This window comes from Brachycentrus maculatus, unplaced genomic scaffold (genome assembly GCF_059751285.1).
Source record: "Brachycentrus maculatus isolate JH-2025_06_01 unplaced genomic scaffold, ASM5975128v1 h1tg000035l, whole genome shotgun sequence".
NCBI lineage: Eukaryota > Metazoa > Arthropoda > Insecta > Trichoptera > Brachycentridae > Brachycentrus > Brachycentrus maculatus.
Genome location: NW_028280789.1, coordinates 30,015 through 93,150, shown reverse-complemented (window position 1 = coordinate 93,150; position 63,136 = coordinate 30,015). Strand labels below are relative to the sequence as shown.

Below are 63,136 nucleotides of genomic sequence, written 5' to 3'. Positions count from 1 at the left end.
TATTTGACCAGCGACCGGGTTTTGTCGTTACCGACATCATCATCATGTCGGTAACGACGAAACCCGGTCGCTGGTCAAATAAAAAAGTGGAAAAGCTAAAAATATTGGTTTTAATCTAATAATAAATTAAAAATGCAATTCCATCACGAAGTGTCAGTGGATAATATAAATCTAATAAAATATTGATAATGATTTTAAAACAATGTTAGATTTTAATTATATAATATGATTAATTGAATAAATAATACAGTGAAAAAAATTATATTTATGAAACCCACCCTGGGAATCGAACCCGGGACCTCCAGAATGGTAGCCGAGCGTGATGACCATTACACTACGGACGATATATATATATATATATATATATATATATATATATATATATATATATATATATACATTAAAAAATGTTCATACTACTTAAACTGGAATAAATGTGTGATATACGAGTACAAATACAATATAAAATATTACATACTCGAAAACATAAACATAGAATAATATTATCGAAGACAGAATGTTATGGTGTTCTATTCTCTCTGCCTACCCCTTCGAAAAACCAGCGTGGTAGTAATTGAGTGAGTTAGGATGAAAGATACTATCAATGAGGAAAAATTATCATACACCCACTTGAAAGACACGTGCAGTCAATATTGACAGTCGTCGAAATCTATTTTTAATTACTTTAATCAGTACTTTTCACTTATCCTAAATCAGTTTGTTTAACTAAACGCTATCAATGAATCGTTCAAATCAAAATAATATTATCAATTAACCGCTTTGTTAGTTTCTCCTTCAAAATATTGAAATTAATCGATCGAATTATTCGATAAGGCTATTGAAATGATAGCGACAATATGTCGTCATAGATTCTGCCGATTGACTCGTCAAAACCTGCTCCGTCGGTAATTTAACATCAACATTTAACATCGTACTTGCAGAATTAAAAATTAATTCGAGCATTAAAAATTGATTCAAGCATTTTCAAACTTTTATGCAAAATTGTTCGAAATCTTATAAACCTAAAAAGGTAATTCTATTCCCTGTCCTTTCCTTTTCTTCTTTTCCTATCACTGTCATCTCCTTTTCTCTTTATCCCATCCTTGTCTCATGTCTCTTCTTATATATAGACTTTTCTTATGCATAGTTGTGAAGAACTGTAATTGGCACTCATGATTTTTTTGTATTCAGATTTATCATATATTGTAACTGTTGTTTTTCCTTCCAATGAAAAAAAAATAAAAAATAAAAAATAAAGTAATTTTTATATTTTTGACATCTCAACACACAAATATGAAGAAGAATATGAAAGTTTGGGTATTCTCGATATTATTAATATTTAAAGCATTTACTTTGTGGTTAGTTATTTTACTTATTTATTTTTTTACAAAAATATTAGTAATATAAGTAACTAACACCGAGATTTTTATGTCTACCGGATTCGAGACGTACCCGTCTCTTTTTCAGGACAATCACTACCACAGCATGCAAACAATACTAAGGGTAGTAAAAAGAACTATTAAAAGAAGTATTTGGACATACTTAAAATGTTGTTAATAAATTAAAAAATTATAAAAATGAAAATGATATTTTCTGGCGTTTCTCATGTATGTGATTAAAATCCTAGATTCGGAATTCATATACGATTAAAAGAGTTTCTGCCTTATAAAAAGCTTCTTTCGTCTCACAATAGATGTCTCTAGTGAAGTTCTAGTGATTCAAGCACAATGTTTCAAAATTCGATCATAAATACATATATAGAACTTCCAAGATATTTGAGTAGTGTGGTAGTCCAACATGGGTAGAATTGGTGAATGTTACACGTGTGTAAAGTGATTACATTAACCAGACTTCCATAATCTTTTTAGAGATGTTGAGATGCCAAAAAAAATGAAGAAGAAAAAGTAGAAGATAAATTTTATTTCGTTTAAACAATGGCAAAGTAATAAAACATTAATATGCGAGTCTGCACATAATCTCTGATAACATACGTCATCGGAAATATTGTCACGAAATATACATGTGATCAATTTATCGCGATGCATCCGTATTTACAGCTCATGAAAGATTTATCTAATCAAGTAATTGCAATATTATATACTCAGGTTCCCAATTTAGAAGAGATAAAGATATCTTACGTCAAATGACGTCTTTATTTTTTTTATCTTTATGCCAATACTTATGTATAAAAAAAATCTTGTACATTAATTAAACCATATCCGCTCCCTAGTTGAACCATATGGAGTCCACAAACTGTCTCCAGGTTTTTCTGTCGGCTGCCAGCTCCCTTGCATCCTCCCAAGTCAGATCCGCGTCCCGAAGTTCTGACGAGAACTGCCGACGAATTGTCAGCTGTGGTCGTCCTGGGCGGCGCGAACCTGATGCCTTGTAAAAGAGTCAAGCTCTCAGGAGGTATGTGGAGTGCATGGCCAAGCCAACTGAATCGCCTTTTCTTGACGACAGTTGTGACCAAGATTTGCTGCGTCCTACGCCTTATCTCTTATTCGAATTTAAAATAAAAACTCCACATTCACTTCCTTAAACTATGTTGATCACTAACTCAATTCAATTCAATTCAATTTATTTATTTTTAATTAACATACACATTACAAACTAAAAAAATTAAAGCGTATACATTAAAATCGAAAATATGCAAGAACTATTGCGAAAGGTGTAGAAGAATCCCGCTTCGGAAAACTCCTTCAGACACATGGAACAGATCAATATCCAATGAGATATTGTTCAACATAGCTGTAGCTCTTCCTACAGGCATAACCATCGGCAGGTTGGTCCTGTGTATAGGAATGTGAAACAATCCATGCCGACGCTGTCTTAGGTAACTATCGGGAACATACAGACCAATGTTCCGGATAATTTCAGGATTATCGATCATACCGCGCAACAATCGATAAAAATGCGTAATCAAATACACATTCCTTCTAGTCTCTAAATGATTGTAGCCAAGCATACCCTGGAGGAACTCGGTCGGGTAGAGCCAAGGATAACAGCCGTACTCTCTCATGTAGAGATACCTCAGAAACTTCTTATTCAATTCAATATTTTATCTTTTGTTACAGAATGGTGAAACCCATAGAAAGGCCTCTCTGCATTGTTCTTCCATGGATAGGATCAAAACAGAAAAATGTCAACAAATACGCCCAGATATACATGGAACAAGGATTCGACGTAGTCAATTGCCACTTCAATCCTTTTCATATCTTGCGACCGCTCACAGGATCAAAGGTAAATAAATTATATTGCATATTTGTTATATATTCTATCAAAAACAGTGTAATATATTTTTAAGTATACTTATTATTATTAGTTTTGCATTTCATTTTTTGACATCTAATCAAAGATGAAGAAGAATATGAAAGTGTGGGCATTTACGGGGCTGACGACCGTAATAGGCTAGTTTAAGTGATCACTTTATACTCGTGTAACATTCACCTATTCTATCCATTATTAACAACCACACTACTAAAATTCTTGGAAGTTCTATATATTTTAACCAATTTCGAAACATTGTTCTTGAATCACTAGAGACATCTATTGGTGAGATGAAAAGAAGCTTTTTAATGATCAGACTTCCATATTCTTCTTCACCATTGATAAGATGTCAAAAAATAATATGAAAAATAACTAACTAACTAACCATCACGCCGCTTCACCGCAGGGATGGGCAGAGAGAATAGAACGCCACGCCACTCTGTCTTTGTAAACATTCTTTGCTTCTTCCACGTTCATGCATCTCCTTATACATACCCACCGATGGTTACGACTCTTAATATAAAAAAATAACTCCTTTAAATGGAGATACTCCAGATTTGTTAACAAGTATTATATTTGGACACACTCAATGTGTTTGACTTGGAAAAAAATACCACAGTTTTAAAATCTATTGTGACCGTAAACATTGTTTGAAAATAATGCGGTATGCTTCGAAACACGTGACAATATGACTGCCGAATCAATTTATGAAAACTGTGTTATTGTATATATATATATATATATATATATATATATATATATATATATATATATATATATATATATATATATATATATATATATATATATATATATATATATATATATATATATATATATGTATGTTTATATAAATTTATATATTTATGTATATATATATCCTGGTTGGAAACAAGAATGCTGATCTACGATGACAATTCAAAATTTCTTTAGATGCTTACAACCTTTGAACCAACTCAAAACATTAAATTAGTAATTTCATTAAAAAGATCTTAGAGATAATACATAATTCATTATAAGCCAATTACTTATGTGATTGATCTCTTTTAATAGCTTAGTTTAAATAAATAAAAACATGTATTAATATACACTATTGAATTATACTTCTTAAAATTTTATTACTCAGTATCTCGTGGAATGTGTCTAAAGAAATAATTTTTTTTGACATCTCAACATTGATGAAGAAGAATATGATTGAATATGGAAGAAGTCTGGGTATTTACAGGGCTTACGACCGTCATAGGCACTGATGATAAAGTAATCATTTTAAACACGTGTAACATTCACCAATTCTACCCATGATTGACAACTACACTACTCAAATTCTTGGAACTTCTATATATATATATATATATATATATATATATATATATATATATATATATATATATATATATATATATATATATATATATATATATATATATATATATATATATATATATACATATATATATATACTGTTCAAATTCAAAACAAAGTGCTTAAATTTACTAGAATTTCTCTAGAGACAACTATGGTTAGATGAAGGAAGCTTTTTATAAAGCAGAAACATTTTGAATGTTTTTCGAAGATACTTTGTGGCACATTTTATAATCCTTATAAAATAAAACAACTTTGTTTTAACCACTTTTTATTGGTACACTTTTTCCAACCGGTTTCGACAAGAACCATTTCGTCATCAGGATTTATGTACTAATATTCAAAAATATTGAAATACTCATAGTTAGGTAATAAGTTATAGTTAGGTGTACCAATAAAAAGTGGTTAAAACTAAGTTGTTTTATTATATAAAGAAACACTTTCATTTGTATGTGAGGTCCAAATCTAAAAATAAAACATTTTTTAATATTTCTGTTAAGAAACATATCGCTCACTCCTTTCAAGAACGTCATAAATAAAAAAAACTTGATTTTTCAGGAGAACGTTTTTAAAGTTTAAAAATATAATACAATGTATTTAAAATAAATATCAAGCCACTTATTAAACTTTTTTCTGTGCAAACAGGTCTTTTTAAGTAAAACCTGAAGGTTTTTTCTCCATTTGAAAAACATTTAGTTTATTTAAAATAATAATTAAAAAATATATTTTCTTCAAAATGCAAAAACAACACTTTCAGCCAATAAATGCAAATATAACGTTAAAATATGCCTCTTTTGCTGGAATATAGTATATTTTTTGGGCATTCCAAAAACATGCACAAGTGAAAATTGACGATTTTTGATTTATGACGTTCTTGAAAGGAGTGAGCGATTTGTATAAAAATGCCCTTTGATAATTTCTAATACTTATGAGTCAATTCATATGAGAATATATAATTTAAAAAAAAAATAAATTAGCTCGATAAGATCGTATGGTAAAAATAAACATTATTTTCGAGGTTGCCAAGGGAAACACATACAAATTTAAAACAAATTATGTTACATTTATCATGAATTTATCTTTTTTCTTAATTGATTCGGCAGTCATTTTGTGGTAAAATTTACCCATTTTTAATTAATGTTTTACGTATTATTTTTTGATATCTCATCAAAGATGAAGAAGAATATGGAAGTCTGGGCATTTACGGGGCTTACGACCGTCATAGGCTGGTTTAAGTGATCACTTTACACACGTGTAACATTCACCAATTCTACCCATTATTGACAACCACACTACTCAAATTCTTGGAAGTTCTATATATATATGAACCAATTTAGAAACCTTGTTCATGAATCACTAGAACTTCACTAGAGACATCTATTGGTGAGATGTACATCTCACCAATAGATGTCTCTAGTGAAGTTCTAGTGATTCATGAACAAGGTTTCTAAATTGGTTCATATATATATAGAACTTCCAAGAATTTGAGTAGTGTGGTTGTCAATAATGGGTAGAATTGGTGAATGTTACACGTGTGTAAAGTGATCACTTAAACCAGCCTATGACGGTCGTAAGCCCCGTAAATGCCCAGACTTCCATATTCTTCTTCATCTTTGATGAGATATCAAAAAATAATATGAAAATAACTCCTGTAATTGGAGATAATCCAGATTTTGTGAACAAGTATTTGGACACACTCAAAATGTTGTAAATAAATTATCTGGTCAAATTATAAGCTTAATAATAAAAATGAAAATGGTATTTTCTGGCGTTTCTCATGTGTGTGATTATAATCCAGGATTCGGATCTCACATACTAATATAAGAGTTTCTGCTTAATAAAAAGCTTCTTTACATCTCACCAATAGATGTCTCTAGTGAAGTTCTAGTGATTCATGAACAAGGTTTCTAAATTGGTTCATATATATATAGAACTTCCAAGAATTTGAGTAGTGTGGTTGTCAATAATGGGTAGAATTGGTGAATGTTACACGTGTGTAAAGTGATCACTTAAACCAGCCTATGACGGTCGTAAGCCCCGTAAATGCCCAGACTTCCATATTCTTCTTCATCTTTGATGAGATATCAAAAAATAATATGAAAATAACTCCTGTAATTAGAGATAATTCAGATTTTGTGAACAAGTATTTGGACACACTCAAAATGTTGTAAATGTTTTACGTAGTAAATACCACTATTGGTAATAGTGGTATTTACTAAGTAAAACAATAATTAAAAATGAATAAACCTCCTGATTTCTTGTTTTATTTTTAGGTGGTAGCTCATGACCTACTAAGGTTTTTAGAAGTCAACACACAATTCAATCCAATGGTCGTTCACGGATTCTCGGGAGGTGGATATATGTGGGGAGAGGTCAGCATACACGCACGAAAAGACAAGCAAAGGTAAATATAAATTTGATGTACTCAACATTTTTTAAATTTGTTTTTGTTCATTTAATATATTTACATTTTTATTTATAACAATAAAATTGAATCATTTATACATATGGAGAACTTTTATATTTCGATTCGCTGTGCCTCTCCATAAAAGAGACTGTGCTCTTGTGCTTGGAGAGGGACTTACACTCGTGGTTTAATGTTAAATAATAAAATATATAATAGTCTTTTTTTGTATGTTTTTTCAAGTTTAATATATTATTAGATTAAAACCAATATGTTTAGCTTTTCCACTTTATTTTTATTTGACCAGCGACCGGGTTTCGTCGTTACCGACATCGTCAGACTGGTGATGTCGGTAATGTCGATGTCCAGTTTGATGATGCCAGTAACGACGAAACCCGGTCGCTGGTCATATAAAAATAAAGTGGAAAAGCTAAAAATATTGGTTTTAATCTAATAATATATTAAAAATGCAATTCCATCACGAAGTGTCAGTGGATAATATAAATCTATTTTTTCAAGATTTAAATGTAACACACACATAAATGAAGAAGACTTTTTAAAGAATGCAATTTCAAAAGATAAGGATTTTATTAAGGCCCATGACCGAGTAACAATCACTAATACCAAGACCCAGGATTTACATCCATATACTATATTATTTATTGATTCGGCATTAAAATTGTTAAATTACATTTGAATTATTTAAAAAAAATAAACACTTTTATAATACCATTTACTGGATTTATTTCGTTACAAACGATTTGTTTCAAAAACAATCAGACGTTTTCATCTACAGGTGAAAAGTAAATTTTTTACTCATTAAGTGGTATAATACAAATATTTAATAAAAAAAAAGGAATTCAATTATAGCAAATATTGTAATAACCTTTGAGCGAAAGCTAAACTGGCAGTGCACAATGGAGTCCTGGTTTCAACCCTATCATCATCTAGCACCCTACTATCATTCCTGCATCAATTGGCAGATTCTTGTGAATGATCATATTAATTATAATTTTAATATGCATCATTTTTATATGCTTTATTTTTAACATATAATTTAAAATATGCTCTATTTTTGTGAAAATTTCAAATATGCTCATTTTTTAGATACAAGCCAGTCATGCAAAGAATAAAATCACAAATATGGGATAGCATTACAAATGTAGACCAAATTCCCATTGGCCTATCGACGGGGACTTTTCCAACCAACAAATTCTGTCAAGTCACCTTCCAGCGAATAATAGAGTGAGTAAAATAATTATGTTAATAATCAAAATATATCAGGTATCTCATTAAATATAATGACATCATCAAAATATAGCAAATTTCTCCATCTTATATTATTTGCTGATATGGCATTAACTTTGCGAAATAACATGATGATTTGAATATAAAAATGGAACGCTGCCATAAGACCAGGTTTTGAGTTTATTCATTTAAACACGACTAGTTTCGAGAACTACAGATGTTCGCATAAGAACATCTTCCATGGTATAGTTCTCAAAACTAGTAGCTTTTACATTTATTATCTCAAAAACTGGTCTTATACATGTGTTTCATTTATATATTTTAATTCTCCACCTTATGCATGTGAGCCGATTAAAGATATGTATACATCAAATTTTTTAATTGATTTTTTCAATATAAATTAAGAAAAATATGGAAATGTGGACATTAACAGCGCTAACAACCTGTCGGTCACAAGCTTAGGCTAATGTAAAAATATTTTGAATGTAAAATATTATGAAAAACGAAGTTATTCGTTAATTTTTCTTGTGTAGCATTCAGTTTACCATGTCATTCGGGTTGCCATGTCAATAGATTCTACCAGGTTGCCATGTCATTCAGGTTGCCATGTCAATATATTCTACCAGTTTGCCATGTCATTCAGGTTGCCATGTCAATAGATTCTACCAGGTTGCTATGTCATTCAGGTTGCCATGTCAATAGATTCTACCAGGTTGCCATGTCATTCAGGTTGCCATGTCAATAGATTCTACCAGGTTGCCATGTCATTCAGGTTGCCATATGTAATATATTTCTTAAAATATGTTTTTTTATTCCACTCTTTTCCCCCATATTCTATTAGCTGCCTTTAAACGGCTAAAATTTTAAAGTAAAACTACAGATTATTTGCACGTGTGTAAATCGTTCATTTGTCGTTTATTTTTTTGATGATCGTTTTCAAATTTTGAAAGATACTCTTTCTAACACTTTTCTTATCATTCACAATTTCACAAAGTAAACGATGAATGATAAGTAGAGTGCTACATATATTGCAATACCACCAATGCTTTTAATAAACAAAAAATATCTCTCTTGTTTGCAGATACTACATGAAGCGTTACTATGATACGATCACTATTTACTACCACAAGGGCAGCAAGGGATTCCACTACAATTTGTGCAAGGCGCCAGCTCTGTTCATGTATAGTAAAACCGATATAGTTGGCACTGTGAAAATTAGCGAATCCGTCAGTGGCATGTGGATTCAGAGAGGAATAGACGTAAGTCACTGTCTTCTTCTTCTTTTTCTTCTTCTTCTTTTTTGTCCGCCTCCGTAGTATAATGGTCAGCACGCTCGGCTACCGTTCTGGAGGTCCCGGGTTCGATTCCCAGGGGGGGGGTCGAATAAATATAAGTGATTTTTTCACTGTAATATTTATTCAATATTACTGATCACCTGATGGGCTGATCACCTTTCCTTCATGTGTAAACGATCGAGATAACACTGCGTTTATATGAAGCAGTGCCCTATGCACCATTGGGGTGCGGATAAGGGTTTATTATTATTATCTTTTTGCTTTCACCCTTTTGAGTGTTCTAGCTAGTGTCAAGTTATTTTTTATTTAAAATTTTCACATTTTAATTTAAAATGCAGGTATTCCTGTTAGTGTAAGGGATAGTTTTATTTTATGTATTAAATGTTTAATTGAACAATGATTTTTTGAGTTTACTAAGTTGTATTGTATTGTTAAAAAACAAATAAAAATCTTTATTGTGACAATTGTTTCGCCTAGTTATGGCATTTTTAACGAATGTGAAGATTAAATGGACTGACGGTCCTTATATAGATGTATAATTCTAGGTACTTACGTAATAGTAAATTATGACTGCACATGTTAAAATTTAGTAGACTCAAAAAATCTATGTTTGATTTCAAAATTGATACAAATACTTGCATAATACCTCTTACTTAGTTTTATTTCATTACACATCATTAGATGCGATCTCTCAGATGAATGTGCGAAAAAACGATGTATAATAGATGTGCGAATACTGAAATAAAGAAGGAATGCAAAGCTGAGATAAGCATTATCGATAAAATTAAGAAAGGTGTGTTGAGATGGTTTGGACATGTAGAACGAATGAGTGAGGAAAGAACGGTAAAACAAATTTATGAGGCGAATGTTATTGGGAAAAGAAGCAGAGGAAGACCGAGAAAAACATGGCACGATCAGGTATGCCAAATACTTGAGAGTGGTCAGGTAAGGAGTCGTAACAATCGGCGGGTATGTATGAGGAGATGCATGAAGAGGCGAAGAATGTTTGCAAGGACAGAGTGGTGTGGCGCTCTATTCTCTCTGCCTACCACTGCGGAGAAGCTGCGTGATGGTTAGTTAGTTAGTTAGTTTTACATCATTGGAAAGAGAAATGAAGTTCTCACACATTTTTGTTTTAATTTTTCAGACAAAACGGCATTGCTGGGACGACTCGCCACACGTAGGTCACTTCCTTAAACACACAAATGAGTACGTTTCACTTATGTACGAACATCTTTCTAAATTGAATCTTCTGCCACATCCAGAAAAGATGCTCGCGAGAATAAAGTGAAAGTAAAATAATTTTAAGAATAAGGAAATTATAAAGAGGCAAATAAACGGTCCACTGCAATAATTGTGTTTGTATCCTGTTTGATAAGAAGTTTGACTTATAGGTAATCGAATGAATATTTTATTTATATTATTTTTTAATACTTCAAATAAAAAAGATTAACTAAGTTATTTCGTCAAAGTAACTCCCTACCTACAGGCAATCAGACATATTTATTAATAATGATTCTAGGCAAAATATGGACATGACACTTTTCATAATAATGAGATTTCGCTTACTCCTTTCAAGAGCGTCATAAATAAAAAAAACTAGATTTTTCAGGAAAACGTTTTTAAAGTTTAAAAATATAAAACAATGTATCGAAAATGAATATGAAGCCACTTATTGAACTTTTTACTGTGCAACAGATCTTTGTAGGTAAAACCTGAAGGTTTTTTCTCCATTTGAAATATATTTAGTATTTTTTTTAAATAATTAAACAATACCTTTTATTCTAAATGCAAAAACGACACTTTTTGCCCTGTAGCGGGTAAATATTAAGTTAAAAATATGGCTCTTTTGCTGGGATATAGTACATTTTTTGGGCATTCCAAAAACATGCACAACTGAAAATTGACGATTTTTGATTTATGACGTTCTTGAAAGGAGTGAATCAACGAATAAATTTTATTAATCCACTAATTATTGGAATGATTGGATCAAACAAATAACTCGTCCATTTTCATTCGATTAAATTCATCGTTAATTATTCTTAATATTCGTAAATTCCGTCTAATATACAAAGATTGGGTGAAATATTAATGTGCTCATGTTTTGATAATGGAAAAACTTGCGAGTTTCCTATTATTGTGTAATGTATTATTGAAGTTTGTTAATTATTATTTAATAAATATATTAAGTTTATCAATAAATTGTGTTTATTTTGTGAACCTCCATGTTAATTAAAACTTATTACTTTATATAAATCAAGAACAAATTCTATTATACGGGATATACTATATTATATTTTACTTTATTTTCAAGGCATTGTTTAAAAAAGTTTGACAAAATATTATTTATGTATTTCTTTAAAGTATATTTTATTAAATGATTTTTTTATTTAAAAAAATGCACCCAATAGTGCATTGGACAATGCAACGTATCGACGCAGTGTTCTCTTGATCGTTGCTTACATGAAGGCAAGGTGATAGCTCCTGCGCTCCAGGGACCTGTCCAGGGTAATATTAAATAAATATAAGAGTGTCAAATCACTAATATTTTTTTACCCCCACCCCCTAGGAATTGAACCCGGGACCTCCAGCACGGTAACAAAACACGCTAACCATTACAACATCGAGGCGAAAAAATATACTAAATACTAAAACATATTAAAGACTTTTTAACATATTAAGACATATTGAGCCATTTTATTTAAAAATAAAGATAAAGTCCCTCTCCAAGCACAAAAGCTTAGTATTTTTTTTGGAGAGGCTCAGCGCAACTAAAATTATAAGTTTGTATTAAGTAGAAATGTACAAAAATTGTATAAAATTGTTTAAATAATTAACTTTATTAAACAAATAAAAAATAAAACAAAAAAATTGTTCCAGCTTTGATATAATTCAAACACAAGTATACAAATGAAATGATTTTATTATGTCTCAATTCTCGCATTTTAATACGTAGACTTGTATAATTTCTAGAACAGCGTGTGAAAGAAGCCTGGCATTAGTGTTACTGCTTATTAATTAGCTACGAATCGGAACAGGTTTTGTAAATACTGACCATAAAATATGGGATAAAAAATATGCATATATATAGGATGGCGCAAAATTAATCACCCTATTGAAAAATGTTTTAATTTTTGCAAACGGCGTCGTACGTCAATCATATTTGACATTTATGAACAAGACAGCTGTTGTATACAAACGAATCCAATGTTGCGCAAAATTAATCATCCAATTTTGTTTTTGAATAACATTTTCAATGATCAATAAAAAAAGATTTTTAAAAAAAGAAGACCATAAAATATGGGATAAAAAATATGCATATATATAGGATGGCGCAAAATTAATCACCCTATTGAAAAATGTTTTAATTTTTGCAAACGGCGTCGTACGTCAATCATATTTGACATTTATGAACAAGACAGCTGTTGTATACAAACGAATCCAATGTTGCGCAAAATTAATCATCCAATTTTGTTTTTGAATAACATTTTCAATGATCAATAAAAAAAGATTTTGAGTAAAAGAAATTTTATTTGGATTGAAACATTTTTTTTGTGAAGTAAAAAAAAATGATATCCGTCAAGTGTCTGCCGCCATTATTGATACATATTTGCACCCGTTTTATTAATCTGTTTGTAAACTGCAGCTGTCTAACACTCTCCTTAACATTCATCGTACACTTTGTATAATACCACACTAAAAAGCACTAATTCTTGACTTTTGAGTTTCGGAATAATTATTCCATCATCAGGTCATTATAATGAAATTGTTATGGTCTGAAATAAATAATACAAATATAAAGTTTTGAACGAGATAAAGATGACAAAATGTCGGACCGTAACAATTTCATTTTAATGGCCTGATGATGGAATGATTATTCCGAAACCGGTAGTCACGAATCAGTGTTTTTTAAAGTGGTATAACACAAAATTAACGATGAATGATGAGGAGAGTGTGATATTACCATACCACAAAGGTAACAATGCTTTAAATATACAAAATATGCAGCTGTCAAGTTCACAAATGGCTCACTCCTTTCAAGAACGTCATAAATAAAAAAAACTTGATTTTTCAAGAGAACGTTTTTAAAGTTTATAAATATAATGCAATGTATTAAAAATAAATATCAAGCCACTTACTGAACTGTGCAACAGATCTTTTTAGGTAAAACCTGAAGGTTTTTACTCCATTTCAAAAATATTAAGTAAACTTAAAAAAATAATTAAACAATACCTTTTCTTCAAAATACAAAACAAACACTTTCTGCCCTGTAGCGGGTAAATATTAAGTTAAAAATTTGCCTCTTTTGCTGGGATATAGTACATTTTGTGGGCATTCCGAAAACATGCACAACTGAAAATTGACGATTTTTGATTTATGACGTTCTTGAAAGGAGTGAGCGATATGTCAAATATGATTGACGTACGACGCCATTTGCAAAAATTATAGCATATAGGGTGATTAGTTTTGCGCCATCCTATATTTAGACTAGCCGAACATGTTACTAGCGAAATCGTTCAACTTTTACAAAGCGGACAACACTAAAACCTAATGTCTGATCTACATTTTAGCGTTATAGGAATGATTAAATTAATACGAACGATTTGTTAAAGGTGTATTATGCGTGCAAGGAAAGTGATTTGTTTGACGCATGTTGACAAATCCAAAGTCATGGTTTTTGAAAGAGAGAAATGAAGATCTGGGCTGATGTGTAAAGGCAACTAGCCGTAACTCAAGTTGCGGCTGTTTGGCTTAACACAGCTTAAAGCATTCTTATAACTGTCCTCTATCATATACAATCAGTTCATTTAATCTTCACATTCGTTTGAAAATACCATAACTAGGCGAATCAAATGTCACAACATTAATTTTTAAGTGTTTAAGAAAAATACAACTTAGTTGATTAAAAAAATCTTTGTTTTATTTAAAAATTAATGCATAATTATAAAAAGCTGTTACACATACATCGGTAGAATCATCGCTTATCATTTATTGATTTATTTAATAATAAATAACAATTTTAATTTTAATTTGTTAGTAATTACTGTTTTATTGACCTTATCGCTTTGAACTAAATGAACTTATAGATAGATTATTGATTTAAATAGGTCATTAAATCATAACCAATCACATCTTATGTGTGACTTTTATTTGATTTGAGAGTAATATATTGAATAATAGTCATTTTCAATTAAATTATGAAGGCGTCTTTTCGCTTACGATTAAATAATAAGAAACGTATAAATTAACACAACCACTTTTTTTCATTTCTATTTTATTTGACCAAAGACGAAAATTGAAAGAAGACTGAATACAGTCAAAATGCGATTTCTCAGATGAATATGCTGGAAAGCGTTGTATGATAGGTGTTCGAATTATTTTAAGGCGTCTTTTCGCTTACGAAGAAATAATACGAAATGTATCAATTAATACAACTACTTTCTTCATATCTACTTTATTTGACCAAAGACGGAACCCGTGGTTTCGTCGTTATTGACATTATCAGACTGGTGGGAAGCTAGACAAAATTATTTTATTTACTCAACAAGGCAATGGTTGAAAACCATGATTTTATTAAATAAAATCTGACAATATGTATTTAAATTGAATAAATTTAAGTAATGTATTACAATAATAATTATATATAAGTTATGCTCAAGGTTTGACGTATCATTTTGTATAATTTTGGATGATGGGTGAATCTGGAACAAATACAAAACAAGTCTTACTCACATGGATTTAAAAGTGGTATTATTCAAGTTTTTTTTTTTTTAATTTATTGGCAAAGCACCCAATTTTGGGTGATACCTGAATTCAAGTATTTTGTACGTGTATGTTTTATGTGCAAAGTTTGTATTTTCTCCTTTAGTTCACGAAACTATTCGTGTGTACATGAATATACTCATAAAGTGGTCATAGGAGAATAATTTTCTCTTTATCCCATCCCCATCCTTGTCTCATGTTCTTCCTTTATATAGACCCCTCTTATGCATAGTTGTGAAGAACTGTAATTGGTACTCATGATTTAATTTTTTGTATTCTGTATGTATCATGTATTGTAACTGTTGTTCTTTCTTCCAATAAAAAAAAAGTTGTAAATATTTTTTTGTATTTCAATTATCATGTTATTTTAAAAAGTTAATGCCAGTTCAGCTTTCAATGATATCAATTTACGATTGATTAGGTGATAGTACAAGGCTATACACTATACACTATATATTGGTTATTCATTATTTATTATCTATGTTTATCTAGTATATAAACAAAATAAATGATAAGCATTAATACTAAACTGAACAGGAATTCGCTCGGGAAGGTCATAAAACAACGTATTTTTCCAATTTATCAATGAACGCTCTAAGTGCAGATAAAAATGAAAAGCATTTATGAGGAAAGTAGAATGTTTGATTTGCCTAAATGCTTCAAATATTAAAATAAAACATTTGTATAAGACCACTTTTTGAGTTTATTAATGTAGACAATAATAATATATTATTTATTGATTCGGCATTAACTTTGTGGAATGAAATTTTGATTATTTAATAAAAAATGAACACTTGAATATACCACTTTTATGAGTTTTATTTATATACGACTAGTTTTCGAAACAAGTCAGTCGTATATATATAAATAAAACTCATTAAAATGGTATATTGAAATGTTTAATATAAAAAAATTAATAAAAATATATTTTGTACAATAAAAGCATTGCTTACTTTATGGTATGGTAATAAAACACTCTCCTTACGTACCATTGTTAACTTTGTGTAATACCTACCACTTTTTTTTAAAAATTTTAAAAGTGGTATGACACAAAGTAAACAATGGACGGTAAGGAGAGTGTTTTAATAATAATATACTTTTCCTAAACTCACCATTCTTTTCTGGTATGGGTTCAGGCGATAGAAGAATGTCAGTAAAAGATTGCTAGTTCCATGACTTTGGTTTCTTCTTTTATATATATATTTAAGTTTCTAGGAGCTCTTAGTGAGTGACTACTTTTAAGGAGAGATTATGCTAGAGTGACATTAGCCAGACTACGTGGATATTCACACGGTTGCGGGATGTTGTTCTCACCACTATGTCTGCAACATACCCACATTCCTTACACTTTCTTTATTTCAGTTAAACCAAACATCAATTCATATCTTACACTCTCAAGTAATACCCCCCCCCCCCATCTCTCTTAGTTTCTATCTGTTAAAATTATAATTTGTCAGTTTGTATGATGATGAGAACGTATGTAGTTCTTAAAACTTGTTTATTTTAATAAACTCAAAAAGTGGTCTCATACAAGTGTTTAATTTACATATTTAAATCATTATTTTATCTCACAAATTTAATGACAAAATGATAAATTTGTTTCAACGAAGCTTAAGCTAAAGGGATACTGAAGCAAGGTATTTTTTATTTATTTAATATTATTTTTTCTTTGAAAAAACCTTTATTTCTTAATATTTATAAATACTTGTTTTGAGAACTACAGATGTTCTCATCAAAACGTGAAAATACATAAAATAGTATTGTTAACATAAATAATTTAAAAGTTTTATTTTACATGTATTTTATTTTTATTTTTTAATCATCATATTATTCCATAAACTTAATGCCAAATCAATTTCTAAAAAAAATAATTCTTTAACAAAAAAAGAGGGTAATTTTTTTATTCCATTTAAACGATTTCTTTCAACTGTTAATAGAATCTAACACAAAATTGCCACCACTTTCTAGCATTCAGGAATTTTAAGTGAAAAAATGTTATTTATTTCGTTACAACCCTCTCGGGAACTTGAGATCTTTCCGATTTTCAGGCTGTAATCCCTGTAGCTATACCACAAGGAATTCTGGCAGGATTTATGTATTTAGTGGAGAATTACACTCGTATATAAGCTGAAGCTAAATTATTGTTATTTCCTGTATACTAGTTCAAAGAGGCGGTATAACTGTGTTATTTATTTGTTTAAATTTAACGATAAAATAACAGTTTATTAACAAAAAAACGTGAAAATTTTTAACGTATATTTTATCTTTAAGCTTTTGCAATTTATAATGCAATAATAATAATAACATTTTTATTTAAAAAATATGCAAAGAAGAAGATTTTTTTCTGACATTTCAACATCGATACAGAAGAAGAATATTTTATTACATGTATTTCCAGGGTTTACGGCCTGTTATTCGTTACCAACTAACGAAAACAAGGTTTTACGAAGGCGAATTTTGCAAAAGAAAATGATAATTGAAAATATTGATTATATCGGCTGTTATAAACACAAAACGAGTCTTATTCAATCCTTTATAGGTTGAGTATGTTAAATTAGATATTAATCCCGAGTGATAATACCCTATTGGTAACATCGAGCATCAAATGATACGCATGCAAATGGTAACAACGAACATCGAACATCAAATGTTACGATGACTAAAGAAAACACCTGTTTTATACCACTTGAGTTTTATTAAAGACTGCATGTTTCAGAAGTTAAACTTCCATCATTTAGGTCTGTATAATAACTAAAACTACAATACTATAATGAGTAACATGGAACATGACATGTTACGCATGTTACGGTAACATTGAACATCGATCATTAAATGTAACGTATACAATGGTAACATCGAACATAAAATGTTACGCATGCAATTGGTAACATCGAACATGAAATTTTACGCAAGCAATTGGTAACATTGAACACCTATCATTTAATGTAACGCATACTATTGGTAACATCGAACGTAAAATGTTACGCACGCAATTGGTAACAACGATAATTAAGCCCCGTAAATGCCCAGACTTCCATATTCTTCTTCATGTTTGACGAGATGTCAAAAAATAATATGAACGATAATCAAACATTTAACGTTACGCATGCGATTGACAACATCGAACATCATATGTTACGCATCGGTAATAGCGAACCATGTATGAATCCCTTTCTTAACCTTGCACACAACGCTTCAGGCAACCTTCCATTCTTCCGTTTCCAGATTCGCACGTCATTAATTACCATAACGCATCTAGATTTTATGTAAAAAGGATGTCACATTACCATTACTGCAAACCAACTTATTGAAATTCTCAGATTTAGCATACTAACGATCTGAATGAGCTAATTTATTCAAACTTTGTTGATATATTTGCATATTAAGTGCGTTATAAGTATGAGAAATTATCAAAGGGCATTTTTTATACATCTGTTTCTTAAAAGAAAGATTAAAAAACGCATTTTTTAAGATAAAGAACTAGAATTTTGTATGCAAACTTACGTTTATGAGAAACTAGCTGTATCCGGTCACGCGTTGCTGTGGGTGAGTCTGATTAAATGGAAAAGAAATAAAATAGAATGTTTCATAACACATTTCTAATAAATATAATTTCACAATGTTTGTGAAGAAACGAAAATATTAAAAATCCATGAATGTTCCTGCCATGATTGTCCTGACGAAGAGACGGGTACGTCTCGAAACCGGTAGACATAAAAATCTTGGTGACTGGTTAATATATTGGCCAAACTGCGAGAAGTCTAAGAATTAGAATTAGAGAACATTAATAATTATTTTTCGGAATTTGCAAATTATATCATGGAAACTAACCACTCATTTGACTCTCATACACTTAAATTATTACACTCTGTTACAAATAAAGGTTAAGTCTTGAATAATTTAGAAAATTTAGAAATACATAAAAATTTAAATTCAGATAAAATAATAATTAATAATATACTGTTTCAAAATACGTCACCATTATTATCAATGTTTCCTTTTACAAAAAATGTTGTTCCCTTACCCCCCTACCTATATTTATTAACCTATATATATACACCTAAATATATTTTTATTCGTTAATTTTAATTTATACCAGAAGATGAAAACAATTGTCGTTTTCGAAACTAGTCGTAAATAAAAATAAAACTCGATTAAGTGGATTATTCAAGTGTTTAATTTTATTAAAATAATCATGTCATTCCACAAAGTTAATGCTAAATCAATAAATAATATGTTACATACTAATATTACTAACATTTTTGTAAAAAAATAAAAAAGTGACAATGACTAACCACAAAGTAAATGCTTTAAATATTAATTATATTAAGAATGTTAAATAATACACCAACAGCAAACAATAACTCAATTTGTATTTTCACCCGATGGTGTGAAAATATAAAGTTCTTGAATCTAGTGGTGTTTAGATTAAGAAACTCAAAAAAATGACAAAAAATATCATCGGATCATTGAAAGCTTTTCATCGCATTTCCAGATAATACAGAAGCGTCATGGACACAACACATCAGTTTGTGTTTTCACTTATTCAAGACAACATCAGTAGTTCTCAAAACTAGTCATGTTTACATGGATAATCTCAAAAAGTTGTCTTATATTAAACAAGTATTATTTACAACATTTTGAGTGTGTCCAAATACTTGTTCACAAAATCTGGATTATCTCCAATTACAGGGGTTATTTTCAAATTATTTTTTGACATCTCATCAAAGATGAAGAAGAATATGGATCAATATTCTTCTTCATCTTTGATGATTTGTCAAAAAATAATATGAAAATAACTCCTGTAATTGGAGACAATCCAGATTTTGTGAACACGTATTTGGACACACTCAAAATGTTGTAAATAAATTATTTGGTCAAATTATAAGCTTAAATAATAAAAATGAAAATGGTATTTTCTGGCGTTTCTCAGGTGTGTGATTATAATCCAGGATTCGGACCTCACAAAGTAATATAAGAGTTTCTGCTCAGTAAAAAGCTTCTTTACATCTCACCAATAGATGTCTCTAGTGAAGTTCTAGTGATTTAAGTACAAGGTTTCTAAATTGGTTCATGTATATAGAACTTCCAAGAACTTGAGTAGTGTGGTTGTGAATAATGGGTAGAATGGGTGAATGTTACACGTGTGTAAAGTGATCACTTAAACCAGCCCAGACTTCCAAGTGTTATTGTTCATTAAGCTTCTCTATCATCAGGAAATGTAGTGAAAAGCTTTCTATGATCTGACGATCTTCAGTAATCAGCACCCATCAATTTGATATTCATTAAAGTACTCGTTTACTGTATAAATGTTATTTTTATGTAAAATAAAACATCAGTAAAAGACCACTTTTAGAGTTTTTTGATGTAAAAAAAATATCATGAAAGAAATCACTTTTTTTTTTAAAACTTGAGTTAATTTTATGATGACTAGTTTCGGAAGCTAAGCTTCCATCTTCAGGTCTAAATGTAAACTAAAACATTATTTTTGACATCAAAGATGGAGAAGAATATGGAAGTCTGGGCATTTACTGGGCTGACGACCGTCATAGGCTGGTTTAATTGAGCACTTTACACACGTGTAACGTTCACCAATTCTACCCACTATTGACAACCACAATATTCAAATTCTTGGAAGTTTTATATATATATATATGAACCAATTTCGAAACGTTGTTCTTGAATCATTAGAACTTCACTAGAGACATCTATTGTTGAGATGAAAAGAAGCTTTTTATTGAACAGAAACTCTTTTATTAGTATGTGAGATCCGAACAAGTATTTTGACACACTCAAAATGTAGTAAACTAAAACATAATAAATAATTAACTGTTCTGTATATTAGAAGAGGGGTGTGTTAGGGGGAAGGGGGAAACTATTCGTCATAAAATAAACTCAAGTGGTAAAAAAACAAGTGTTTTTTTTAAATAATGTCATCATGTCTTACCACAAAGTAAATGCCGAAAAAATAAATAAAATATATTTAAAAAAAAATCTTAAATGTAGTTCTATCGAGAAATGTCAGTATAAAACTAGAATATTTAATTTTTATTTTCAATCCAGTCCAGCAATCATGGGTATGGTGTAATTCATCGCAACAGATGGTATAATATATGCACGTGCGACCACGTGTGTTGATTTGCAACAAAAATATTACTTATAGGCTTGGAGGTAATGCCGCTAATTGAGGCTCACGTTTAACTGGTGCGTTTTCACTTCGATGGCAAATTAAGGAGTCGTTGTATAAAGGAAAACAGCCATAAACATCCGTATTGCCCAATAAAGTATGAATAATAATATTTTATTACTCAGAGCCCTATAACTTTCACTATCATTGTCATCTCACCGAGTGAGTAGACGAGGTTTTTTTTTCATATCTCATCCGTTGAATTTCAACTGTTACAGTATCAAATCTTTGAGTCCGATGAGAATCAAACAAAAGGTGTAAATAAATGGTATTAAATCGCGATGTTTACAAAGGAAAACTTTTACTTTTTGTATTAAGCTCGATATTTGCTTTCTTAGGAATTTTCACCTAGCGTCGCAGTTCGGACACAGCGTCGTATGAACGCGGGCTACATTCAGTTACAGTTTTCAAAATGTTTCAAGCGATTTTCAACGAGTTTTCTATGCAGCTTTTCTTGAGTAAGGCCGTTTTTACTCTGAAGCGTTGTTTTAGCATTTTCCCTTCTCTCGTTTACGTTCCTTTGGGCACATTCAAACCGATTCAGTCGCCTCCTGTCTTCGGAGGAGAATGCTCGCGTTTCGGGGGATCGCACACCTCTTCAATTTTTGCCCTCCATTTCTCTCGTATACAAAAAAATACGGAGATCGCGCCGCTAGTTCAACGTATGACAGGTTTTAAATTGAGAACAGTGTTTCAAGCAGTTGAAAAATATTTATTTATTTATTTACCCACGTGTGAATTGTGTTGTGAATAAGTACCTACTCCAAAAGCTATTTGCAAAAATGATCGTGTGACATGTGCTATCGTAAAAAGTGAATGGATAAGAGTTACAAATATATCAACCGTGTGTTAATCTTATGTGTTTCTCGATTTTAAATTTAATCATGCCTCAAACCGATAAATCTTCAATAAGTACATGGAAAATAACTTTTAAAATATTAAAATAGAAGCGGTGTATTGTTATAAAATCAAATCACCAATTTAAAACACATAAAAAACATTTTGTATGTATCTGATTAACACGTTATTCCCATTAGAGTGTAATAAAACAGTGAAATAAACAATTCTATTTAAATAATTACCTTTTTAGCACAACTTTTCCTAGTTTACTTAAAATATTGATTTTTATTTCGGAAATTAATATAAATTTAATATATACCTACTTTAAATAATTATACGTAATAAATGCGGATTCAAATATTTGCTGAGAATGTAACAATAATATTTGAAGGTTGATTTCAATTATAAATGATAAAAAGCAGTTAAAATATTATTATTATAAATATTTATATAGATCATATAATATAATTGCTAATAATGACGAAATAATGAAGAAATAGGATGCAATTAATAGTGTCATGGCTACTGATGGATTTTTTAAAAGGTAAATGACATTATTGTATTTATTAATAATAATTTAAAATAAACGAAATATGTTTTCTAGGGATGAAAATATTGATTTTATTTATTTGGTACATACATACATTTTTTTTAAATTATATGTATAACGGCTCTTTAGGCATAGCCTGCGTTGAGCCAAAATACTTGCAAGTCAATACAATATATCGCTCACTCCTTTCAACAACGTTATATATAAAAAAAGCTTGATTTTTCAGGAGATCGTTTTTAAAGTTTAAAAACATAATACAATGTATTAAAAATAAATATCAAGCCACTTATTGAACTTTTTACTGTGCAACAGATCTGTTTAGGTGAAACCTGAAGGTTTTTTCTCCATTTGAAAAATATTTATTATATTTAAAAAAAAATTAAACAATACATTTTCTTCGAAATGCAAAAACAAGACTTTCTGTCGTGTAGCGGGTAAATATTAAGTTAAAAATATGCCGCTTTTGCTGGGATATAGTACATTTTTTGGGCATTCCGAAAACATGCATAACTGAAAATTGCCGATTTTTCATATATGACGTTGTTGAAAGGAGTGAGCGTTATATATATTTTTTTGATTATAGACTTTATAAATTACATACAATAGATACAATAACAATTTACAGTGAATAATAATAACGGGTAAATAGTACTCAGAAATCAGTTAAAGCAAATAAAAGCCTGTCAGCGAAAGCTAAACGGCAGACGCAACGGAGTCCTGGTTCCAACCCTAATATATTGAAGTCAAATTTTTCAAAAAAGGATGAAAGTTATCTGAATGTAGACAAAATTATAAAATGCGATCTCTCAGACGGATATGCGGCAAAACGATGTATGATAGATGATCGAATGATGATATAAGGAAAGAATGCAAGGCTGAGGTAAGCATCATTGATAAAATTAAGAAAGGTGTTGAGATGGTTTAGACATGTGATTCGAATAAGTGAAGAAAGAACAGTAAAACAAATTTCGTGAGGCGAATGTGGTTGGCAAAGCAGAGGAAGACCGAGTAAAACTTGGCGCAATCAAACATCTCAATCATTTGAATGCGGTCAGGTTAGGAGTCGGGAATAATCGGGGGGTATGTATGACGATATGCATGAATGTGGAAGAGTTGAATATTGTTTGCAATGCAGATTTGTATGGCGTTCTATTCTCTCTGCCTACCCCTGCAGCGAACCGGCACGATGGTCAGTTAGTCAGTCACCTAGTTATATTTAAGAGCGTTCAAATTATTTATTTTTCCAATTTCTTCTAATGTATTGTTTATCTATATTTTTATTGTGCTCTTTCATGACCATTTTATTGAGATGTTCAGATGAAGTCTGGGTTATTAAAAAACTTACGACCTGTCATGCGCTGGTTTCAATGATCACTTTAAATACGCTTAAACACCGGCCATTCAACCCATAATGTCTACCATGAAGTTCGTATTGAAATCAAGTGTTGCTGTCATTTTAAACTCAAGAAATTTAAGTAAATTAGCTGTCTATCGTGGGTAAAATGATCAATGCTACACAGTGCATAATATGATCAACTTACTCAGCCAATGACAGGTTGAAAGCCCTGTAAATACTTGGATTTCTACATTCCCAACCATATTAAACGTGAACAGAATTTGATGATAATCATGATTTTTTTCAGCTGGATAATCTCGTAAATTTAAAGAAGGTAATGTACGTTAAAAACCAAGCTTTGTTCAAATAAGAGGTTGTCATAAATATTTTAAACTAGTTGCAATAAGTCTAGATTTCTAAATGTATTTTATATTATTTTACTAATTTATTTGGCAGGCACTTTGTGGTAACATCTAGCAATTATTGATTCAATTCATAAAACTTAAAATAAAAACAAACCCATAATTAACAATATAATAATGACTAAAGTACGTCTCCATAACGTAATGGTCAGCATGCTCAGCTACCGTTCTGGAGGTAACGGCTTCGATTCCCAGGGGAGGGTTAGATAAATAAAAGTGATTTTTTCACTCCAATATTATCCTGAACTGGTACCTGAAGCGGAGGGCTGATCACCTTTCCTTCATGTGTTAACGATCAAGATAACACTGCATTTATATAATGCAGTGCCCTATGCACCACTGGGGTGCGGATAGGGGTTGGAATAAATGATGACTGAATGAATAAAGCCTCCCTTCTATCCACTGATAAAAAATAAATAAATAACTATATGAAACAGTTCCTACCTCCTCTTCAACCTTCAACGTCCCAAGGACCCTACTCTAAAATTTAGACCTAGCTTCGCACACGGTGTTTGAAAATGATGCGGAATGCATTGAAACACGTGTCACAAAATATTTTAAGAAATAGCGGTATTTACTAAGTAAAACTAAAATCATTCTTCTCTGTATATTTTGAATATTTATGGTAAAAAGGAATCTTATATTATTATTAGTATTTTCTTATTCCAATGTATTTTTAATATTAAAAACAGTAAACAGTGCTACGTTGAAATTGTAAACGGAAAGCATTGTTATTTTAAAATAGAACACGATAAGCATTGTTTTGCTAAATTATTATTTACCTGTTTTTCAAAACCTCAGGTTTAAATATACGTGATTTAAAAAACAATAAAAAATAAATAAATATTAGAACAATACATGAATGATTAAATTCCCAACGTTATATTTAAAGTGAAATAAAGTGTTATCAATTGTATCGCAAACAGTGAGCAAAGTTATGTTTGAATTGATTAAAATATAACATCTCAACAAAGATGAAGAAGAATATGGAATTCTGGATATTTACGGGATTTACGATATATCATAGGCTAGTTTACGTGATCACTTTATACACGTGTAATATTCACCATTCTACCCATGTTATTTTTCATATTATTTTTTCATATAAAAAAAGCTTCTTTTATCTCACAATAGATGTCTCTAGTGAAGTTCTAGTGATTCAAGCATAATGTTTGAAATTGGATCATATATAAAAAAAACTTCCAAGAATTTCAGTTGCGTGGTTGTCAATCATGGGTTGAATTGGTGAATGTCACAAGTGTGTAAAGTGATCACTTAAACCACCCTACGACGGTCATAAGCCCCGTAAAAGCCTAGACTTCCATTTTCTTCTTCATCTATATTGAAATATCAATAAATGATAATTTTTTTTAAATTGGAAGATACAAAAATTACTTAATTATTTATAAACCTTATACATAAAAAGCAAAGTAAATCACATTTTTCTCAAAAATTAATTAAAAATACCTTCATCAATTGATTCGGCAGTCACTTTGTGGTAAAATCTATCCATTTTTAATTCAAGTTTTACTTAGTAAACGGTGTTTGAAAATGATACGGAATGCATCGAAACACGTGTCACAGTAGATTTTAAGAAATAGTATTTACTAAGTAAGACTTTAATTAAAAATGAAAATACCTTATTAATCCTGAGGTATCGATATGTAATTTCTAGTGTCTGTAGTATTCTGTGAAGGTGTTCATAATTCACTCGAACTTTACTCTTGGCTAGACTCTGAGGCGCTAGAGACGTCGGCGTCGGGGCGCCGTCTGCCTTGATAGCTTTTTTTTATTCAAGGTAACACTGCAGTTATTCATTAAGTATTTTTTATCGTCATCTCTAATGCACTAATGCATATCTGCCAATATAAAAATTACCAGGAAAAAAATATACAAAACATACTTTTGGGAATAAATTAATAAAAGTTTACTTGGTTAATAACACTTGTGTTACACACATCGCTCGCTCCTTTCAAGAACGTCATAAATCGAAAATCGTCAATTTTCAGTTGTGCATGTTTTCAGAATGCCCAAAAAATGTACTATATCCCGGCAAAAGAGGCATATTTTTAACTTAATATTTACCCGCTACAGGGCAGAAAGTGTTGTTTTTGCATTTTGAAGAAAAGGTATTGTTTAATTATTTTTTTAAATGTACTAAATATTTTAGAAATGGAGAAAAAACGTTCAGGTTTTACTTTAAAGATCTGTTGCACAGTAAAAAGTTATATAAGTGGCTTTATATTTATTTTTAATACATTATATTATATTTTTAAACTTTAAAAACGTTCTCCTGAAATATCAAGTTTTTTGATTTATGACGTTCTTGAAGGGAGTGAGCGACATGTTTCTATGCATTTAGCATAATTATCAAATATTTTTTATCTGACGCTGAATATATCGAAGCATAAGTCACAATCAGTTTTAAGAAAAAGGTGTATTTTTCTAGTTTTTTTTTTAAACGGATAGATATATTTTGTATCTCCAAATGCCTGTTACATCAATCAATGATTTTTTTAATCATTTATACATACACTGTGAGGAAATAAATGTAAAAATAAGTCTTCCGTTGACAAATCCTGATTTATGAACGAGGATTTTAATATACCCAAAATTTTATGAGAAAAAAAACAATAAAGCAAAGGTTCACATACATACACAGCTATTAAGTAGCAATTGTCCAATACAGCATACTTTTGTGCCAATAATAAATCTAGATACTATATCTTTCAAAAAAAAAATAAAAACTTTAACTCAAGGGATCTTATGAAAACATACAAAATTAAAAAAAAAATACATTGAAACTTCATCATAAGCGCCTTAAAGGTAATATTTTCTAATAGATTTATATTATCCACTGACACTTCGTGATGGAATTGCATTTTTAATATATTATTAGATTAAAACCAATATTTTTAGCTTTTCCACTTTATTAATAAAGTGGTAAAGCTAAAAATATTGGTTTAATCTAATGATATATATATATTTTCTAAAAAAAATATTTTGATTACTTTTAACATTTTCTAATCTCATCTAACAAAGAGAGAAGCAATCTGCTGTCGAATTTGTAATTTTGCAGCCTCGAGTCATTACGTTTTACTAGATCTCAATCAAATTCCTCGGAATTGAACCACTGACCTAGTGTTGGCAAGTTGATTGCGATGCCCACTGCACGCGTGTACCTACAACCACTTCTCAAACTCATAATTTAAGATCTGGAACCGGTTTGGACCACGTAAATCGTCTGAACTTTAAAACAAACTCGGGTATTTTACCGCTAGCTATGGGTTGATTGGAGCAACTACAATGCAAGAGAATAATAACGATGTTTACCAACCACGCACTCAATACAACAATATAAAATATTTTTAATTAATGTTTTACCTAGTAAATACCAATATTTCTTGCTAAAATGCTCAATTTTAACCACATATTCACACCTAGTCATACAATTAAAAACAACTACGAATTTATAGACAAATTGAAAGAGATAGAACTTTTAGACAATTCAAAACTAATTTATTTTGACATTGTGATCCTATTAACAAATGTACCGGTAAACGAATGCAAAAAAATATCAATAACTCACTGAAGGTCTAACCTTTAGATAAGAACATTGTAAAGGAGATGCTTAAACTGCTAGATGTGTGCACTAACCAGATTTTTTTTTTCAATAGTAAAATATATGTCCAATCAAACAGTTTACCCATGGAATCTGCTTTGTCCCCAATTCTAGCTGACATTTTTATAAACAACTTAGAAAAAAAATTAAGTGGTATTTACTAAGTAAAACATTAATTAAAAATGGATAGATTTTACCACAAAGTGACTGCCGAATCAATTCATAAAAAAAAAAATATTAATAATTTACTTGGTAAATACAATTATTAAAAGCGGTATTTATACATTGAATTTCATATAATTCATTGATTTGGCATTAACTTTGTGTAATGACATGATGATTATATTAAGAATTAAACACTTGTTTAATACCACTTATTGAGTTTTATTTCATTACGCACGAATAGTTTATAAAACTACAGATGTCTTCATCAATATCAACTTTTTTTTAAATAATAATCTGCTGATGAAAACAACTATAGTTTTCGAAACTAGTCGTGTGTAATGAAATAAAACTCAGTAAGTGAGATAAAACAAGTGTTTAATTTTTAAATAAGTAAAAGTCAAATATAAAATATAAGTTAAGTACCGACTTTTCTTGGTGAAACTGCATTTTATAGAAAAACAATAATGTAATTTTTTCGAATGAATTTTATTTGACCAGCAACCGGGTTTCGTCGTAACCGACATCATCAGACTGGTGAATGTCGGTTACGACGAAATCCGGTTTGCTTTGCCGCTTTTGCTGGGATATAGAACATTTTCGGGGCATTCCGAAAATATGCACAGCTGAAAATTGACGATTTTTGATATTGACGTTGTTGAAAGGAGTGAGCGATATGTAGTTGTTATTTTGTTCTATAAAATATAAAATAGATGGATATTTCCAAATAAATTAATGAATCAGTGTATTGAAACAAAATCAATAGACCTAATATGGTCGCATTAACACAAAGGATACAAGATTCCTCGACATCTTACAAAAAATATTTAGAAAAAAAAACCTTTATATTAAAATATAACTTCGTATATAACTAGAACGGCGGCGAGTGTTTTTGCCTAGAATTTTCTCTCATGAATTACATGAAATTATAGTATGTAACTTTAAACATAAAAAGTAAATCCACTCACGAGTAGGCATAGGCTATGAAACTTATAAAGTGGAAGTCTGAGTAGGGACATGATAAACGGTGTTGCATAAGCCGTAGCTAGATTACAGAGTCACTTGGACGTTAGGTAATTAAAAAAAAAACAGAACGGCACCAGTTACTCATCAGTCTATTAAATTCACATACATTTCTAGTAAATTCTGAATTTTCCAGCTATCGTACATCTTTGTGATATCGTATCACGTGAAACTTTTCCGCAACACGCCTGACGATTGCTTCCTTATTCCTATTCACAATAATTGGTATCAATGTTATACTAGTTACATTAGTGTAGGCATGTCCTTTCTCAATAACTGATTGAGATAATGTTTGCATCTACGTGACTTGACCGTCAGTGAGGACATTGTTTGCGTTGTAAGTAAGTGACTTCACGTTCTAACGGCCGTTGATTTAATATGCAAAATATTGACATGTCTAGTGTACTATTATGCGTGTTGATTTATTAATGTACGTATATAACTGATAATATTTATAAATAGATTTCTCGTTTCCTATACGACTGTTTTATCGCATCAGTATCTTTATTTCCGATTATAAGTATCTCAGCTTGAGATGACACATATCGCTCACTCCTTTCAAGAACGTCATAAATCAAAAATCGCCAATTTTCAGTTGTGCATGTTTTCGGAATGCCCAGAAAATGTACTGTATCCCAGCAAAAGTGGCATATTTTTAACTTAATATTTACCCGATACAGGGCAAAAAATGTTGTTTATGCATTTTGAATAAAAAGGTGTTGTTGAATTTTTTTAAAAAAAATATATATTTTTCAAATGAAGAAAAAACCTTCAGGTTTTACCTAAAAAGATGTGTTGAACAGTAAAAATTTCAAAAAGGGGCTTCATATTTATTTTTAATACATTGTGTTATATTTTAAATCTTTAAAAACGTTCTCCTGAAAAATCAAGTTTTTTTTATTTATGGCGTTCTTGAAAGGAGTGAGCGACATGTATTGTTTAACAACGTCAAATATCAAAAAACTTGATTTTTCAGAAAATCGTTTTTAAAGTTTAAAAATAGAATAAAATGTATTGAAAACAAATATCAAGCCACTTTTTAAACTTTTTATTATGCAACACATCTTTTTAGGGAAAACCTGAATATTTTTTCTCCATTTGAAAAACACTTAGTATACATGTACTTAAAAAAAATAATTAAGCAATACCTTTCTTCAAAATGCAAAAACAACACTTTCTGCCCTGTAGCGGGTAAATATTAAGTTAAAAATATGCCGCTTTTGCTGGGATATAGTACATTTTTTGGCATTCCGAAAACTCGCACAACTGAAAATCGTCGATTTTTTATTTATGACGTTGTTGAAAGGAGTGAGCGATTTGTCTGTATTTATTGTCCGTTATTTCTTGGTTTGATAAATAGAGGTCCGTTATATCGAGGTTTTCCTGTACTGATTTTCTCACGTAATTATTAGAAAAATCCTTCGACGTTATCGGCTTCGAGTCACGATTGATAATAATAATGAATTAACTTTGCATCTCGTTTTGTAAGGTTACGCAGTGAATACTGTACTTGCTCATATAATATTCATCAGTACGCCCAGCGCTACGCTGGCACGCACAGATCGCATTGGACAATGACGCATATTAGAATATGGCAATGTCTTCAACTTTCTGAAGTGCTGTCATGTTATATTTGTCGCGACGCCATTTAACCTTTCCGAGAGTATGGACGTAAATGAACGTCGGTGTGAATTTTCCTCAAAGGAGTATCGACGTTAATATACATCGAAGTCTATCAGTTGGTATGATGTTATTTTTATAGTAATGACATCTGTGGATATTTGTATTTAACTTTGTCATAAAATAAAACCTAGAGATGGTGATCTTTATTTTTTATTAAAATTATTTTTACATAATTTGTATCTTCATAATACAAACATTTTATTTAAAAAAAATACATATTTAATATAAAAAAACCCACTCCCCAGAGAAAGTCGGGCATCAATTATTGTAGTCCTGGAAAGGTAAAGTATAGGGTAAAACATTTTACGTGTGTCCAAATACTCCAATTATAGGAGTTATTTTTCATTTTATTTTTTGACATCTCAACATATAGAATTGGTGAATATCCCACGTGGGTAAAGCGATTACTTAAACCAGCCTATGACGGTCGTGAGGCCATTAAATGTAGATCATTCCATATTATTCTTCATCTTTGTTGAGATGTCAAATATAGTAATAAAGTAGGTATGGGGCGATCAAAAAGTTCCTTACCAGTGTCCGCGTTTCAATGTTGAAAAAAAACAGCCTTATAATAGGAAAAAAAATAGGAAACACACATTTCTTATATGTTTGATTTCAATGCTTGTGAAGCGATGAAAATGTAAAAAATCTGTGAAACGACAATGCAATCGAAAACATAAAAATGAAAAGCTGTCAAGAAGCACGCTGTCCACCATGAGCATTGTTTGTTATCGCGTGTATTTATGTAAACAGATGGCACTGCCATTGCGGTAAAAAAATACTTAAAAAAACATCAATTCCTGAAATTTGGTAAAAACACCGTCTGAAATATATGTTTATCAATATATATATATATATATACATACCTACGTGGTTAGTACTAACATGGTTAAGTCGTGAACTAAGCGCATTTCAAAATGTTTTATTTTTTGCTTTTTTTACGAACGAGTTTTACAAAAATTAAAATGAAATCAATAAAAAAAGCTATTTTGCTTTACCAAAAAGGTTTTGAAAATTATATTTTTATCTGTCACAGGTACATAAAAACACTTATGTATTCAAACTACAAATATATGTTTTTATTTTAACAGTTTTTTAGAAAATGCAAATTAAATCAATAAAAAAAGCTATTTCGCCTCACCAAAAAGCTGTCAAAAAGATCGAGTCATCTCTCCACGGTACCTCTACTCGTTTCCAGTACATCAAATAACGAAATAACGACACTCAATCTCTCCTAACGGCCGATCATGTTATAACGGTATGGTCGTTATAACGACGAAGGATTTTCTTTATATCACACGCTCCTGTGACCACAAAGGGGTGACGAACTGTTCGAATTGGTGACAAGTCCTTAAAGCTAACAGCCACTAGAAATATTATATTAAGTCAACAAGATACAAATCTATACTGAATATCAATGTGATGTGTTTCTCATCAGCACATCATTCATCAGTAATTCTTTCTCTGTCTATGCGGCCAGACTATGGAATGAATTACCTCTTCTTGTAAAAAAGTACCTTCATCTGAGACATAATTATCTATCATTAGAATCCTAACTGTCCATCAAACCTCATTCCTTAGTTTTCCTCTACCTCCTTCCCTACACTTCCTTCTTCCTTTGCCTTCTTTTTTATCATCAATTAGTAATTTTCTTTAATATTTAATATAAAAAGTTGCTTCATTATTTCAGTAGTAAATTGTAATTTTTTTTCTCCTTTCTGATTTAAACTTTTTAAAACACCTTCTGATTTTAAACAGTTTTCTAAGGTATCTTACGATATTGATGTAAAGCCCTATATCACAAGTCTGTTTGTTAGTTGGATGATATTGCTTCTTATAAATAAGCCCGCCAATGTACTTTTTTCTTTACATAATGGTAAAATAAATAAATAAATTTGAAGTATAATTATGGAGTTCTACAAAATAAAAGCCAAGCCAAATACATTAAAATATAAATTATCTAATGTTTTTAAAAATACACACTGCGTTAAGGATTTATCTTAAGTAGAACATTAGGTTTTATGATTTAAAAAATATACATTAGACTCAAATCAGTGTTTCATTTAATTATTTGAAGTACTCGAATAAATTTATGTTCTACAAAATAAAAATACAAGTCAATAAGTAACAAAAAATTAAGTACCTTTTTCTTTAAAGAAATATAAACTTAGTTAAATACATAATTTAATTTAGAATATTTAAAGCATTAACTTTGTGGATAATTAAAATGTATTTTGGAGAAATAAAATACTCACTCATAAAATAAACCCTGAAGAGGGCAACAGGTTGTTACCGAAACTAGTTTAAAAAAAAACAAAGTATTTTATTTCTCCAAAATAAAATACTAAATTTATACTTAATTCATACAAACCAGTGTTTAATTAAAATATTTACAGCATTAAAATGGAGTTCTTCCATATGGAAGTCAAGCCATTAAATAAATAAAAATATGACATACTTAATTAATATCTTTTTTTATAAATACACACTTAGTTAAGGGTATATTTTAAGCAAAACCGTCTTCTTGTCTTGCTAATCGTTGCGGAAAGCACTCAGTTCCTTCAAATATTGACACAAAGGTTACAAAATAGTCTGAGTAGATAACATTTCAGTTTTCAGCCGCTTGTCAACAACCTCTCAACTGAAAGTCGATGATGGATGTCTGAAAAGTGTTTTGGCGCCGAAAAGTTTTCAGCGACGTCGAACTCGCAGATAAGAATTACGAAAGCTTGACGAGAAGCACGCCTTGAGCTTAAATTCCAATTTATGTCACATCAAAGGCTGACTTTTGGAATTTCAACACAGGTCAGCCAATATCGATCTATATATTTTGCAAAAGTACATTTCCACCTGTTATATTTAAACTGTATCAGGTTTCACAACTACAAAAAATATTGGAGGACTGTATTTTTACTCAAACCTTACTGGAGATATTATAAAATAATTTTTTAAGGAGATAAATATTTATGTCCGCAATGGCAGCATCATCTGTTCAAAGTAATAGCAATCTGTGAAATATTTATCATTGCTCACGGTATTAACTTTGAGGAATGATATGTTGATTATTTTAAAAATTAAACACTAGTTAAGTTTATTGAGTTTTATTTCATATTATGTTGACATCTCAAACAAAGATGAAGAAGAATATGGAAGTATGGGCATTAACGGGGCTTACGACCGTCATAGGCTGGTTTAAGTGATCACTTTACATACGTGTAGCATTCACCAAATTAACCAATGATTGACAACCACACTAATCAAATTTTTGGAAGTTCTATACATATGATCCATTTTCGAAACATTGTTCTTGAATCACTAGAATTTCACTGGAGACATCTATTGATGAGATGAAAAGAAGCATTTTATTGAGCAGAAACTCTTTCATTTCTTTGTGAGGTCCGAATGCTGAGTTTTATTTCATTACATACGACTGAAAATTTAGAAAAATTAATGCAGAAATTAAAAATTAATATATATATATAAATATATATATATATATATATATATATATATATATATATATATATATATATATATATATATATATATATATATATATATATATATATTATATATATATATATATATATATATACATATATATATATATATATATATATATATATATATATATATATATATATATATATATATATATATATATATATATATATATATATATTTATATATATATATATATATATATATATATTTTATATATATATATATATATATATATATATATATATATATATATATATATATATATATATATATATATATATATATATATATATATATATATATATATATATATATATATATATATATATATATATATATATATATATATATATATATATATATTTATATATATAATATATATATATATATATATATATATATATATATATATATATATATATTTATATATATATATATATATATATATATATATATATTTATATATATATATATATATATATATATATATATATATATATATATTTATATTTATATATATATATATATATATATATATATATATATATATATATATATATATATATATATATAAATATATATATATATATATAACAAAACAGTTATTAGAATATGACAAAAATTTTGGTGCCACAGAAAAAATACTACAATAATAATAAACACTACAATAATATCATTAAACATACAAATGAAAAAACGTGTTAATAAATACATACGTTTATTAAACTTTATGTGAATAAAAATTTAAAAAATGTAAATTTGTTATAAAACTTAAACCACTTCAAGTTTTTCACCGATTGCTTTGAAATTTTGACACAACGTTGTAATCTAATCTTGGGACAGACAAAATCTTATTTTTAACCGAGTTTTTACTGCAATGGCAACGCCATCTGTTCAACATAAGCAACATACGTAACTCTGAACATAGCTTATCGCAAGCAGCATGCCTCAATATTTTAGATAGCATTAATATATATATTTTTTGAAATATTAATGCTTTCTTAAATATTGAGGCATGCTGTTTGCTATAAGCTATGTTCAGAGTAACGTATGTTGCTGTAACGTTGAACAGATGGCGTTGCCATTGCAGTAAAAACTCGTTAAAAATTTTATGACTTTGTCTGTCCCAAGTATTAGAATACAACGTTGTGTCAAAATTTCAAAGCAGTCGGTGAAAAACTTGAAGTTGTTTGAGATTTATAACGCATTTACATCTGGCACAATCAGGTATGTCAAATACATGAAAGCGGCCGGGTCAGGAGTCGTTATAATCGTCGGGTATGTACGAGGAGATGCATGAATGTAGAAGAGGCGAAGAATGTTTGCAAAGACCGGGTGGTGTGGCGTTCGATTCTCTCTGTCTACCCCTGCGGGGAAGTGGCGTGATGGTTAGTTAGTTAGTTAATATTTCATAGATTTTAAAGTTATCATTCCTTAGCAAGCATTGTAAAATTAAATATATTAGAAAAAAGTTTCTATTTTCTTTCTTTTCCATTCTGAGCCACAGAAATGCGAGGCCGGATATGGCTAGTATAAAAATAATCATAAAGGTTTTCATTTTGTTATCAAAACAATGTAGTAAAGAAAAATTTAAGATAAAAGTTTTATAAGAAGTGTCGTCAGCTTTTCAAAGCGAAAGCCCAATGACACCGCCATAAAGAAAAGGAATCTGAAGAACCGAATTTCAATGGGAAATCTATATTATTATATATAATAATATAATTTCCTCGTGTCTGGAATGTCCTTTGTCTGTTTTTCATCCTATGTATGAGGCAAATCACAAATAACGGTGTATAATAGGACTTGGAGCGGGAGGCTGTAAGGAGAGAATTGGTGAATCGCTTAGAGGAACAAAGCCAATGCAAAGAAAGACTTAGGGTTGATCGAAAGAGGATATTATAGTGGTCGTAGATATGTACAAAAGTGGGAAACGAGACTACTCGCATAGAATTATAAGCTAATTTCCCTGAAACATATGGACATACGCAGTCGTTACAAAATACTGTTTGCAACATTTTGAGTGTCTCCAAAAACTTGGATTATCTGACTTATCTCCAATTGTAAGAATTATTTTTTACTTAAACCAGCCTATTCTAATTATTCATCGAATTATCTAATTATTTAGTAGACCCGCCCTGTTTGAGCTATCATTTATACCTCGATTAACAAGGTAGATACGTGTATAAAAAGTTAAGGTAAAAAAATGCATAGGTAAGGTTAAGAACCTTTAAATTTCTAAGACAAATTCGTTCAAATTCGTAGAAAATTGTGAATTATAAACAACGCATAAATAAAGGGAACGAAAATCCCTAAAAATGATTCATTGGGTGGAGCTTTACTGGAAAGCTGCTTAGCCTTACCGACCTATGAATCAAGGAATTTAATACGTAAAGCAGTATTCTCACACATTTTTCTTTTACTATATGCTTCATATTCGCACATACGAATCGTTTTTTTTTTTTTTTTAATATTTATAAAAACGTATCTGCGTGTGATAAATGTGTGTTATCAAAATTTTAGACTCTTGTTCATTGATTTGGCGTTTATATAACCCCATTAATTTAAAAGTAAAATAATAAAATCTTAAACTGATTTTCTACTAAGTTATATTTATCCGCAGTAGTGTGATGGTCAGCACGCTCGGATACCGTACTGGAGGTCCCGGGATCGATTCCCTGGGTGGGGTCAAATAAATTAAAGTGATTTTTTCACTCTTATATTTATTCTATATTACCCTGGACTGTTACCTAAAGCGGTGGGCTGATCATCTTTCATTCATGTGTTGACGATCAAGAAAAATACTGCGTTTATATGATGCAGTGCCCTATGGACCATCGGGTGCGGATGAGGGTTAAAGAAGGAGTAATATTTTGTAATTTGAAAAAACATAAACAAAAAATTAACGACTTGATAATTGTTTTCCCTTGTTTGATAATGTCCCAATAAGGCGAAGCCATTCTAACGACATATTTTTATTTTATTTGTTTATTATTTTTTTAAATATAATAAAGAACTTAGTTGACCCTGAAGTATTTTTTATATTATTCTAAACTAACAGATGTTTTCATCTAGAGGTGAAAAGTAAAACTATGTCATTCCACAAAGTTAATGCCGAATCAATAAATAATAAAAACAGGGTTTCATATTATTTTTCGACATCTCAACATAGATTAAGAAATATATGGAAGTCTGGGCATTTACGGGGCTTACGACCATCATAGGCTTGTTTAAGTGATCACTTTACACACGTGTAACATTCACCAATTGTACCCATTATTAACAACCACACTACTCAAATTCTTGGATGTTTCTATGTTTTCGTCTTCATCTTTGATGAGATGTCAAAAATAATATGAAAAATACTCCTTTAATTGGAGGTAATCCAGATTTATGAACAAGTATTTGGACACACTCAAAATGTTGTACTTAGATAATTGTTGGTGCCCAATATAAGCGGTCGGCGATAGAATCCCCCATCAGTCAAAATAGACTATACATCATTGTAATTCTTCCTCCGCGGCCCGGAGTCGATAAATCAGACTGTGGTATTAATCCCAGTCGCGCCCAGGCGCGAGGGTCGGCCCTTGCGATAAATAACGCTGTTTGTGCAATCACTCAACGTGTGAGGGATGGCGGTATTCATCTGGCGCCCAATTTGGGCCCCCCAAATTTTAAACATAACTAATAATGATGTATTAAGGTTGAGATCTCAAACGTACAAATTCAGAACGCGACCAGCTGAGAAGCCAGACGTGTTGTCTTGAGATGGTTTTAAAATAATATTTAAAAAACTAAAAAACTAACTAACCATCACGCCGCTTCCCCGCAGGGGTAGGCAGAGAGAATAGAGCGCCACACCACTCTGTCCTTGCAAACATTCTTCGCCTCTTCCACGTTCATGCATCTCCTCATACATACCCGCCGATTGTTACGACTCCTAACCTGACCACTTTCAAGTATTTGGCATACCTGATCGTGCCATGTTTTTCTCGGTCTTCCTCTGCTTCTCTTCCCGCTAACAATGTGCGACAAAACGATGTATGATAGATGTACGAATAGTGAAATAAGGAAGGAATGCAAAGCTGAGATAAGCATTATCGATAAAATTAAGAAAGGTGTGTTGAGATGGTTTGGACATGTAGAACGAATGAGTGAGGAAAGAACGGTAAAACAAATTTATGAGGCGAAATAATATTTATTGGAAATTTATTTAAATTTCATTAACTTTTTTTTTTCAAAATCATATACTTATTTCGAAGAAAAACTTCTTTAATTTGAATACAAAAACAGTGTTTAGAGCAAAAAAAATTATTACGTAAAATGTGACCTGGGTTTATAGAAAATAAAGTAAAGTGAAGCGAGATATTGACTATGCCGCCTTAATATATATATATTTTTAATATTCAGGTTTCTTTTTTATTTTTTTATTAAAATGCCAGTAATGTTAGTATAAAACCACTCACTGAGATTTTAGTCTACCGATTTCTAGACGTACCTGTCTCTTCATCAGGACAATCAATTCACCAGCATCAAACAATACTACACGTCACTACCATAGCACTATTCACATACTTATGTAGCCGTCTGGCCACGCCATTTGGTGTTGTCAGGTTGACAACACTGAATTATTAGGTTGACAACACTAAGCGGATTCAACAAAAGCGGCCAACCGGAGCGCGCCGGCGAGAATCGCCTGCTATCGCTTGGTGGTCAAAGGACGTATATTTTAGCTTCATATTTAATTCAAAGTTCAATAATCAATTAGATAAATTATAATAAGTTAATATCAAATCGTTATCAAATCGTGTAAGAATTTATATCAATAAAAAAACTGTAAGTAAGTACGCATTTCTTTTAAATATCCTACTCTGGCATCCCGCACAAAAACACACACCGGGTTTCCAAATTGGTGACCTCCGTTATAACACACGTACGAGGTGGCTATACTTACAACTACACAACATATTGATCACATGTGTTCTTGGTCGACCCGAGGACCAACATGCACTAAGGGTTGCAGAATAACATGCACTAAAGCCGTAGTCTAAAGTGCATGTCGATCCTTAAGTCGATGAATAACGCACGTGATCAATATTTGTGTAGTTGTAAGTTAATTAGTTACTTAGTTTAAATCAGATGTGTCATTGCTCCGTTTTTCACAAAATAACGTTTTCTAGGTTCGACGATACAAACATATCGCTCACTCCTTTCAAGAACGTCATAAATCAAAAATCGTCAATTTTCAGTTGTGCATGTTTTCGGAATGCCCAGAAAATGTACTACATCCCAGCAAAAGAGGCATATTTTTAACTTAGTATTTATCCGCTACAGGGCAAAAAGTGTGTTTTTTGCATTTTGAAGCAAAGGTATTGTTTAATTATTTTTTTAAATTTACTTAATATTTTTCAAATGGAGAAAAAATCTTCAGGTTTTACCTAAAAAGATCTGTTGCACAGTAAAAAGTGACTTGATATTTATTTTTAATACATTGTTTTATATTTTTAAACTTTAAAACATTCTCCTGAAAAATCAACTTTTTTGATTTATGACGTTCTTGAAAAGAGTGAGCTATATGATTGACAGTGTGTTAAAACCGTATGAAAACTAAAAACTCACAAACGCGTTATCGGCAGCGCCCGTCAAACAGCGAGCAATAAAAAGTCTAGTATTTCCACTCATTACCACTCCAATTATGCACAAAACGACTCGAAATTGCATAAAGATGCATAAAAGCGATGTTGAAACCATTAAGTTTACATAAAAAGCATATTATAGATTGAGAACGTTTAGTGCCGTGGCGTTATCCACGCTCGACTCTATATTATATTAGTTAATATCAAATGTATCATTGCTCCGTTTTTCATGAAATAACTCAATTTAACTTTGACCATAGCATCACATGATCGATTCAAAACCGTATGAGAACTAAGTACGCACAAACGTGCTATCGGCAACGCCCTCACACGCAAATGAACAAATGATTTCTTTTTGATTGGCCCACACTAGATTATCCCTCATGTACCCAACACAGATTTAAGTAAAACTTTGTATCTTAGCTTGAAGAAACAAAAATGCACTTAATGATCCATTAACCTTGTACATAATTAGCAGGAAAATAATGAATGCCACTTCTATCTTTAAAAAAACTGCACTCATACGCCCATCAAACCACGAGCAAAAATAGGTCTCATATTTCTTTTTATTGTATTATCACCACAATTATACACAAAACAACTCAAAATTGCATAAAGATGCTAAGAACGATGTTCAAGACATTAATTTTACATTAAAAATGCATTTTGTTAATGAATAATAACCTTATCTAGGTTTTACAATATCAACGTATGATTGAGAGTATGTTAAAACTGAATGTGAACTAAAGACTCAAAAACGCTTATCGGCAACGCCCTCGCACGCCCATCGAACCGCGAGCAGTAAAAAGTCTCGTATTTCCACTCATCACCGCCGCAATTATGCACAAAACGACTCGAAATTGCATAAAGATGCAAAAAAGCGATGTCGAAGCCATTAAGTTTACATAAAAAGCACATTATGGGCTGAGAACGTTTAGTGCCGTGGCGTTCTCCACGCTCGACTCTATATTCGTATCAGGCGTCCAGGGGTTAAGTATCGATAAATCATAGCGCGGATCGCAGGTTTATATCTGGATATGATTTATACACACATGTTGGAAAGTGTACTTAATAAAATATTTAAATACTGGCGGTATCTGCGTGTATTTTCGTTCCAGTGATCAAGGACGAATTTTTCCGGCACAATGCTGAGTCAGAATACATGTGTTATGATTATATAATAAAACAGTTTTTTACACTTTCGTTTTGTTTGACCTGTGACCAGATTTTGTCGTTAACGGCATCATAGGGTCTAGATCAGTGTTCCGCAGTTTTTTCTATTCAAGTTAATAAAGAAACCCTTATCCGCACCCAATAGTGCATAGGGCACTGCTTCGTATAAATGCAGTGTTATCTTGATCGTTTACAGATGAAGGAAAGGTGATCAGCCCTCCGCTTCAGGTACCAGTCCAGGGTAATATTGAATAAATATTACAGTGAAAAAATCACTTAATAAATATTTATTTGACCCCCCCTGGGAATTGAACCCAGGACCTCCAGAACGGTAGCCGAGAGTGCTGACCATTACACTACGGAGGCGGACAAAATTCAAGTTACGCTTACTAAATTCAGAAATTTCAGAGGTACATATTTACCATAATATAATTATATTTCGACGGCCTCTACGTAAAGTACTCTATCTGCAAATCTGTTATTTTACAGGAGAGAGCTTACAAGATTTTTTCGAACATTGAAAATTATTGAAATATCAATAATAATAAATCCATAATTAACAATATAATAATGACTAAAACCCACTGATAAAAAAAATAAATACCTTCTACCCCCTCTTCATCTTTTACGTCCCAAGGACACAACTCTCAAATTTAGACTAAGCTTCACATCTGGTATTTGATAATGATGCAAAATACATCGAAACACGTGTATGAATAGATTTAAAGAAAATTTTTAATAAAAAAGCTCTATTCCCATACAACGCCCACTAAGTAGATGATTTGAATACCACCCATATTGAGACTTAAGTATTTTTAAAATAAGACATTTGAAATTAGATTTTAATGAAAATTTGTTTTCTAAATGCGAACTTCAGCATTGTGGATGATGACGCAATTTCCTTTCATAAATGATAATTTCTCAGCAATTGAATCGTTATTTCTACCGTTTTTAATAATAATTTGAATATGAAAACGTGTTTCATTTTCATTCGCTAGTGAAAATATTACTGAAAAATTAAGTAAATATGAAAACGTTATATTCTACGCTCCAAAACCGGACCAGTTTATATTAATAAAACTCGGTAAATGTCGAGTTCTTAAGCTTTTTTGTTGTTGTTTTTTTCTAAATTGAATAGAGTCTCTTTTCATTTCACAGTTTTATTTTCAAATTGAATAATACAGTTTTTTATTTATTATTTTTCAATTAAAGAGAAACACTTATGTTACTATTATTTACTAAAATACTTCAATATAATACTATTTCTGTGAGCCTAAGCGGCTCATTATTAGAAATAGGTATCAAGTTGTTGTAGAGTGGGTTTGAATCGAGAAACTCTGACTCAAGAGCCTGCGACACTAGCCACGGGACCACAACGAACCACACTCTATTTATTGTAAAAAAGTTAAGATGTGATCATTTTGAAGAAAAATAAACACGTGGAATTATGAATTTTCTATATTTATATTATTCTTTATCTTTCTATAACTGAAACAAAGCATTTATCGTTTTTATAATTGGGAAAAGCTACAAATTTGAAAAATTCTCAACTCATCAATTTGTCAACCAGCCAAATTTCACATGTATCATTATAACAACTAACAAATTAAAGGAATCCAACGATAGCGTTGACTTAACGTTAACTTGAATTTAAAAATAAATTTTAGACCTTGCAAATAAATAACAAATACAATTCATATCAAAAAAAAAAAAAAAAAATGTGTGTATTTTTATTTCTCTCGTATCATTTTTTAGCAAATAAGGGGAAAAACAAACCTTCTATTTAAAATTATTTGAATTTTCATAAAAAACATAATAGTCTTTTTTTTTGACCAAAAGATATCTAACACATATCGCTCACTTCTTTCATTAACGTCATATTTCAAAAATCGTCAATTTTCAGTTCTGCATGTTTTCTAAATGCCCAGAAAATCCCAGCAAAAGCGGCATATTTTTAACTAAATATTTACCCGCTACAGGGCAGAAAGTATTATTTTTGCATTCTGAAGAAAGGGTATTGTTTAATTATTTCTTTGAATATACTTAATATTTTTCAAATGGAGAAAAAACCTTCAGATTTTACCTAAAAAGATCTGTTGCACAATAAAAGCTACATATTTGAAAAATTCTTATCTCATCGATTTGTCAACCAGCCAAATTTCACATGTGTCATTATAACAACTTACAAATTAAAAGAATCCAAAAATAGTGTATTATCATTCAATAATTCATCTATTGTTTCTATAATTGGAGAAAACTACATATTTCACTAATTTTGGGCTTATCAGTTGAGAATTTTTCGACGCAGCACCGTCTGCTAAAATTCAACATCTATCAATATAACAACTAACATACGAAAGGAATCTGACGATAGTGCATTATCTTTCGGAAACGAATGCCATATGGTACAGTAATGGGCAGAATAGTAAACTTTACGCAAATTAAAATATAATCACTTGAGGAAGTTAAATGCCAGGTCGTAGGCCCTGGGTCACTCAGACTTCCATCTTTTAAAAAAAAATGATGGATACTTTGTTTCAATTTAGACACCAATAAAATAAATATTTTACAATATTTTCTATAATAATGTGTGTCTAAAGTTTTATTCACGAAATGTGGATTTCCTCCACTAAGGTTATTAATGAGTTATTTATATCATTAAGATATTTTGTAAGGACATCTTAACAAAGATGAAAAATTCTTTATAAAAATTAATATCACCTTAAAAAAAATCGGACTTGTCGAAAATATTGGAAAAAAGGAAAACTAGTCAAAAAAAAAAGTTTAGTGAAAACTTAAAATAATGTTTTCAGGCGTTTCCCTAGAAGAATCTTACACACATACAATTGAAGTAACAATTTAACTTACAAAAATATGTAGGTACAGAGGTGAGTTTTATATGTGTATAAAGTGATCACTTTAAAGCAGCCTACGATAGGTCTTAAGGCCTGTAAGTACAGAGAATTCTTTATTCTTCTTAACTATGCTGAGATGTAAAAAAGTATTTTTTAAATATATATGATATGATGCATACGTCGCGATGTATGAATGCGACGCGTCGTTTCATGTGTGAGTTTTGCGCCTGTATCCTTGGTTGTTAAAATTTATAATTCATGGATAAACCCAGAATCGTAAATAAGGATTTGGGCACACCAAAAATGTTGTAAATAAATGATTATTCAACACACGTTTCAGTTAAAAACGTTATAATCCTTATTGAATTGTTGGGTAATATATCAAAAATTAAAAAAAGGTTTATTGGATTGAATTCTACATTTATTTATGCATATGTTAATACGTGACGCGTTTCGTCTTATTAAGACATTACTAAGCACTGACTAAAAATATTTTCAATATGTCCTTAAATACTAACAATAATTGGTATTATTAGGTCTAGGAGTACATACAATGGTGGGTATTTCTGTGGGTAATGTGGATTTCTATGAATGTTAAGATAAGCAATGTAGTTAAATGCCAATTAGGGTATATGAATACATGTTTTGAATATTGAAAGCATTAACTTTGTGGATCATCTTGATATATTATTTCGAGAAATAAAAATACTTTGTGTTCTGATCCACTCACATTTTTATTTAACCAACTAGTTTCGGCAACAACCTGTTGCCCTCTTCAGGGTTACATTTATTACTATATATATATATATATATATATATATATATATATATATATATATATATATATATATATATATATATATATATATATATATATATATATATATATATATATATATATATATATATATATATATATATATATATATATAAATAAACAGTGTACAAGTTGTTGTGTTTCCTTGCTCTTACCCCTCCTTAAAACACCATTAACCCCACCCCTACCCTTTTGAAACCCAACAACTTGTACACTGTTTATTTTTATATATATATTTAGGAATGTAACCCTGAAGAGGGCAACAGGTTGTTGCCGAAACTAGTTGGTCAAATAAAAATGTGAGTGGATCAGAACACAAAGTATTTTTATTTCTCGAAATAATATATATGAATACAATTTGTATGACTTTAAAATTAATATGACTTTCCTAACAATTATGTATCTACAAGAATTTATTTTATAAATATTATAAAAGACAATTTTATGTACATATATATAGTTACAATAAATATTTCTTATTTACGAGTTGCATAAGACGTTTATAATAATTATTCAGATTACCGTTATTTATCGACGAGGCTTTGTGCGCGGGAAAACCGATTAATTGGAAAAAATTATCGGTATAAATATTGGCCACCTCGGGCGGTATTGGTAGACTTGTGCTTGCGTTGGTCAGCAGACTGGCCAGTTATTATGTGAGCCGTGTCACCATCAGGGCGCTATGGGCCGAAGGAGGTCAGGGTCAAGTCGACCCTGTGACTAAAGATGGCAAAACTCTGCCCGGCGATTTGATGAATCCTCTACTTGATACTTAATACTTGGTACTTGGGTCAATAATGACCACGGTAATATGTGCTAGGGTTGACAGTAGAACGGTAATGTGCTTATTTCATATCGCTCACTCCTTTCAAGAACGTCATAAATCAAAAACCCACAATTTCTAGTTGTACAAAGTACAGTAGTACAAACTACAGACATTTTTGTAGTAAAATATATTTTATAAGCAGAAATGTTCATTTTCAATTTAAATTTAACTTGGTAAAAATTCTTGAAATCTATTATGACATTTCACTTACTCCTTTCAACAACGTCATAAATCAAAATCTTTTCAGTTGTGCATGTTTTCGGAATGCCCAAAAAATATTTTATATGCCAGCAAAAGTGGCAAATTTTTAACCTAATATTTTCCCGCTACAGGGCAGAAAGTGTTGTTTTGCATTTTGATGGAAAGGTATTGTTTAATTATTTTTTTAAATATACTCAATATTTTTCAAATGGAGAAAAAACCTTTCCGTTTTACTTAAAAAGATCTGTTGCACAGTAAAAAGTTCAAAAAGTGGCTTGATATTTATTTTTAATACATTGTATTATATTTTTAAACTTTAAAAACGTTCACCTTTTTGATTTATGACGATCTTGAAAGGAGTGAGCGATATGTGTTAGACACTGCATAACTGAAAATTTACGATTTTTGATATTTGATGTTGTTGAAAGGAGTAAACGATATGTTAGATAGTGTTAGATAGATGTTTCTGTGTTTTGAAATCTGTAGTTTTACAAACGTTACCATAAAGTGTTTTGATTGTGATTTGTGTGCTTTGCTGCGAGGTGTCTTTTTGTATTGTGTGAGAATATTTCTTAAATGCATATGTAAGGATTTTTTTCGCAAAAAGTTGTTTCTATAAAAGTCATTATTTATGTAGCTTTTAACATTAATGAAGTGTAGAGGAATAACCTCAATGCCAAATTCTGCTCATCTTCATTTCCGGTTGAACATTGAACATCGCCAAATAAAGAGTTTTTCCGTAAAACGAGTAAAAAATTATGTAAAAAAATACTTAAACTTGCTCAGTAACCTGTTATTAATGGTAAGGTCATTGAAATGATGAGATGTATCCATCTGGTTGATAATGTATTACTTTTTATTATATTCATTTATATATGTGACAATGTTGTGTTTCTTGCCGATAGTAGATAAGACCTGCAGGCGTTGGTGACAAAGGTGTATAGTGTGTGCAAGGAAAGTGATTTGCTGATGAATGTTGGCAAATCCAAATTCATGGTTTTTGAAAGAGATTGATGTAGATGCCGTTCTTCTTGCCGATAACAGAGAAGACCTGCTAGCGTTGGTTACAAAAGTGTATGATGTGTGCAAGGAATGTAATTTGCTGATGAATGTTGGCAAATCCAAATTCATGGTTTTTGAAAGAGATTGATGTAGATGCCGTTCTACTTGCCGATAGCAGAGAAGACCTGCAGGCGTTGGTGACAAAAGTTTATGATGTGTGCAAGGAATGTAATTTGGTAATGAATGTTGGCAAATCCAAGTTCACGGTTTTTGAAAGAGATGAATGTAGATCCGGATGTAAAATAAGAGTAAATGGGGAAATTCTGGAACAGGTAGATGATTTCGGATATTATTTTTACTTTATTACTCTTCTCAACTTGTACATCTTATAACTGTATGTTTTTTTTAAATTTTATTATTATTTTAACTTTAGCTCTTAATTAAGTCTGCCAATTTATTTTCTTAAGTTTTGCTTTATTTTATTCATGCTTTTTACTTTTAACTCATTTAACTTGAAAATTTGTGATAGGAATGTTACAATTACTTGTTTTATTTGCTAATGATTATTTTAAATGTTTTTATGTAAATGTTCTGTTAAATTTCTTAATAAATAAAATAAAATATAATTATATGGTTTCTTGGGATGGGAAGATTGATAAAGATATAAAAAAGGATGGCGAATGATGGAAACAGAGTGAATTCAGTTATTGCAAATGAATTCCTATCAGAAAGGTATACTGGCAGTACAGAATTGAGTCCTGGTTCTAACATTTATGTATGGAAGCGAAGCATGAAGTTAGTAAAAGAAAGATGAAAGTAGACTGAATGCAGACGAAATACGTTATCAAAGATGAACGAGCGGCAAAGCGATGTATGATAGATGTTCGAATGGTGATATAAGAAAAAAATGCAAGCCTGAGGTTAGCATTATCGTAAAAATTAAGAAAGATGTGTTGTGATGGTTTGGACAAGTGAATCAAATGGGTGAAGAAAAACAGTAAAATAAATTTACGATGCGAATGTGGTTGGCAATAAAAGCATAAAAAGCTCAAGCAAAACTTGGCATGATCAAGTATTTCAAATACTTGAAAGCGGTCAAGTCAGAAGTCGGAATTTTTATTTTATTTTAATCTATTACCTTTTACAATCCATCATTATATTTTTTGATGAATGCCTCACCAAGCAGAACCAGTAAAAAGATGTTTATTTACATCTTCTTTTTAAATATTTCATGAAATTATTTATCAAGGAGAATAATCGGCGGGTATGTAAGAGGAGATGCATGAATGTGGAAGAGGCGAATTGTTTGAAAATACAGATTGCTGTGGCTTTCTATTCTTTATGCTTACCCCTGCGGCAAAGCGGTGTGATGGTTAGTTATATATATATATATATATATATATATATATATATATATATATATATATCTATATATATATATCTATATATATATATATATATATATATATATATATATATATATATATATATATATATATATATATATATATATTATATATATATATATATATATATTATATATATATATATATATATATATATATATATATATATATATATATATATATATATATATGTATATACATATTTATATATATATATATATATATATATATATATATATATATATATATATATATATATATATATATATATATATATATATATATATATATATATATAATATATATATATATATATATATAATATATATATATATATATATATATATATATATATATATATATATATATATATATATATATATATATATATATATATATATATATATATATATATATATATATATATATATATATATATATAGATACATATATATATATATATATATATATATATATATATATATATATATATATATATATATATATATATATATATATATATATATATATATATATATATATATAAATATATATATATTTATATGTACATATATATACAATATACATGTATACACATACGAGTACATTGGTAAAAAGTGAATTTTTGGACTAGTTTTAATTGAATAGGTAAGCCCTTATCGAAATGAATGAAAATTAACAAAATTTCAAATAACATTTTGAGTGTAAAACTAAATTAGATTTGCTTTAAATATGAGTTATTTTTATTTTTGACATCTCAACACGCATGTAGATGAAGAAGAATATGAATGACTTCTCATAGGCCGGTTAAGTGATCACGTGCCACGTTCACCATCCTTGACATGTCAAAATGTAAATCTGCAATTAAATATACATTACGTGCCGAATATCACATTCAGTGTGGAATGTCAAATAAACGCTTTACTTTCTATGAGCGATGTTGTAAAATGATATAACTCCTTTCCAGAAACCGATTTCGTACCACGTAATAAAAAATCCATATATTATCGTAAGAAAACGCATTAAATGGTTCGACCTTTTGCTACGTTTCCTCTAAGAACGTAAAAGCCATTTGGCTCTGCCTTGAAGAGCCTATAAAAGGAATAATTCCCCTCGGAAATGTAGTAAAAAAGAACGAACTAATCGGTTGGTGGTATTATTTAGCCATGCAGAAAGATTTGGGTTTTTTACAAAGTGCCGCGCGAGGTGTTATGAATCAGTGCTACTGACAAGTCACGAACTATTATTGTGAGTAATCGCAATTTGATGTTGCGTACATTTCAATATGTTGTTTTTGTCGTAGGAGAGTCACTTACGGTGTTTTGAAACGTCTCAGTCGTCAATGAACCTTCAGGATAATTTGTATTACAGTAATAATTTATTGTAATCTTACACGAAGCTCTCACTATTAAACCCTTATCCGCACCCCAATGGTGCATAGGGCACTGCTTCATATAAACGCAGTGTTATCTTGATCGTTTATACATGAAGGAAAGGTGATCAGCCCTCCGCTTCAGGTACCAGTCCAGGGTAATATTGAATAAATATTACAGTGAAAAAATCACTTGTATTTATTTGGCCCCCCTGGGAATCGAACCCGGGACCTCCGGAACGGTAGCCGAGCGTGCTGACCATTACACTGCGGAGGCAGACAAGAGCTCAGCAGCTCTCACTATATTGAATGTAAATATATAATATTTTTTGTTTTTGTTTGCTGAATATAACCATGTTATTTTTATTAACATCTCATCAAAGATGAAGAAGAATATGGAAATGTCGGCATTTACGAGGCTAACGACCGTCATAGGCTGGTTTATAGAACTTCCAAGAATTTGAGTAGTGTGGTTGTCAATAATGAGTAGAATTGGTGAATGTTACACGTGTGTAAAGTGATCACTTAAACCAGACTGTGACGGTCGTCAACCCCGTAAATGCCCAGACTTCCATATTCTTCTTCATCTTTGATGAGATGTTAAAAAATTACATATTTTTTGTTGAATTTTAGGATTCTAAACCCTTAAAAAATATTTACCCTTATAAACCCGTCAGAAGATGGCATATTGGTAATATTCTTCTTCTTCAAACCATTATCCGCACCCCAATGGTGCATAGGGCACTGCATCATATAAACGCAGTGTTATCTTGATCGTTAATATATGAAAGATAGGTGATCAGCCCTCCGCTTCAAGTACCAACCAGTCCAAGGTAATATTGAATGAATATTATAGTGAAAAAAAAACTAATATTTATTTGATCCCTCCCCTGGGGATCGAACCCGGGACCTCCAGAACGGTAACCGAGCATGCTGACATTGCACTACGGAGGCGGACATTGGTAATATTAATAGGTAGTTATTTAATTAACAACTGAAAAAACATGGAGTTTCATATTTATATTCCTGAAAATTTAAAATAATAGTTCAGGGATAACATACATTGAATTAATAAAGAGTACTTTCATTCATTTAACCCCAATTAGACCTAGACTATAATAATTTCTGAAGTTCGTTATCTTCGAAACCATCGTGGACTTTTGGCAAATCGACAAATCGCAAGATATGTAGGCTAATTACATTTCGTACTACATAAAATGATTATATCAATTAAAACGTACATTATATTAAAAATTAAACACTTTCAAAATACCACTTACTAAGTTATTTCATTTTACAACATTTTGAGTGTGTCCAAATACTTGTTCACAAATCTGGATTATCTCCAATTACAGGAGTTATTTTCATATATTTTTTTTTTCCTAAATTGTATTTTTGTTTTTTCGTAGTTGTTTTTTCGTTTTTTGTATTTGTTTTTTCCTAAAGTTTTCCTTTTTCCTAATTTTTCCTAAATTGGTTCATATATATATGTAGAACTTCCAAGAATTTGAGTAGTGTGGTTGTCAATAATGGGTAGAATTGGTGAATGTTACACGTGTGTGAAGTGATCACTTAAACCAGCCTATGACGGTCGTCAGCCCCGTAAATGCCCAGACTTCCATATTCTTCTTCATCTTTGATGAGATGTCAAAAAGTTATATTTCATTTTAAATTTAAGTTTTACTTAGTAAATGCAATTATTTCTTAAAATCTATTGTGACACGTGTTCCGGTGCATTCCGTATCATTTTCAAACACCATATCGCTCACTCCTTTCATGAACGTCATAAATCAAAAAACGTCAATTTTCAATTGAGCATGTTTTCGGAATGCCCAGAAAATGTACTATATCCCAGCAAAAGCGGCATATTTTTAACTTAATATTTACCCGCTACAGGGCAGAAAGTGTTGTTTTTGCATTTTGAAGAAAATGTATTGTTTAATCATTTTTTTTTAATATACTAAATATTTTTCAAAAGGAGAAAAAACATTCAGGTTTTACCTAAAAAGATTTGTTGCACAGTAAAAAGTTAAAAAAATGGCTTGATATTTATTTTTAATACATTGTATTATATTTTTAAACATTAAAAACGATCTCCTGAAAAATCAAGTTTTTTGATTTATGACGTTATTGAAAGGAGTGAGCGATATGTGAAGCCAATTCTAAATTTAAGAGTTGGGTCCTTGTGACGTTGAAGGCTTAAGAGTGGGTAGGAGCTGTTTCCGAGGAGGAAAGGAGGTGTTAGGAAAAGAAGGATGAAAGCAGACTGAATGCTTTCGAAATGCGATCCCTCAGACGAATGTATGGCGAAACAATGTATGATAGATGTGCGAATGGTGATGTAAGGAAAGAATGCAAGCTTGAGATAGCCATTATCGATACAATTAAGAAAGGTGTGTGTTAAGATTTGGGGGTAAGATAAGGCAAATAAAAATGTAATGTGCCATTCGGCTGCCCAAACTTAAAACACAGTAAGGGACATTTTTTGAAAGACGTTTTTTTGCATTTTTGGTGTAAGTAGAAAAATGCAAAAAACGTCTTTCAAAAAAATGTCCCTTACTGTGTTTTAAGTCTCGACAGCCACATTGAGAAAATGTTTTATACAAATGAAGCTTTATAAAAGCTATTATTAATAGCAACCTATTATTGACAGGTTTTCATTTATATGTAGTAATAAGAAATTGGACCCTCAGTATAATTTCAGTAAACCCTTTAATTAATATTTTAATATTAAGTAATTTATCTCTTTGTCCACTGAAATCGTGTGAGCCATCAGTTTATATTACACACCCAACGAACTTTGAATAAAATTTTAATTAAGTTTATTGTTCCAGGGTTTACGACCAATGAAGCGTCCTCCACCGCCCAGCGCTGGTAATCGACTAATCGGGACCCATCCAATGAAGTGACAGATTGTATAATGACACAGAACAGCAGTTCCATTTTCAGATTTGAATTCAGCTTCCCCACTCGCCCGATAGAGTGCGCCACCTGATCAAACAAACCCCTAAGGATATTTGGATAATGGGCCTATTATTTTCACAACCCTTGGAAATATTGAGATGTAACAACTAGTCTAGGATAATTGTCGTACAAAATACAGCATGAGCCCAGCCGGGCGTTTAAAGCTCGCTTCGACGGTTCGAACAGCGAACAGGAAACACCGATCGACGTTCGTCAAAAAGGTGCTGTCGCAAATCACGTTTTGTTCGATTTTGGTGCTAGTTCTTCCAGCAGAAGCGTTCCCGAGCGAAGTGATCGAAAACGTAATCAAAACGACCCCTGTTTACGATAGCGATTATTACGAAAACGCTATCGTCAATAATTTAGACGCCAAATTATACTCGGAAGCTTTGCCGGCTGATGGTGAAATTAAAGAAAGAATCATACCAGTCAAAGTGCAAACTATCAAGTTGACTGCGTCCATTCACGAGGAATATTTAGACGAGGAAAAAGTGGCTATAAGTGAAAAGGAGAAGGTTAGAGTGGAGAAGAATGATGAGGTGGATAAAAATGGTGAAGTTAAAACGTATTGCTCGGCGTTCGAGTCCAAGTGCAGGTGCAGTGCTGATGGAAAGGAACTGACGTGCAAGGCGGCTGGTTTTGTGGAAGTTCCATCAAGTCTACCATCTACGCTGATAAAACTGTAAGTAACTTTTTTAATGTTAAATATTTGGAATAGTCGATATGTGTCGCCTACTTTCAAAATCCGCCAGATCCATGTAAGTCGATTTTCCAAAAAATGCAAAATTCTCCGAGTAACATTTATGTTTCAAAGATTTGTCAATCTGATCTGTCAAATTGACTGTTAGGGTCAGTTCTCCTCGTCCTCAGGTTGTAGCTCCTTCCTTCATATATAACGTCTCCTAGGTCATGTCTTCGAATCATATCATATTTCATATTGCATCCATGAATTTTTTTGATCTCTGGATTGATGAAATTATGAAAGATGTGTTGAGATGGTTTCGGCATGTGAATCGAATGAGTGAGAAAAGAACAGAAAAAATATGAGTCCAATGTGGTTATTAATAGAAGCAGAGAAAGACCGAGGAAAACTCGGCATGATCAAGTATTTCGAATACTTTGGTGTTCAGGTGAGGAGTCGGAATAATTGGCCGGTATGTACATTCATATATGGTACATGAATTGTGTGCATCTAAAATGAAAATATACAAAACATGTGTTCGACCAATAGCAACTTATGAAATTTAGGCAAGAGCAGATTCTTCTAGAACAAAATCTCGACTTCGAACCTCCGAGATGAAGACTCTCCGATCCATAACCGGAAACGCATTGCGAGACCGAGTAAGAAATACCGACATCCGGAGCATGTGTAAGACGGAGGATATCGTAAGGTGGGGACGACAACGAAGGCGATACTGGAATGATCATGTAAACAGAATGTCAGATGACAGACTTCCACGTATCGCCCTTCAAGGAATCCCTGAAGGACGCAGACGCCCAGGTAGACCCCCAAAAAGTGAAAAGACAGCTGGGAGTCAACATCCCAAAAGCTACAAGCGGAGACACAAACAGATCCTTTGGGTCTAAAAAAGAAGAAGAAGAAGAATAAGAATAAGAAGAATTTTGTGCAGACAGATTGGTTCTATTCTCTCTGGCATAATGATTAGTTACGAGTCCAGGTTCTTACACAAATGAATGGAAGTTAAGTATGCAGTTGTCAAAAGAAAGATAAAGGTAGACTGCATGCATTTAAAATGCGATCTATGATAGTATCAAAACGATGTGTGATAGGTGTGTGAATTGTGATGACAAGAAATAATGCAAGGCCGAGTCTAGCATTATCGATAAAATTATGAAAGGTGTGTTGAAATGGTTTGGACGAGTGAAGAAAGAACTCTAAAACAAATTTACGAGTATGTGCTTGTATAATAATAAAACAATACATACAGTAAAACCCCGATATAACCGACTAATTGAGGAGGTGTTCGTTAAAACCGATAGTTTGTTTTATAAAAAAAAAGTTTAAAATAAATCGAAGACCTTTCTTTTGGGAAATATCACTGTATTTAGATATAAATAATCAATGCAAAACACAAACAAAATTATTTCATTGTCTTCGGACACTCGTCGTGAAGGGACATTCATCTGTTGACTGTTTGATATCGACAAGTTTGCTAATTCCGCTTTGAAAAATGAATCAACTTTGTTTGCATTTTTGAAATTTTGAGACATATTTTGTGTTTATCACGACCGCTAATAATTGTTAACATGCGATGACGCTTGAATTTAATCATGTTTAATTTTATCAGGATGTTTTTATTTTTTGCATTAGACCGGATTTTTTTCCGTTATATCCGAAGTCCGTTAAATAGAGGTCTATTATATCGAGGTTTTACTGTACTTGTGTAATAATAAAACATTTTTTGCTGATATAAAACAAAATGTTTAATTTACGAGTATATCTTTGTCATTATTTGCTATTGTTCTATTCCGTAGATTGAAAGCTTTTTTTCAAACAATCGATTTCAATAACAGTAGTAATTCATTATATTTAATAACATGGAGGAATACCAGAATTAAACCATCGGTTATAATTAGGTTATATACGTTTCGACTTATGAATACATATAAATGATTTATGGTCCAGAAATGACCATCCGTTTTGATTACTTGCGTGAGGTCTAAAGAACGATGGAGCATTCTATAGCTTGAAGCCAGCCCTAGAAATAATTATACAATATGGAAAATATACAAGCGAATGACCAAAATAATTAACGTCATCAATATCTCATCAATTAATTCGGCAGTCGCTTTGTGGTAATATATATATATATATATATATATATATATATATATAATATATATATATATATATATATATATATATATATATATATATATATATATATATATATATATATATATATATATATATATATATATATATATATATATATATATAAATATACATATACACGTCACAAGATTTTAAGAAATTGTGGTATTTACCAAGTTGAATTAAAAATAGGCATTTCTGTTTCAAAAATATCCTTTACTAGTTACGCTGTGCCTATCCATTTTTTTCAATTTCTCATGAATAAAAGGTGTTTATTTTTTTTTAAGTAGGCACTTTAATATTTTCTATTTTTTTGATATCCATAGGCAGGTTGTTGAAATATTTAATTTTTCCAAATTTTTGCAATTTTGTTGGAATAACTTTTGAATAACTACTAAAATAATTTTTGAATCTAAAGAATGTAGTTAATTTTTTTTAATTTCAATATTTATCACGTTTTATTAGCTGAAAAATTGCATTTTTTAAAATAGCTTCAACATTGGGGACTTGATATTAATAAATTTAGAAATGTCATGTTGATGTACCGAAAAGTCTCAGCAAAAAACGCTGTAGAAAAACATTATTAAATAATCGCTCACAACCGACTAATGCCTCCTGATTCCCTAATACTGAAGATAAAAAAAACATATCTTCCTTAATTATTCAAAATACCTTTCCTTCGAAATTAATTGTGCGCGGAGTTCACCTTTGTTTCGTATGGCTATTGAGAACAACTCATGTTTTGGCCAAGTTGACATTTTCAATTGCGGAAAATCTGTGTTGAAAAGTCCAATGGTGAGCATATTTTCCTTTCAGGATCTTTAAAAACTATGGTTCTCTGCATTGTATGTATGTCCCTACTAGAATCAACATCACACACACACATTCATTAATTTGCTAGATCTACACTAAATATTTTGTACCAATCTTTATGTTTCTGTGGTTAAGTATAATTGGCTTGTTTTATTGTTTTGTTTTACATATCGTAGTCGTACAGGAGAAAGTGACCAATACCAAAACGTAAAATGTTCAGGAGGGCCATTTAAATCACTTTTGTTTGGCAAGAAAATAAACATCAATGCAGTTAGTAATTTTTACCAAGTCAGTATATTATACTTTCAAGTTTAAAATCATTTGGGATTTTTTCAGGGCAATATTAAGCTAGTAAGATATCAAATAGTCAATGATCATGTTTTTGTAAAACACTGCACTTGGTCACTTTCTCCTGTATGACTACGATATTTTGCTGTTGTTAACCCAATTAAAAATATAAAAAAATAAAATGGAATTGTGCATATAAAAGGTAAAAGAATGCAACCATCTCCTAAGATATTGTCTTTAGTATACGAAATTATACGATTCAAACGGCTCCGATGAAGACGTAGGATGCTCGGTTTGAAGTCATCGAATGGGCGCACCCCGTAAGAAAAACAGTTAACCTTATTTTTCAGGAAATTTATTTTCGTTTTAACGATTCCGAGAGGGGATGAAATCGTCGATTCGACGTTTGCCAATTTTTCTGACAACCACCCCCCCCGACGATGTAGATGTGGTATTGTTACAAATTCGGAGTCAGCGCACCGGAAACACCCAGCCTACTTCCTTTACATTTCCGGTTTTGCATAAAAAGTTTTGGTCTTGAGTGCCGGGAGAACAGAATGGTGAATTTGTTTGATTTATTACTGCCATTATTATTGTGGAGAATCTTGTTACTGGGATCGTGAATATAATACTGTGACTGAGCTTTACACCATCGCGATACATGAAAGGGGTTTAGAACCATCGACCTAGGAGCTTTACATTCATAAAACTGATATTGCTATACTAACATAGATGAAGAAAAATACAAAGGAATGGATATTAACAGGGCTCACGATACATCATAAATTGGTTTCAATTAAATTTACACACGTGTAACATTCACGTTTTTTTTAAAGGAATAACTCGCAAAGCCTCTACTTTTAGAGGCTTGTCTGCAGGTAGGATAGTAAGAATAGGGAAGGTTAATGTGAAAAATATATCGCAAACACCCAGACCAATTGAAAATAAATCATTCTTGAATTTATTTTCCAATTGGTGGAAATCGAGCCCGCGACGCCATTTTCGCAGGCGAGCGTCTACCCAACTACGCCACGGCGCCTAGCATTCTATCCATGATTAACACCACACTACTTTAATTTCTGTAGTTGTATTTATAATTTAATGAAAATTTGGGCAGTTACATCAATTTTTACTATCCATTATTTATTATTGAAATTAAATATATATATTTATTAAGTCTTTGCACATTTACAGGGTTTTTGCTCTGTTATAGACTTGTTCATGTGATTTTACATTTACCATCCCACAGTTCCCAAAATTTGATTAAATTTTTCAAATTAATTGAAAAAATAATATTCTAGGGCTACTTTTTCAGTAACATGGTTTTTCAGTTTCATTTTTTTAGTAGCGCAAACCTTCATTAAATGTATATGAGATATATAATAGGAGACGCCTGAATATATGATTTTCAATTTTAATTAAACTTGATAAACTGTAATTTGATAATTGAATACATTCATGATTTTTTTAAGTGTACGACCCCTACGGTAATACACCCTTTACATACTCCCACTTAATCATAACTCGCTTGTTAAGACAGAATCTACACCAAAGATTTATTTATTTCCATGTATATTTATTTTCCGGTGAAATAAACTAGGGGTTATAATATTTGAAAATTTATGACACCACCATGAATAGTAATCCTTGCGGGATATTTAAAAGTTCATACTTGTTTCACCCTTTCCTATATTAAGTCCACGTGTGAGGTCTTAAAAATATCAATGTTTAAAGTGTTGCCAAATTGTTAAAAAATACTTATCTAACAAATTTTTTTGTGGTGATAATTCACAGTAAATTAAATTTGCAGTCATCTCTAGGACTTGCTCAATCAAAATGCCATCATAGCGGCTGTATGAGGAAAGCTCATTACGTTTTCAAACGATGCACATAGGGGCAAGATGACTTGAAAATCGGACAGAATTCACTGGGTGCATTTAATACAATATTTTAAGTTTAACTTGATTACTTACGGGTAAGAAGTTGTCCGCCTCCGTAGTGTAATGGTCGGCATGCTCGGCTACCGTTCTGGAGGTCCCTGGTTCGATTCCGAGGGGGGTTTAATAAATATAAGTGATTTTTTTCACTCTAATATTTATTCAATGTAACATTGGACTGGTACCTGAAGTGGAGAGCTGATCACCTTTCCTTCATGTGTAAACGATCGAGATAACACTGCGTTTATATGAAGCAGTGCCCTATGCACCATTGGGGTGCGGTAAGGATTTTATTATATTTATTATACTTACGGGTAAGATTAATTAAACAACATAATTTCTTTGGTGTTTTTTCGAGTTTTATTATATTTTTTAAAATTTTGGTAAGTAAAAAACATTATACAGTGCATTAAAATATTCGGAATAATTATTAAACATTTTTTTATTTGAAATAAAAAAAAATAACACATTTCTGATGATGATGAACTGTCGTTCATATTTTAAAGCAAAATATTTGGTGAAATTTGTAAATTTAAAACGGCATTTGGGAAATGTTTTATACGTTTCTTTGGCAATTGTCTAAGGCTTGTAATAAGGGAATCAGACGAAATCATCATTAAAATAAAAATATCCACATTTTAGTTTTCTGGTTACATCGCGATGTAACAAAGAATTGTGCATAATTTATACCATTGAGCCCAAAGTATTTTAAAGTTTTCCATTCACGCATAAAAAATCTGTTTATTTTTAATATTTTTATCATAACTTCAGTTAATTGTTACATTATTTATATTTTCATTAACTGATTCGGCATTCACTTTTTTGTAAAATCTACCCATTTTTCATTTGGGTTTTACTTGGTCAATTTACTATTTACATTTATTGATTATATTAGAAAAAGAAATATATTTTATATTACACGAAGATGTAATTTATTGATTTTATTGTTAAAAATGTCACAATTGTATTGTTTATTATGCTTCTTCAAATACAAATTAAATACGAATGAGGCCATTCTGACATTCATAAAATATAAGTACCTTAAAATTTGTATTTGTGTATATTTTTATTCCATGTCAAATTAATTACATAAACTCCATACACACGATTTTTCACACCGACTGTTGCAAGTAAAAAAAAAATATTTGGTTAGTACCACTTTTTGATCTAATTTATGCGAACATGACTAGTTTTGAGAACAACAGATGTTTTTACAAATAAGTGAAAGGGTAAACAGTTTTGTATTTAAAAGTTTAAAATAAAACATTACTTTAATACCACTTTTTGAAATTATCAATCAAAACATGACTAGTTTAGAGAGCAACACATATTTTTACCAACAACTGAAAATACAAAGAGTTTGTATTTTCACCTGTTTTACATCTGTAGTTCTCAATTGTCGTGTTTACTTAAATAAACTCTAAAAGTGGCATAATACACGTGTTTTATTTTCATATTTAGACAAACATTGTACACTTTAGAAATTCATATTAAGGAACCGTTATTGCTAATTTAAAATGAATTAAAATACTTTTTTTTAAATATGATCTACACCTTTTAAAACTGGTTGATCTTTGACTGAGGGATCACGTACTTTTAACCCTAGCAATAAGGCCTCTGACACACTAAAAAAATCAGAATTGCATCGCAAAGTGTAACAGGCCAATTGACACGATTTGGCGATGTTGCATTGTTGCATGTCAAAGGTTAAACGGACTACAGTGTTACTAAAAAACGCATTCTTAATATTTTCTTAAAATCAAGTTTTATTCAGTTTTTCTTTACTTGTATTACTAGCCACATTCGTCTCATAAATTTGTTTTACGATTCTTTCTTCACTCATTCACTTAACATGTCCAAACCTAAAGGATGATTGAAGACTGATTTTGGTATTTGAAATTCGATCTCTAAGATAAATGTGCGGCAAAATGATGTATGATAGATGTTCACATGGTGAAACAACGAAATAATGAAAAACTGATATAAGAATCATCGATAAAATGAAAAAAAATGTGTTGAGATGGTTTAAATATGTGGAACTCATGAGTGAGAAAAGGATGGTAAAACAATATTTATGAGGTGAATGTGGTTGGTAATAGGAGCAGAGAAACACCGAAGAAAACTTGACATGATAAAGATGTTAAATACTTGAAAACGATCAGAAGATTCATGAATGTGGAAGAAACGCAGATTTTTTGCAAAGACAGAGTAGTGTGGCATTTATACAGAGTACTTTTTCTCTCTCCATTTAATCAAACTGAGGCAATCACCAAGGTTTAGTTACATGCGGCTAGTTTAAAAAAAAAAACACATTAAAAAAAATCTTAGTGCATTTTAAACCATTTTATTTTAACCCTACATAACTAAACTATATTTGTAGATACAATGCCATTTGTTGATCGCACAATATTGAAATATGTAATAGCTGTGCGAAATAGCGATTTATTGTTAAATGTCTCTTACATTCATTCCTAATAACCCTAACTTAAGTGCCATGTAACCAGCTCCTATTTAAAAAAATACGTTTGATTAAGTTTCACGTTTTTAATTGCTAGTTATTAGGGGTTATAAATTAAAAATAACGATATTCTTTCTATGATTTATATTTGAAGCACTAATTTTGTGATTTTCCATTTTATAATTAAAATATAACTTTGTTTTAAAATCAATTTAAATATTTAATTTTAACTTAATTATAATGTCCACCAGTTCCGAAGCTAACCGCTTCTTTATCAAAATTGATAAATATTGTTAGCTTCGAAACCGGTAGACATTACAATTAAGTTATAATTAAATATTTATGATGATTTTAAAAAAAAGTTACATTTTAATTATAATCTTCTTTCTGACCAACCTGTAGAAGTGTACGAGCGTTATCTTCTCATATGAGTAACCATCATCAATGATGGCAATCAGAGTTTGACATGCATCGTGTAGGTACTAATAATGTAAAATATAGCGGCAAAGCTTGTCTGGGCAGTCTGGCCACTCCAAGAGGCGTGGAATAGCCAATATGCCTAGTAAAAATTCTTCCCAGAATCGATATCAAATATCGATGATTTATTCTTATTAAATGTGACACAGCACGCTCGGCTACCGTTCTGGAGGTCCCGGGTTCGATTCCCAAGGGGGGTCAAATAAATTTAAGTGATTTCTTCACTTTAATATTTATTTAATATTACCCTGGACTGGTTCCCCGAAGCTGAGGGCTGATCACCTTTCCTTCATGTGTTAATGATCAAGATAACACTCCGTTTATATGATGCAGTGCCCTACGCACCATTGGGGTGTGGATAAGGGTTTGAATGAATAAAAAATGTGACACCGACCACTCACATGTCTCTTATTTGGTGTTCATGGTACGCAACTATATTTTGATTTGTCTTTGTCTGATTATTACCAGGCTGACTAAAAGCTTTAACTACACCCTGAGCCTTGCATGGGATCTTTTAAAGTGAAATCAATCGCAAAACATTTAATTTCAAGTAACGGAAAAATGGATCATAACATAATTTAACAAATTTATACTATCCACTGACACTTCGTGATGGAATTGCATTTTAAATTTATTATTAGATTAAAACCAATATTTTTAGCTTTTCCACTTTTTTATTTGACCAGCGACCGGGTTTCGTCGTTACCGACATCATCAGACTGGTGAGAGGCTATACAAATTGTTATGTTATATATAAAAGAAGGCAGGAGTTGATAACCATGATTTGATATAATTTTATGAGAAATTAATTTAATTTGAGTGAATTTAAGTATTGTATGATATTAAAAATATTTTTTATAAAGGTTTTTTTGTATTGAAAGCACGATTTTATATAAAGTTATAATAGATTATATAAAATTACTTACTTAGATTATATAATAGATTATATAAAGTTACTTACATTAATTAATTACAAACTTTATATAAAATCGTACTTTCAATACAAAAAAACCTTTATGAAAAATATTTTTAATATCATACAATACTTAAATTCACTCAAATTAAATTAATTTCTCATAAATTATATCAAATCATGGTTATCAACTCCTGCCTTCTTTTGTATATAACATAACAATTTGTATAGCCTCTCACCAGTCTGATGATGTCGGTAACGACGAAACCCGGTCGCTGGTCAAAAAAAAAGTGGAAAAGCTAAAAATATTGGTTTTAATCTAAAAATAAATTACATAATTTAACATTTGTGTATTAATTTTAAATCAAACACAGATTTTTTGAGTCTACTAAGTTGTATTGTATTAACAAAAAACATATAAAATTTATATTGTGACAATTGTTTCGCCTTGTTAGGGCATTATCAAACGAATGTCACATTCGATATTCGTTACA

The 63,136-nt window shown here is 30.7% G+C and overlaps 2 protein-coding genes across 4 annotated transcripts; both read left to right on the top strand.

Moving 5' to 3' along the window:
• Positions 1-3,089: 3,089 nt before the first annotated feature.
• On the top strand, positions 3,090-12,365 carry LOC148312699 (uncharacterized). 3 transcript variants are annotated; one of them, XR_015838944.1, is made up of 6 exons: positions 3,090-3,243; positions 6,906-7,036; positions 8,144-8,281; positions 9,366-9,543; positions 10,727-10,973; positions 12,149-12,162. XR_015838944.1 is itself a non-coding variant. In XM_088274822.1 (6 exons), the coding sequence occupies exons 1-6, from the start codon at positions 3,169-3,171 to the stop codon at positions 12,153-12,155; spliced, it is 591 nt and encodes a 196-aa protein (XP_088130948.1). In that variant the 5' UTR covers positions 3,090-3,168; the 3' UTR covers positions 12,156-12,365. The 3 variants fall into 3 exon arrangements, 2 of the variants coding, with proteins under 2 accessions (XP_088130948.1, XP_088130937.1); XM_088274822.1 differs by having other exon boundaries at positions 10,727-10,788; positions 12,149-12,365; XM_088274811.1 differs by lacking the exon at positions 12,149-12,162 and having other exon boundaries at positions 10,727-11,625.
• Positions 12,366-22,887: 10,522 nt separating this feature from the next.
• On the top strand, positions 22,888-53,606 carry LOC148312698 (uncharacterized). The gene is made up of 2 exons (XM_088274864.1): positions 22,888-22,913; positions 52,791-53,606. The coding sequence occupies exon 2, from the start codon at positions 53,061-53,063 to the stop codon at positions 53,604-53,606; it is 546 nt and encodes a 181-aa protein (XP_088130990.1). The 5' UTR covers positions 22,888-22,913; positions 52,791-53,060.
• Positions 53,607-63,136: the final 9,530 nt, after the last annotated feature.

Excerpts from the sequence above, each read along its gene's own strand:
- LOC148312699 (XM_088274811.1), top strand. The coding sequence starts at position 3,169 with ATGGAACAAGGATTCGACGTAGTCAATTGCCACTTCAATCCTTTTCAT. Across the intron at positions 7,037-8,143 it reads GCACGAAAAGACAAGCAAAG|ATACAAGCCAGTCATGCAAA; the intron begins GTAAATATAAAT and ends CTCATTTTTTAG. Across the intron at positions 8,282-9,365 it reads ACCTTCCAGCGAATAATAGA|ATACTACATGAAGCGTTACT; the intron begins GTGAGTAAAATA and ends TCTTGTTTGCAG.
- LOC148312698 (XM_088274864.1), top strand. The coding sequence starts at position 53,061 with ATGAGCCCAGCCGGGCGTTTAAAGCTCGCTTCGACGGTTCGAACAGCG.